Genomic DNA, 72,089 nt, shown 5'->3' on the forward strand with positions numbered 1-72,089 from the left:
ACCTGAAAATCACAAAAACTTGATTTCTGAAAATTTTGTGGAGTTCGCTCGTCTGTCCAAAAATAAGTCCCCAATCCTTAAAGAAAAGGTCGTTGTATACCAAAAGGTTAGAACCACTCCCAATCAGGTTTATAAGGTCACAGGAGTAACCGAACATTAGACAGTCGAACTCACTGCCATAGTGAATGAAGATAATGCAGATGGCTGTGATGAGTTTTTCTGGTCTGCACCGATAGACAACGCAGATGAGACAGTTGGTTTGTCGGAGCGAACATCATGGAAGGCCAAAGGTAGATATGTGGCAGAACCACTGAATAAACCTACCAACTTTGACGTGCCCAGTTCCAGCAGCACAAAAGAGGTTCCAGAGGAATATGTCTCCTCAACAAGCGAAACCTCTTCCATGAAAAGTGAACCTGTTGCTCAGAAGCCGAAACAGAAGGCAAATATTCACAGACAACCGAAACAAGTGAAAATTCAAAAGCAGCAGAGAAATTTGAGATACAAGAAAAATCTCTCAGAGCGAAAGTAATTTTGGCGCTCCTAAAATCCTCACTATACTTACTTTGATAGAAACTCCAAGCCAAAAGGAGAAGAAAATAAGAGTAAAAGGAGCTTCGGTCCATCAAATCAAAAGAACCAGAAGAAGACTTTCGGGCCACAGGAAGAACAAAACCGAAAGGATAGGTTCGGTCCCGAAAGTAACAACAACCGAAAGGCTGGTTTCAGTCCACCAAACAACAACAAGCAAAGACCAGAGTTCAGCCCATCAAACTTTTACAGCAGAAGATCCAGTTTCGGTCCATCAACAAACAGCAACCGAAGGTCCAGGTTCGGTCCCTCAAATGATCACAACCGAAAGGGTCATTTTGAACCTCAAGTCAGGAAAGATTCTAATGCTAACTTCTATTCTTCTAATTCTTCTCGTTCTCATTCTTCTTCTAAGCCTAATTCTCGTCCTACACCAAACTCACAATCGTCGTAGGATTTGAAAGGAAAAAGGAAGATTTCCTCAACAAATGAAGACCGAAAGCAAGCTAAAGTCCAAAAGCCCGAACCTGAATCCAAAATACATGCATCTAACTCCAATAAAATCAAAGTGTTTACCATTAAGAGGAAAGATGAAACAACCTTAATAAAATGAACATATCTTGTTGATGTTTCTCTTACTATTCCTGTTTCTGTAAAAGGCTCACGTGGACCCAAGAAACTTTGGGTTCCTAAATCTGCTTAATTTTTGCAGGTTATAAGTGACGAGCAGTTCGACGAAGAATGGTACATAGATAGTGGCTGCTCACGTCACATGACAGGAAGGAAGGAAGAGCTAAGGGAGTTTCGGTCATTACAAAACGGTGGCAATGTCAAGTTTGGTAACAACTCTTATGGAACAATAAAGGGTTATGGGATGATAACCAATGGAGACTTTACAATCAGGAAGGTGGCGTATGTAGAGGGGTTGCAGCATAACCTCATCAGTGTGTCTCAACTGGTGGGAGGTACTGGTCTCAAAGTCTCGTTCGATGACGAAGGTTCAGAGATAATAGAGAAAAAATCCAACAAAGTTATTCTCAAGTCAGAACGAAAAGGTGAAATGTTCCCTCTAAATCTCAGACCACCCTCTTCAGGTACTTTGGTTTAGACAAATTATACCTTTAAAACATAGACAATTGCATACACAAATTCATTTATTCATATTCACCGATTCCTAAAATGATTAGATTCGCGTTCACTATAACCAATCCTTTAGCAAACAAGTCAATTTAAATAGTGATCAGTTGATTAAACTAACATGCTTCCTAGTGTTCAGTTCATATCAAGCAAGACTTGTAAATATAGTTAATCAATTTCGACATTTAATTAACCTCTTGTTGATGGTCATCAAACAAGGCTCACACATTAACTTACTTATTCTCAAATTAATTCTAGTTTCACATTCGTTATTTCTAGTCTTATAATCTCGATGGTCATCAAAAATCATAAGAGACAAGCAAATCAAGCAGATGTTCATACAACTTAATTCACTTAACAATTAACAGAAAATAATCATCATTAACACATGAGGATCTTTTAACAAGCTTGGCAAGATAAATTAAACACAAATAAACTATTTAATATAACAATTAGTCTAATAATCAAAGCTTCATTCAATCATAAACACAAACTAAAAGGTTTTTACACCCAAATCAGAAACTAAATACAGAAAAGTACCACAATGGAATGCTAAACATGGTCACGTTAGCAATCCATATGATTACCGACATGTATCCGCTCTCCAACCCTTCCGATCTCTGCTCCCGTTAGCTTAACGGTCTTCCGGCCGCCTTCTAGACCCTCAAAACGGCTTAACAGAAGTTAATTGTTGACTAAATTAGGTTAGAAGTCGAATCCCCCCTCCTGGTTAGCTGAAAATCGACTTTTATAATCTTTGTGGCCGACCTAAGTACGCTGGGCGTACTTAGGATTACGCGGTGCGTACTCAAGATAATTACGCGATCAAGTCTATCCGGTGCAAGCGTGTACGTGGCGCGTACCATTAATTTACGCGGGGCGTAACCGCTTTGGTCATTACGCGGGGCGTAATGCGACTGTACGCGGGGCATAATCCACTTCTTCAGCATATTTAATTTCTTTTAGCTCCTAAGTCCGGTTTCCGCTTCGGTCTTTTCTTTTGTGCTTTATTGACAACGAATAGCTGCAAAACATAATTCAAAGCATTATGAGTACTTTTTAGTTCTCAAATAGAATAAATAAGGCCAAAATATTAAGATAAAGTGCATAAAAATATATATAAAAATACACATATCACCAATCAAAGGGAATCCGGCCATATGTCTTTTGTCCAAAGCCCATTCAGACGAAAGTTGGTTGTGGCACCGAAGGCTCTCACACCTCAACTTCAAAGACATCACAAGCTAGTCACACATGGTCATGTTCGGGGACTCCCACTGCTTAAGTTCGATCAAGAACACTTATGTGCTGCATGTGAAATGGGGAAACAAAGTCGCCAAAGTCACCCAACAATCATAAACACCAAAGTTGTTGAACCACTTGAGTTGCTTCACATCGACTTATGTGGTCCATCATCAATCGAGAGCATTGGCGGTAACAAGTACATCCTTGTTATTGTTGATGATTTCTCACGATTTACTTGGGTATTCTTTCTAAAGCACAAATCTGAGGCGACTCCCAAACTGAAAATCTTTATCAATCAAGTCGAAGTGCAACTGAGAAAAGCCGTTCGAAACATTAGGAGCAACAATGGACTGGAATTCAAGAACAAAGAATTCGAAGATTTCTTAGCAGAAAAAGGCACCAGTCACAATTTCTCAGCCCCCTATTGATGGGTTTTGCCTATAAGAACATCCTATGTGCTCATACAAACCCTAATGCTTGGATCTAGGTTTCTCTATTGTACATGCAATTCATCCAAGACTATAAACCCTAAATCTAGCATATGATAATCAATATAACATATAATTAGGGTTTAGATCATACCTTGATTGTTATGTTGCAATAACAATCTCAAATCCTCCTTGTAATGACTTTAGAAAGCTTAGAGTCACAAATGTGTTGGGTCAAAAATATGGTTTATACTTTACTTTTCTAGGCAATTATTTTTATGTAATATTTTATTAATTTATGGCCATGTTTACGGCTGAGTTTACGGCCGTAAACACCTTACGGCCGTAAACTCATTTACGGCCCATTTGTTTTGTCCGGCCCATATCCTAGTATAAATAGAGGTGTTAGGGTGAGGAGTAGATGTTTGTTGAACAGAAGTAGTTTACGGTCAGAGAGACAGGAGCTTTTATTTGTGTGTGAATCTTGTGTAAGGAGTTTCATTCATATCATTAATACAATCAAGATTCATCATATTCTTCTTCTTCTTCTCTTCTATTTTATTTTGCATCATCCGTTTGATTGGGATTCCGCACCATCAAACGGATATGACTGATACACGGGCATTTTAGGGACTTACAATTGGTATCAGAGCCAAGTTGTATCAGTCAAAAGGTTTTACAATTCGTTTGGAATCTGAATATTCTGTGTTTACGGTCCAAGCTTACAGCCGTAAACACCGAGTTCTTGGGCCGTAAACTCTATTTGGGGCATTATTTGATCTTATTTTCTAGATATTTTTACTTTTTTGGATAGATCTCGCAAAAATAAAGGGGGTTTGTTCTTTGTGTTTTTCATAAAAAGGGGTTTTTGATTGAGTTTTGGAGCTTCAAAGTCGAATTTTCACGTAACCGGAAACTGTTTACGGCCGGAGTTTACGGCCGGCGGCGGCATTGGTGTTTGCGGCTAGGGTTTCCGAGCTTGCGGCTCAGGGTTTGCGGTCGGCTTGTCTGCGGCTCGGATCGGCTCGGCTTGTCTGCGGAGATCTCGGCTCGGCAGCGGCTTGCGACTAGGCGGCTTACGGATCTCGGCTTGGTGAATCGCGGCTCGGTAGCTCGGCTCGGTGGAAGAGGGCTCAGCTCAGATCGGCTCGGCTCACCTGCTTGCATCAGCACTTCAAAGAAAAAATAGGGGACGCGACTTGGGGATGCAGGGATTCGAACCCAGGTCCCTTGAATAATCAAGCACGCGGCCTACCAGTTGAACTACCAAGCCATTTGTGATTTCCCTTCGAATTTTTGAACTTAAACGCTTCCTGTCGCACACTAATTTCAAAATTTAACAATTTTAACCCCAAAAATCAATTTCTTTCATTTTTAAATATCTCTTTCAACTTAAAATTTTAATTTTTAATTTTTGAATTTAATTTTTGACTTTTTACTTAAAATTTTGATTTTGACTTCCAAGTTTGACATTTGACTTTAAACCTTAACTTTTTCGTTTAACTTTTAAAATTTCAAATTTAGCTTTTCGGTTTGACCTTTAAGTTTGAGTTTTCAAGTTTAATTTTTTAAAATTTGATTTTTAAGGTTAATTTTTTTTATAATAATAAAAAAAGGGGCATTTTAAATTTGACGTTTGCTTCTAGTTTTTTTTTATTAATTGATTTTAAGATCTACGAGGGAATCTGAAAACATGAAAGAAAGTCGTCAGGATATGTTAAGACAAAATTTCAACTTTTTCGATTATGTCCCTGGAGAAACGCTCGAAACTCAGTTGCAGCGGTTTACTACACTCACTACTGAGATGAATATAGCCGGGATCTTCTTGTCTAAATCTGAGATCAACAAAAAGCTATTGAATTCTCTTCTGAAATCGTGGGATATGAACGTGGCCATCATCAAGAAGACAAAAGATCTCAATCGTCTTAGTATTGCTGAAGTAATTGAAGAGCTTGACGCTTTAAAGAGTTCTTTAAACCTTCCGGTCAATGAAGTGTCGTGTTCTCATGCATGTGAAGTTTCATGTTCTCAATCATGTGAAGATACGATTAAATTTCTTCGAGAACAAATTGATTTATTAAAAGGGGAAGTTGAGGACCTGAGATATAAAGGATATCAACTCAGGAAAGGACAGAAACCCCTGAAGGCTGAGTTAGAAGCAAAAACCAAGGACTTTAGGAAACTTCAGGAAGACTATAGTAACAAATGTGAAAACTATGATTATGTAGTCAAACAAAATGCTGAGCTAGTGGCTGAAGTTGAATCTTTGAAAGGAAAGTTTGAAATCGCCAAACTTGATGTTAGAAAATATGATTTCTCAAGTGAGGTGGTTGCAAATATGATAGACCAAAGCATGCAGTTTAAAAGGAATCAACACAAGGGTCTAGGGTATGATAGTGTACCTCCTCCTTACAATCATAACTACACATCCATCCCTATGACAAAGAACGAAATTGACAGGGAGGCACATCTTCAATATGGAAAACGAGCTGGATTTGTGTCAGGAGGAGTTATTAATTTTGAAGATACTAATGTTGCTACTTCATGTGCAGGTAAAGTAGCAGAATATGAGAACAAGGAGAACACTATTGAACAAACAAATGTCTCTTTGAGCTCTGAGTTTGTTGCTTCGAACTCAGCTACTTCTGATAGACCTGTCGTTGAGAAATACAGGCCTCCAATTCCAGCTCAACAGAGTGCCTGTCGCAACTGTGCGTGTGGGAAAAGCAAGAGACAAGGCAAGGATACGCCACCAAGGGCAGGAAGAGACAACTCCCCAGTGAAGAAAAGGACATGTTTTCACTGTGGAACACCTGGACACATTGCCAGAAATTGTCCTAATCGCGCGTATGTTCCCTACTACGCACAAGGCTGGCAGAACACGTCAAGAGGGAGACACTCCAAAAGATACCCCTCGAGATCACGATCAGACATTGACGACTGGAATGCCAAGAAGGCCAAGAATTCAACTCCCAAGGCCAAGCATCCAGCCCACAAGGCAAAGAATTTGAATCCCAAGGGCAAGAAGGGAATGCCGGCCAAGAAGCCCAGTTCAAGAGATGCTCCTGTGAAGCCAAGACCGGTTAGGTCAAAGTCATCTAGGCAGACGGCTTCAAGTTTCAAATCAAGTGCTGAGCCACCCATCGGATCGAAAAAGAAATGGGTTAAACCCAACTACAAATGGATTCCGAAGGCTCACTCTCCCAAAATTCCTAATGCTTCTAACGTTTCTACATCTTCTGTTTGTGATAAACATGATATGTCATGGGAGAGAGTACCGTGCAAGGATGACAAAGGTCGACCCGGTTTCAAAATGGACTGGGTTCCAAAGATCAACTAATCCCGCACTGTGTCGGAGCAGCTATAGAGGCATATCCTCAGACTTCGGTTTGTTGGTAGTGGCTGCTCCTGGCATATGATTGGGGACATCTCTCAATTATACAACACTCAGAATATTGTTCGAGAGTATGTGTCCATTGCGGGAAAGAAAAGAAGGAAGGAAAGAAGGGATCACACGGGGTTAATTCTTAAAGATATGAAGAATTTTTGGATCTGTTCTGAGATTATGCTTGCTGTTCTCAGACCTTCTGGATGCAGATTCAATCGGTGACTTACGGTTTGCGTTTTCTTCTTTATATTCCTAAGTTTTTTCTTAACCTGATTCACTTTAAAGACTAATTTTTGTTTTAGGTTAGTTTAAATTTGCGCATTATTTTCGTTTCTCTCCTATGCACAAATTTAGGGGGAGAAATAAAAACAAAACAAAAATTAGAAAATTTTAATTTAAAAAAATAATATAAAAAAAAATCCAAAAACATTAGAAAATCAAAAAATCAAAAAATATGTTGGTTATGAAATGTGCTTAAGGGAGATGTTCTGGGAAGTGATATTATCAAGTGATAACAGGCAACCTGAGTCTGCGTAACGTACCCGAAGTTGAAGGGTCTATGCTCTGACTTGATGCGTCGGTAGGCACGAAAAATTTTAAATGGACTTGACTAGGGAGATTTGAACTTAGGAAATTTATAGACTTGACAAATCTTGACCTAGTTAGATACGTTCAGCCTGACAATACGACGCTCGGATAGGTTGAGCAGGGAGATATATATGGGAATCTACTCGTCACATTAAATGAACCCGTACTTGGAACCGTGGCTTAACTTTTCCTCGATGTGCGGATTCTGTCCTTAATTCCGGTTGGATGGGGCGACTGGTAAATTCCGATAAATTAGGTCTGTAGAAAATAGTTTTCTTTCTTTCTGTCTGTTAGTCATATGTTGTCTCCTTTGCGTGACTTATAATCCGACCTGGTACACAACATATGCAACTCTATTTCTCTGCAGGATATATATATGTGTGTGAAATATATGTGTGAAATACTTCTCATCTGTTAGCCATATGCTGTCTCCTTTGCGCGACTTCTAATCCGACCTGGTACACAGCATATGCAACCTTCTTCTTCTCAACCCCTCTGAAGTAGTTAGCAATAGAATTCTGTATCTCTTCTCTCTTTGAATGATTGTCTGCTCACCCGGTGTAAGGAGTACTCTGGAAGTTCTTGATGGCTGGGGCATATCAGGAAGCGGGAAACACGTTCCAGTACACTTAAAAATTGAACACATACAGATTGTCTATAGATCTCGCTGCTCAATTTAGGTGGACAACAATATCCCTGGTCGTCGTCAGATGAATGGTCCTTAAGATATAGTATCTTAGGAATTAGGATCAGATATAATTTTTAGGAACTTAAGTTCACTTTTTCTTGTAACAAGTAGTATGTCCTAAATAAGTCACAAATTTTTCGTGTTTAAGTGGACAACAATACCGACGATCGACCAGACAAAGATGTGAATATGGAAGGTACCGACAAGTGGATAAAGGCTGTCTAAAAACTTTGATCCCAAATCTCTCTTAAAGTTAGATATCATTTTATTTTTGTTAAATTTGCCATAGTTTCTTCTAATTTAAATATTAGAGGAGAATTAAAAATTAAAAAAAAATTAAATTAAATAAAATAAAAAAAATCAAAAATTAAAAATCCAAAAATAGTGTTATTTCTGTTTTGTTTCTTGTTCAGAAAAATAAAAAAAATCCAAAAATATTTTTGTTTCTATTTTAATTTGTGTGCTAATTTTTCTTTTAGTTTTGTTTTTGTCTTGAAAAGTGATTTCAGGTATAGATAAGACTCATGGAGTTTGTGTTGAAGATTTATGAGCAAAAGCTTCATCCGTGAGCATCGAAGAATTCTCATTCGAAGGAGCAAGAAATGAAGATCATTCTTTCAAATTCAATCTTTCAACCCCAGAAGCAAGGTGAAGCTGCAATTGAAGAATATGTGACAGATTGCATTGAAGCCTCCTCAATCAGTCTGCTGCTATCTATGAACCTGCTGAAGTGATCTAGAAGATTTGTTCTCTCTGATGTTCTCTCTGAAGATTCTCAAGCTGAAAGCGCTATTTTTCAAGAATCAGTACGTCAAGCCTCCTCACCCAACATGCGTTCAATGCCAAATTCTGAAGAAAAGCCCAACTGCTCAAGATGAAGTCATTCATGGAAGATTCATATGTTCATCCTGATGCTGTGAAGAATTTGAAGATTAATGCTGAAGCCAAGTTCCCAATGAAGATTAACAAGCAAAGCCAGCTACTTTTTAGGGGGAGCTTGTTGGGTCATTAAGAAAAGAAAGCTATAAACCAAGGGGGAGATTGTTGGGTCAAAAATATGGTTTATACTTTACTTTTCTAGGCAATTATTTTTATGTAATATTTTATTAATTTATGGCCATGTTTACGGCTGAGTTTACGGCCGTAAACACCTTACGGCCGTAAACTCATTTACGGCCCATTTGTTTTGTCCGGCCCATATCCTAGTATAAATAGAGGTGTTAGGGTGAGGAGTAGATGTTTGTTGAACAGAAGTAGTTTACGGCCAGAGAGACAGGAGCTTTTATTTGTGTGTGAATCTTGTGTAAGGAGTTTCATTCATATCATTAATACAATCAAGATTCATCATATTCTTCTTCTTCTTCTCTTCTATTTTATTTTGCATCATCCGTTTGATTGGGATTCCGCACCATCAAACGGATATGACTGATACACGGGCATTTTAGGGACTTACAAAATGTCACTCCTCTAATGGTTCACAAACACCAAGAGCAAGAGGATGAAGAAGAGAAGAGAAGGAGGCTGCCCAAAACGTGTGGAAACCCTAGAAGGAAGCTTGTCCACGTTTTTGGGGCATAAGGGATCTATATATAGTGAGGCCATTAAGGTTATCTAACAAGGAAACCCTAATTTGGATGCTTAAGCCCTAAGCAACCCATGGACTCCTTTCCTTAAAGGCCTTGGACGATTTCTAATGGGTTTCCCCATAGAATTCGTCCAACCTTATAATATAAGGCAATCCATAGCCCAATTGCAATTATCTTATAATTACAATACCAGTCCCTTAAGTTTAATTAATCTATTTTAGTCACAAAACTAATTACCAATTAATTCTTGACTAATATTAATTAAACAATATGATTTCTCCTTTAATATATTATTCTCATAATATATTAATAAATCATATTTAATCCTTTCTCTCCATAATTCATCCTATCAAGTTGCTTTGGTGAAGGCAACCCAAAAGGACCATGCACCATCGAGTCAAGTACATACCAAAATAGTTATGGACTTAGACACTAATCCAACAGTCTCCCACTTGGATAAGTCTAATAACTATTCTGCGTATGACTTCAGATCCTGATCTGCAATCGTAGCTTTCCAAAGCCGCTGTCAACTCTGATCCTATTAGATACGCGTGTCCTTTAGATAAGGGATCATATATTCCTCCATTCTAGATATCGTAAGACATGATTTCTAATCATTCTCTCTGTACTATCTCTCGACTTCCGATTTATGACGACTGACTAATTGAACAAATCAAATTAGCCCTAGCCTGGCCGAGCATTTACGTTTGTCATCAATAAATCATCGAGGGGCCCAAAGATATCGCTTTTTTCCTGCTTTGGATAAAAGGAACGGATAAACTTTGATTCAATGCTCGCTTGCACTTACTCACCGAATCACACACCACAATATGTTTTATGACACCAAGTTACTGGTGCGTTTACATATTATCAATGTGCAACCGATTTGCAAGATACAACTCACACATCTCGGTTTCAAGAATATAAGATGTTATCGTCTCACCAATCACTCGTGATACAATTCATGGAGTGATCCAAGTGAGCGTGGGTTTAATCCAATGCTCAAATCATATTCATAAGCACTCATGAACGTTGCAGCAAACATTTGCTTATGTCTAATACCTTTTAGACAATCCACACACCAATTCACGACAATCTTTATTCATACCAACTTCCAACATATGAACGATTGTGGCCCGTTCGAATAATTTGACTATTCCAAACCAATTAAATTATTCAGGAAGTCAAAACATGCAAAGTGAAACACAAGAATAATACTAATCCCATATGGCCTTAAACCTTTGAGTATAAATAAAACACCTTTTATTTATCACCATATCGATTACTCATTATTTGTTGTTTCGGGTAATCAACTTCTTACTTGAATTAATACTACACTTGTCCCATGCTCCTAGGATGCACACAATGTTTACCTATGGATCTTTCTTTGTGAAATAGATCAAACGAACACATTTCCAATCATACTTATTTCACAACTCCTAATCCTTTTTTTTTCAAATGAAAGAATATCAAATTCTTGCTACTTATGGAATATGCTAGATTCTAACATTTTATGCAATGATCCTTTCATAATGTCATAGCACAAAAGTCACAATGACTATTACCAATGATATTACAAAGTCCTCTATCGGAGATTGTTACAAGACAATTCCTTAGATGTGATGTCTCTCACTCAAGGTACATTCCTTTGAACATCCTTTTGCATAAAAGTTTCTAATCTAGACATGGATTTTCAATATTCAATTCCTAATATGGACACGTTTCCATATTTTTCCATATGACAACTCATTCTTAATAGAATCTTTTCTATTCATAATAATGTCGATATGGTCCATCCAATATCATGCTTCCAACTACTCACAAGCGACCAATCCTCGGCGAACTTTGGATTGTCCTTTGATAGTTGTTTAATTATCTTAGTCAAAACCGATTCTTGTCCTTTTCCCTCTAAATGCACTAGACATTTGGAAAATTTTAGAATAGTCAAATATTATAGCATTTGCAATCGATCCTATACCCAAAGCGTATGGGACACGATGCATAATGTCTTACATAAAGATTTGATACTTTATCAATCTTCTGCCATAATATTTTATGTGCTACGTTCTCAAAATTCGAACTATGAAAAGGAATGTCGTAATCATAATCGAAATTAGTGAACACACTATGTTTCCTTGACTAAATTATTAACATTCCACAACCTAAGCCTTTAGATTTGAAATGAAGCATAATATTCTCTCCCTTAATTATAGCAAAACAACTTTTCAACTCTTGCAACTTTGAAAAGTATAACTATTGTTTTCTATAATTAATATTGCTAACTTGCAATACTTTCCATAATAATCATACAATCATAACATTTATGCTCCCACTATCATGATGATTATTATAAACATAACACTTATGCTCCCACTAGCTTTGACATGTATTCAGAAACAACTTAACTTTCAGAAAAACAATAGCTATTGAATTTCTTAAGTTCATGTTTCTAATACCTAATGCTTTGATAATCCTTTATCTAAGCTTATACACCTTTCCTTTAGATAGCTCGTATTTGTGTCTAAACAATTCAGACTAATTGCCAAACCTTACAATTCAAATCATGGAAAGGGATACCGTAACCATAATCGAATTCGAGAATACAATTTTCACAATCACTATCTTTTTAAAATCTCTCTTAGTGAAAGCATTTCCTCACAGTCATTTTCATGAATGAGGGAATCTTATGACACTTAGATTTTAATGGTGTATGTGTTCCTATCCATGTGAATTTCTCAAAACCAAAGTTTACGACAAATTCAAACTCATATGGACCGAACTTTCTTAATCTTGATTTCTTTCCTTATGGTAACACAGCTGCCCACCATGTCTTCCAAGTAGTTAAGCAGCTCACCCTTTCCTGTCAATGTACTTTCCATTGATCAAGGTGCCTGCCTTTTATGCGTTCAAATGAGAACTCATAGGACTCATATGCATAATTAACTTGATTGGAACGGCACAGAAACAAAATAGTGTCAACACGATAGTTTGTAAACCTCAACTCGTGTGCTAGTGATGATCGATAAGGTTTATTTTGATTTGTTCTTGAAACCTTTCAAGACCATTAAGACTCCCACTGACTCCTTGACATATAAGATTCTTTTGTCAATAAAAATTTCATGACAAACAAATATTCAAGAGTTAGTGTAGTTTTTATCAAAACACTTCATAAATAGGTCCTAGTTGGTCTTTGTCTTATCCAAGACATCACAACTTTCCTCATTTGATGAATGTTATAAACCTTCTTAATACTTGTCACTCATTGTCACAATCTTAACTCTAAGACTTGTTTGGAACGAAGTATGATTGACTTCTTGATTTTAACCATTTCTTCAATTCTTGATTCCTCTTCTTAGACATACAATTGTACTAAGACTCACTTAGAGGATCTACTGAGATATGGTTCTTAATCATTAAGACCTATCATAAAGCATAAAAGGTACTCTCCCTTCTTCTTAGAATGGAGAAACTTTTATCTTTCTGCCTACTTGATTCTTCTTATTCGTTCTGCTATTGATTTAAACTTTTTCAATCAATTCAGAATTACACCTAATCTTATAAGTATAATCATATTTACTAAACCTTTAGTAAATCATGACGAATATCTTTGTTATTCTTGTGGTGGACTTGATCAGCACACAACTTTGTGTACTCGATCTCTTAGTCCTTCACTTGACACTTTGTCAATGAATTAGTCTAATTTCCAAATATGAAATTTCTCATTCATCGTGCAACCAAGTTGCATGATTCCAAGTTTCTGTCCAATTGAAACTTGGGTGATGAGAAACTCTCCCTATTTGGTAAATTCTCGACATTTCCACAAACAACATAATTAAGAATCAAATCCATTATTGCTAATATTAGAAACCTTCAAACATCAATATCCATGCATGCCATTGCAAGGATAAATAAATAATATAAAATCAAAATTTATTTTATTGCGGAAAAATTTGTTCTTACAATGCAACGCATTGAAAAACTATGTTAATACATATTTCTTAGCAATCTAATTCTAACTCTAAGTAGTAGATCAAGAATCTAATCTTCAAGTAATGCGATCGAAATCCATTCCTTCACGGTTAGATTCTGCTCACTTCTTCCCTTAAGCTTCCTCTCTTTTCTTTGATCCTACAAAACACCAATTGTAATCTTATTACATTATGTATTAAGAATCTAGAATAGGAGCTTAAAAGAGTTAGTCAATGGATTTTACCTAAAGCAGAGCCATACGTTTTGACTCTCCCATCTCTTAGATCTCTTAGGTAAATAGGGCAGCTTCGTCTCCAATGCCCCTTTTCTTGGCAATAATAGCAAATTGACTCTTTTGGAACAGGACATGGAACTACTTCAGACATTGCCTTTCTCTTATGATCAAACTTTCCGATCATAGCATGTCTTTCATTGCCATTGTCTATATCCATAGAGGTCTTGAAGGCATATTCACCAATCAACTTTGCTTTTCTATTGCGCCAAACCATTGCTGATTCAGCAACAATAAGCATATAGGTGAGATCTATAAGGGTCACGTCGCAGTTCATCATATAGTACTCTCTTACGAACTCACTATACTAGTTAGGAAGTGACTGAAGAACCCAATCAACAGCCATCTCCTCACAGACAACGGATCCCAACATTCTTAACCTATCAATGTGTGACTTCATCCCTAGGACGTGTGCACACACCGACTTTCCTTCTTTATGTTTACTTGCCAAAAGGGCTTGAGTGAGCTTGAACTTTTCAAGCCTTCGAACTTGTGGGTTAGGGAGAATAATTGGAGGAGGTGGAGGAAGTGAAGCATGATTTCTTTTTCCTCGATCGAATCGTGGAATATCATCTTCATGTGGAAAGCTTGTTCCACGGGATTTGGGAAGACCATAGTTGTCGTACTTTGACATCTACAAAACGGAAGAAAACGAATTCAAGTTAGTTGATTGATTGAGTCCTTAGTAAATCACCCAAATGAGATACTAAGGCTAGGACACAACACAATACGCTACAACCTAGAAAAGGGATGCCGTACTCTAGTTGCAGAATATTTGAAGGTAAGTGAATGACGATTCACTAATTTCCACCACGAAAAACGAAAAAGAAATTTAAGTTTTAAATTTATGAAAACTTCTAGATCCTTTGAGATTCATTGAACATTTCAATGGCATGTTTAAATCTCGATATGCCCCTCTTGTTTGTGACTGGGATGCTGAGGATCACAAAGCGGGTGTGAATAACCATGCAAACTTACATGGTGCCCTCACATGTTACAGTCACCTATTCGATGTGCCGGTAAACCACACACGCTCCACCGAACTATGAAAAACATTGAGTCACCCTTTTCTACCTTTGCTTAGAACCATTTAGTGTGCCGGTTAACCACACACGCTCCACTAACGTCTTCGCAAGGGCACAAAGTGTAATTTCATGGAATCGCATCAATTCACTTTTGCCTAAGTAACTAAGATTGGGAATTTGTAAAACTTTTAGTTACTTTTGTACTTCATTATACTTATAATCGAAGGTTTTGTCCTAACCTACCCGTTCGGCTAACGACCCTCCACTAGTCAAGAGTGCGGTGGGTAAGAGTGGATACCCATTCAATCGCCATTTTATAGGCAATTTCCTTAAACACCCCTTATAGACCAACTTTGTGAATGAGGCCTACTAACGGTAAGACTGACTTTTACTCATACATATATATAATGTTAGATTTTTAATGATATATATATATATAGTATAGGGTGTATTTTACACTTTTAAAATACTAGGTGGTCAAATTTAACGATTATACTTTTAATTCAATTAAATGTAAACCAAAACTTTTATGGATTTATTAAACCTCTTTTAATTGTACACCTTAATTAATTAATAAAACCATAAGGGTGTGATTTGAACTTTTCAAAACAATACTAGGGTTTTAGAATTCAACATTCCTAGATTAAACTTTTAATCAACTTTTAAATTCCAAAACTTGAGGGTAAGTTTTGAAACATTTCAAAACATTTAGGGTTTCAACTCTTTAAATTTCAAAACTAAACCTTTTGAGTTTAAATTTAAACTATAAAACCTAAAGGGGAAAATTGAAACTTTTCATAACACAAGGATCAAATAACAAATAATATAAATTAAACAATTAATTCCATCATTATCTATATTTGACCTAATTTCAATTTCTTGCAAAATAAGTTACCCAATTAATACAAATAATCCAATCTTTATCATATAATGAAGTTATTATCTAATCAATTGGTAATTATCTTGTGTTTTGGCAAGGATATTCATTAAGAAACAATAAAATTCGTATTTTATAGGTTTAAAACGAATTTGGTAATAATCCTTAAGCAAAACAGCAACAAAATCCGAAGTTTCCTCTGTCTGACGCTCCGACTCGCCGAGTCACACTTTGGAACTCGCCGAGTAGGGCTGACCCGCCGAGTCAGGTCGAACAGAAGGCCAAAAAACAATTTTCAGCAACACAATGCATCAATACAATAGAAACCAATCTAGGCTCTGATACCACTGATGGGTTTTGCCTATAAGAACATCCTATGTGCTCATACAAACCCTAATGCTTGGATCTAGGTTTCTCTATTGTACATGCAATTCATCCAAGACTGTAAACCCTAGATCTAGCATATGATAATCAATATAACATATAATTAGGGTTTAGATCATACCTTGATTGTTATGTTGCAATAACAATCTCAAATCCTCCTTGTAATGACTTTACTTAGAGTCACAAATGTCACTCCTCTAATGGTTCACAAACACCAAGAGCAAGAGGATGAAGAAGAGAAGAGAAGGAGGCTGCCCAAAACGTGTGGAAACCCTAGAAGGAAGCTTGTCCACGTTTTTGGGGCATAAGGGCTCTATATATAGTGAGGTCATTAAGGTTATCTAACAAGGAAACCCTAATTTGGATGCTTAAGCCCTAAGCAACCCATGGACTCCTTTCCTTAAAGGCCTTGGACGATTTCTAATGGGTTTCCCCATAGAATTCGTCCAACCTTATAATATAAGGCAATCCATAGCCCAATTGCAATTATCTTATAATTACAATTCTAGTCCCTTAAGTTTAATTAATCTCTTTTAGTCACAAAACTAATTACCAATTAATTTTTGACTAATATTAATTAAACAATATGATTTCTCCTTTAATATATTATTCTCATAATATATTAATAAATCATATTTAATCCTTTATCTCCATAATTCATCCTATCAAGTTGCTTTGGTGAAGGCAACCCAAAAGGACCATGCACCATCGGGTCAAGTACATACCAAAATAGTTATGGACTTAGACACTAATCCAACACCTATACACCTCAACATAATGGAATTGTCGAAAGGCGAAACCGATCCCCGTGTGAGGCGGCCCGAACCATGCTGAGTTTTGCTTCCCTTCCTCTATATTTCTGGGCTAACGCCATTGTTGCAGCTTGTTTCACTCAAAATAGATCATATCTCAACAAGAGTTTCTCTCTCACCCCTTATGAGATAATTAACAACAGAAAGCCAAATGTCAAGTTCTTTCACGTGTTCGGTTCAATATGCTTCATCTTCAACTCCAAAGAACATCGCAACAAGTTTGATGTCAAAGCTGATGAAGGTATCTTTCTGGGATATTCTCTTACTTCAAAGGCATACATGGTTCTAAATAACCGTTCTAAAAGAATTGAAGAAACCTATTATGTGACGTTCGATGACAATTACGTCAAGAAGTTGAAGTCTACCGAAGAAGCAATTGGAGAGATTTTCTCTCAAACAGGTCAAGTCACAGCCTCAATCGCCAATTTCTTTGACCAGTTCATGGATCTATTTGATGAACCTGAGAAAGTTGCTCACTCTGAGGCCACAACAACAGACAACAAGATTGATCATCTTAAGAAGATTGTCGAAGATGCAGCCAAACAAATGGGAGAAGAAGAACCAGTTCGAAAAGAACCTCCCCAGAACAGTACTTCGGTCGAGGGGGAGAATCTATTTTCTTCAAATCAACAGGACTCACATATCCAGGGGAGAATCAATCTTTGACGGACCCGAAAGTCTTGTAGCACCCGAAAGCCCAGCTGCACCCGAAAGCCCGGTTGGACCCGAAAGTCCAGTGACAACCGAAAGTCCGGATCAGCCTGAAAGCCCAGTCGAAGAAAGATTTTTTGGTTCACATCCAAATGATTCATCATCTGTCGAGGGGGAGAATTCTGATATGCTCTATGACGATGATGTTCAATCCGAGTTGGAAGAAATGGTAAATGCTGAATTGGATCCATCCTACGATCCAAATTACCCTCCTCTCACCAAATGGACCAGAGATCATCTTGTATCTCAAATAGTGGGTGATGCATCAGAAAAGATTCTAACTCGATCACAACTGAAGGCGAAGCAAACTGCTCTATTCTCCAAAGTAGAATTCTGCATGTTTAATTCTTTCATCTCCAAAATAGAGCCGAAGACTGTCAATGTTGCCCTCGATCATTCTGATTGGGTTCAGGGAATGCAAGACGAACTCAATGAGTTTGAAAGAAATAAGTTCTGGAGACTCATTCCAACACCAAAAGATGCCTCGGTTGTCGGTCTCAAATGGGTGTTCAGAAATAAAATGGACATGGAGGAAAATGTTATCCGGAATAAGGCTCGGCTAGTGGTGAAAGGATATTGCCAGGAAGAAGGAATCGATTACGAAGAGACATTTGCTTCGGTAGCAAGGCTGGAATCCGTTCGAATATTTCTTGCTTATGCTGCACACAAAAATTTCGACGTCTACCAGATGGATGTGAAGTGTGCGTTTCTAAAAGGGGAACTTGAAGAAACCGTGTACTAGAGCAACCTCCTGGCTTTGTGAATGAAAAGCATCCATATCACTGCTACATCTAGGATAAGGTTGTTTATGGTCTGAAACAAGCACCTAGGGCATGGTATGAAACATTAACTAAGTTTTTAAAGATGTCTAAATTCAAATAAGGTTCGGTTGACCCAACCTTCTTTCGTAAAAAGGAAGGTAACCACCTTATGATCGTTCAAATCTATGTCGATGATATCATCTTTAGCTCAACGAATCCTAGCCTAACAGCTGAATTTAGAAAGTTTATGGAGACTAAATTTGAAATGAGCTCAATGGGTCCGATTAACTTTTTCCTTGGCTTAAATATTAGACAGGGACCCGAAGGCATCTTTATCAACCAGGAAGCATATACGAAGACTCTCCTTGCCAAGTTCGGCATGATGGGAGACTCAAAGGTCAAAATCCCTATGGCGTCCGGCACCAAGCTCACACCATCTTTGGAAAAACCGGCAGTCGACATAACGCTATATCGCCAAATGATTGGTTCCCTGATGTACCTCACAGCTAGCAGGCCCGATATAATGTTTTCAGTGTGCTATTGTGCCAGGTTCCAAGCAAATCCTCATGAACCACACATGCTGGCAGTGAAGAATATATTCCAGTATTTGAAGAGAACCACCTCTCTCGGTCTCTGGTATCCCTCAAACTCAGGTTTCTTCGTTCAAGCCTACTCAGATGCAGACCTAGGAGGATGTGGTCTAGACCGGAAAAGCACTACAGGAGGCTGTCAATTCCTCGACGGGAAGTTGGTGAACTGGCAATCTAAGAAACAAACATGTGTTTCTCTGTCTACAGCTGAAGCAGAGTACATTGCAGCCGCCTCCTGCACATCTCAAGTGATTTGGATCCAAAGCCAACTCCGGGATTATGGACTCAATATGAAAAAGATCCCACTATATTGCGACTCAGAAAGTGCAATTAGGATCTATCATAACCCAGTGCAACATTCCAATACGAAGCATATAGCACTGAGGTATCACTTTATTAAGGATCATGTGGAAGATGGAAACGTAGAGATTCACTTTGTTCGAACCAATGATCAACTGGCCGACATCTTCACCAAAGCCCTTCCTGAAGCAAGTTTCAATAAAATTCTACAAGACCTAGGTATGATGGAATCAGAGTCGGTACCAAAAACACCTTCTCAGAACTAAAAGTTGGAAGCGAAATGAACCGAACGCTCAGTCTATTTCGGGTTCGGTTCACACGGGAACCGAAATGAACCGAACGCTCGGTCTATTTCGGGTTCGGTCCCACTGCACTTGTTTTCGCTTATCTCAAAAAGGTGATATCTTTGGTTGTATACATTTGTACAATAGTTTTTCCAAAAATTCCAAAAATATTTTTTAAGGAACCGAAATGAACCGAGTGTTCGGTCTATTTCGGGTTCGGTTCCAAATTTTTTTCTGTTTGGTTTGTTTTGTTTTTCTCTTTACAAAAATATCAAAAATTCCAAAAAAAAAATATATTTTCTTTTTCTTTTTTGTCTCTACTTCTGTTTATGTTAACAGTTTATGGAATATCGATGGGGCAGGTATCATTCTCACACTTTTTACTAGCTAAGTGTCCCTAGAAGCATGCTGCTGCATGTTGTCCAAAGCCTCAACTGATTTTGAATTAAGCCTTATTGACTTGGTATACACCAACCTTGTCTTCCCAATTAGGCTGCTACATTTATTCTAATCATGAGCTACCTTACTCTTTTCTCATATGAGTTAAGAGTTTTCTGCTTAGTCACTATTTTTATAGCAGAGGTACTTTGGTTTTCTTTCACCACCTCAAACATTTTTCTCCATCATATTCGCTTCATACATGTAACCCTTGAGACTCTCAGAAATTACCACTGAGGTTTATGGTTACACAATCTCTGTGTTTGTGATCTTAGCTTTGTGTCACTACGTGCTAAGTGAAACCCACAATTCAATACCCACTATGCATTGACGGTGAACAATTAAATTTGCTCTAGCTTTCACTTATGAATTAACGAATCCACCCAAGTGGTTGTACCATGAAATCTCTATTTTCCTTTTGTGTGATTCTTATGAAATTGTTACATACCATAACATTTTTTCCCATAGAATCCAGTTTTAAATTTTCTTGAGATTTCACACCAAGCATTTCCAACAAAGTCACTAAAATATTTTCCAAACCTACTTGTTCAACAGACCACATCGGTCTCACAAGTACTTCATTCGGTTTCTATCTTATGTCAAGATCAGGAATTCTGAACTGAAGCGAAAGCCACCCTTATAAGCCTCATTAAAAGATGCCTTTCAACACTTCTTAACAAGTGCTTGATCGTAATTCAACGAGAAACCACACAAACACTTTAAAGTCTCTCTTGACTTTGAAGGAAGCGATTCGTGCCCGGGATCCACTGTTTCGTGTCTATATTGACGTCACAATTTCCCTCATATATGTTGCTTTATTTCTTTATTTTTGACACACTATGCACGAAAATCTTTTTGATTTTCCAAAAGTCTAGTTTGGTTCACTACAAGCTATTTTTATAGTTCTGGTCTTTAATGCTATATTATCAACGGGATGCTGTGGTTTATTTATGTGTTTGCCTTTATTTAGTGAAGACAGCTCATTTTAAAGATAAGATGATGACTCAGCCAGGAGACTAAACGTTTCAGGAATTCAAAAAGGCATTTGTTGGGAAGACGTGCAAAATGGAAACGTTTTTCTCTCCCATGCGTAATCATAGGAGCTGCTAACAGTTACACGTCAATCAACTCAGGAACCGATTCGTTTTTCAAGAAGATTTGGGGCGGATTTTTCTCTCACCTCTACACACGGTATAAAGGGTATACCCTAAGTTCTTTTACCTCTTTACTGCACCCAATTTTCTGAGAGCAAACAAAGATGCTTTTCTACCACTCTTCATCTCCTTCTTCAAAGCACTCATCAATGGCGGATTCCTCCTCTGTTCATGAAACCTCCCATATTCTCCCAATCCGAGCCCAGCAAAGCTTGGTCATTGATCTCATCCCATATTCGTACGATGCCTTCATGTACCCTATATTGGAGTGTCTCAAACACTCTCCACTGGTTCTCGCACTGACCAAGGTCGAAATCGTACCTATGGAGTGTTTATCCAAAATTTTCTCTACTGCCCACTACGACAAGTCTGTTCATCGCATTTTCTTCGACATTATTGATACCAAAACCTCTATCTCAAAACAACGATTCTGCTCGCTTCTAGGGTTTGAACCTGATGAGTCGAGGGTTAACCCTGAGTCAATTTCTGTGGGACAGTTGTTCTCCATGTTTTACAACAGAGTTACACTGAAATCCTGACCACCATCACGAAGCTCAAGAAATCGTGTCTTCCTCCTCGGTGGAATGGCTTCTTCACGATACTGTTCAAGGGTCTATCAGAGAGAAGTGCAGGTTCTGATGGGGCTAGTCGTCTGTTCATGACGATTCTCTACGGGCTATACACTGGAGTCAATCTCGATTATGGCTCAGTTTTATGGCAGCAGTTAATCCAAAGTCTTGCCTCTACATCTCGCCATTCTGAAATTTCATATGCAAGGTTCTGGACGCTCGTCACCAAATGGGCAATGGAAAAGTACCATGTCCCTATTGTGGCTACATCTCCACTCTCATCTATTGGCGTCTTCCACACTACGAAGATCATTGTGACAGATCCTTCCAAGTTTCAGTTTGTTGGCTCAATTCCTGAGTCGATGTATGCGTGTGTATCAAGGGAGAGTCGCATCATCAAGACCTACAAGGAGTTTCTTCCTTCGGGTCCCGGAGAGCTCACTCCAGAGATGATTCAGTCTATCCATGACGCCGACAAACCTGCTCCCAGGGGAAAGAAACCAGAAAAAGGGAAAGACAAGAAGGTGGTCAAAGGAGCAAAAGGCCCTTCTCCTAAGAAGAGAAAACCAACGAAGGCAGCCCAATCACCTCCACCAAAGAAGAGGAAAACCCAACCTAGGCGAAAAATCATTCTTGCCTCTTCATCCAGTGAATCTGAGGATGAGAGTTCAGACTCAGAGGAGTCGTTTCGTGGTGACACTCCTCCCCGTTCGCCTTCACCTGAGGTACCTGTTTCAACCAAACCTGTCTCTCCTCCCCCAATCACTATCTCTATTTCCATTCCCCCCATAACCTCCACTACTCATATTCCACCCACTTCTATTCCTGTACCACCTCCCATTTTCTCAGACGCTACAACAACAACAACCACTGGAGTTCGAACCAACATATCTGATACGGGGGCTCGTACTTCAACACCCAAACCTACACCTGCAACCGAACCTACTTCCACACCCGAACCTACTACCACAACCGAACCTCCACCTTCGCCTTCATCTCCCAATCACTCCACAGATACCGAGACTTTTCTTGGAGGGGAAGACATGACCTTTGACTCTGTCTACTACAGTCCCTACCAGGTTCAAGGCGATGATGACGATGATGCTCATGTCACCAAAAAGCACATCAAGGAACTTCATGAGAAAATTGATAGTCTCATCGCTTCCTCCTCCTCCTCTCGGTCCAATATCTCAGAGGCTGCTATTCAGGGGCTGGTTGATTCTTTCACCAAGGCACATGAAGCCTCTATCAACTCCGCCACTGCTGCTATAGAAGCATCTACAAAGGCATGTGCTGCTGCGACCGAAAAAGTCGAAAAACTATTTCACGATGCTAACAGTCTTTTACAGTCTTTACAGGGGGCCGCTGAATCCAATGCAGCGAAGGTTGATTCCACTGTTGAGAAGCTGGCTACTTCATTCACATCAGAACAACAATTCTTTGTCGGTCTTTGTCAGACTCTTGAAGCTGACAATAAATCTTTTCAGGCAGCTGTTGAGGAGCGATTAACCAAGCTCCAAGAAGACCTTGCTTCGGAGAACTCTGCAATGGATGCGCTTGCTCGCAAAACCACTGCTCTAAAGGTCAAGAGTCTTCAGCTTTCCCAATCAGAAAAGGAGGTTGCGTCTCTTCGATCTGAGCAAGCGGTCATTTCAACTTGTGTTTCGGATGTCCACGGCGCCCTCTCCAACATTATCGAAGCACACGACCCAATCCTCAACTACTCAGTAAGGCGAACTCTAGCTGAGAAGCTTGCTCTTGCCCTTGCCCTGCTCAGCAAAATTGAGGGGCTTCCTGAGTTCGTGGCCCATCCAAAACAAGGGGTAGAAGGAGTTTCAAAGGGCGAAAAACAATCTCAACCGCCTCCTACTTCTACATCAGCTTCAACTAAAGCAACCGAACCTCCAACAACTGGTCAGGCTTTAGGTTCGGGTGCTCAGGATAAAGGGAAAAAGGTTCTTGGTGACAGTGATGGTGATGATGACAAAGAGACCATTGCTGATCTCTTGAAGAAATAGGCCAGGGATAAGGATTCAGACATGAGTGCTTGGATTGCTAGAGAGGCAGAAGCAAACGAAAGGAAGATGAAGGAGGCTCATGATCTCCTGGAAAGTCGAAAAACTCTATTCCCTTCGTGGACTCTCGAGAAGCTTATCAAAGAAGCTATCGATACCCCAAGCATCCTCTGGCTTGAACCGGTGATTTCCTTGGATAGGGTTAATTCTGTCGACTCTCAGTTCGACATGCCCTTGACCCGAAAGGCCTTCATATTTCATGCATTTTCCCACGTTGTTGATGTCCCTCATCCTCACTCGAAGGTCGATAGGGAGCTTGTTGAATTCTATCTGAGGTCTGCTCAGCCTCAGTATCAGACGTGGAGTGCGCAGAAGATCATAAACGTTCGGGTCCTTAAACCCTTTCGGGAGGGTAACTTCACTAATGTCAGGTTCAAAGTGTTGAGGGGGTCAGCTAAAACCGAACATGCCCTTTCTCTTGCTGATCTTCCTAACCTGAATCCACATGATTGGATCATTCTGTATAACACCCTCCTCACCAATGAAGCTGAATATGGGCCGATCATAGATCACTTCAAGAGGATGTTGGTTTGCTACATCATGGAGGTTGCCAAGATGGATCAAGAGATTGCAAGTGTCTTTAAGAAGAAGCCCACCATCTCCCCAGTTGGTTCTGCAAGTGATTTGAATAAACTGCAGATGGGGAGGATCGATCCAAAGCGAAACTCAGTCATGTTCACAAGGAATGAAGGCCAAAAATGCATGTTCACCTTGGCTGACAAGCATCTATATACCACTTCGTGTTTGGAGCATGTTCTGGGGATCATCAATCGGTGCAAGCAGAATTCTGAAGATGACAAGAAGTATTTTGATGATATTATCCAGTGGTACATTCGTTTCAGACAAACCATTCTTGCCATCATTCCTCGTCTGTTCGATACCACGAAGAAAGTTCCTGCAGCTGGACCCAGCAAGCCTAAGTAGAGTCTCGCTCCAATTGACGCAAAGGGGGAGATTGTAGGGTCCATTAGGTGTTGCGTCTTGGGCTCGGTTCATAGTCCAATTTTGTATCCAGATTGGGCCTGTCCATCCGTGATTTATTTATTAGGGTTTAGTATTTATAGATGCTTGCATGCATCTTTGTACGTAAGATTTTGGAGTCGATTATTCATAACGAATATCTTTTATCGATTGTAACCCTAAACAACCTCTACAGCGGAAGTTCTTTATCGAGCTCTGCTGAGGCGTGAATCTATTAAATCATTCAGCATATTTTGATTCATTCCTGTGTTTGATATTTCTGTTTGCATTATTGTGATTAACCTGTTTAAGATCTAAACGATCAAAGAGTTTTTCAACTCATCAAAGAGTACTAGTGATAATAATATCATTTTTATGAATACATTAATTGATATTATCTCATATACCTGCGAAACAAATATTATATTTAATTCGTATTATATTCAAGCATTAGAAGAATATTGGATGTTATGTCATTTGAGTTCAAACTAATAGGTGGTGGTATAGATTCATATCTATATAAAGTTTCTTAAGAAATGATTAACACTCCTCATCCGAGTCGCAAAAAACTGCATAAAAAACTCCATAAAAAACCGCATACAAACCGAACCGTGCGGTTTCTAAACTTCAAAAAACCGAATTTGCGGTTTTCGGTTCGGTTTTAGCCAAAAACCGCACCGAACCGCATCATGCTCACCCCTACTTAAGATGCAGTGTCTCGCCATGTTATGCCCGTAAAAGTTGCAAAACCAGCAGGTTCCACATACTTATATCAAAGCTCAAAACAAATAAAATAATAAATAAATAAATAAATAAAATAAAAAATCCTCGTTTCTTCCTAAATGTGAAATATTTAAGAAGTATTGACCTATGAGAAACTCTTGGCAGTTGACATTACTAATACTTTAAAAAAAGAATATTCCATGAAAGTAAAAAATGAACATCAAATTTAGTAACTATTACATAATACATGCAATTTTATTTTATATCAAAAAATGAACCAAAACAACTATCTCAAAAAACATAATTTTACATTTTTTTACCCAACCCCTAAGAAACAGTGTTGGATAAGAAACAAAAACTTACCAGGGGCATTTTTTCAAACACCTATTTGACAACCATGGTTAATTAACATTTTGATACAGGATGAAACACCATAACTTGAAAACACAAAAAGATCTGCAAACCCCAAACAGAAAATCCATATTAATCACGACAACTTGATAAACAAAAAAACTCAAAAAATCAAAACGTTAAAACCCATATGAAACAACATATCAGGTCAAAAACTGTTGGAAAATGTTTAAATGGCTTATTAGCCAAGAATTCAACACAAAAAATGGTTTACGTGCCAAGATTTTTAGAAAAAGGAAAAAGAAACAAACTTAAATCATCAAAAAATCAAAATATTGCAAGTCCTTGTGTTCAAATGTTTGATATGTTTATTCTCTAATCTAAATATATATGCATAATTCCTTTTGATTTAAGGTCTTGAAAACAACCCATGACTTTAAATTAAGAGGGACAAGGAAGGAAGTGAGAAAGTGAGATGAAACGGTTGATGGGGACGTTATGGTGACGGCTGCAATAGCGGTAGCAAAGAAAAGCAACTTGTAAAGTGAGACATGTGAATATCTCATTCTTGTTCCTAAATCATTGAAACCCAAGGAAAAATCATGGTGCTATACACCTAAATCAATAGTCATTTATCTTTTTCTTCTTGAATCAATGTCCATATTGGTTATAGAAAGCAAATATATTTCTATTATAAGTAAAAAATAAAGTGCATTGCCTTTATAAGTAAAAAAATAAATATATTTATATTATCAGACTATGGGTTAAAAATTATAAAGATTGCTTGGTAGCTAAAGTAAAGTGTGTAGCTATTGTAAAGAAATGTAAGTACATTGCTATTATAGGTAAACAAATAAAGTACATTGTTATTATTAGTAAAGAAATATAAGCACGTTGCAATTATATGTAAAAAATAAGGTATATCACTTAAAAATCTTCATTATATAAACATTATTTTATTCTAAATAAAAAGTTAATCATCGACCGAATAACTACAAGATAGAAAAGATTTCACCAGAACCTGTTGAATGTGAACCCAAGTTCATCTGCTTTGGACAACAACCCTTCCTTCTTCATGTTTCTCAATATTGTAACCATCTTTTTTCCTGTTGAATATGTGAATTTCTACTTCTTTAAGCACCCCAATCCCAGGCAACTTTTTTTTTAACATGTGTGGTATTTGTTCACCACTAGATTGTACTTCACATCTAAATCAAAGGGAAGTGATTATCAAACTTTAAACACTAATGAAACTTTATCTAAGTTTCTTAAGATATTCAATGTAATAGAATTTATAGGCATGTAAAATTATATGAAAACATAATAGTTTTTTTTTTTTTTTTTTCATAAAATAGAGTCTAATCCATACAAACAAAGAAACACCCAAAACTACAAAACTCACCATTGTTTAACCTAATAGATATTTAATTCACACAAATGAAATGTTTAAACATGAGTCTTTTGTTTCAACACATTGTTGGCAGAACTTAAACCTGAGAAATAGGATAACCAATATCAAAACCCCATTAATCTCCATCAGTGTAGGCTGAACGCTAACCATCTACATATGACACGAAATGACTTAAAAGATTAAAGAGTAAATACAAGACATTTACAAAAAAAGTAAAACTATCAATTTGACTGAGGCATTCCATCAAACACCTTGAGTGCAATCTAACAAACATCGACTCTCACATAAACAATAATGATTCAGATAAGAATTTACAGTGTTCACAGCATCCCATCGATCAAATCCATAGACAAAAGTTGAGAGAATGTTTGTACCTTAGGTTTAAGAAGAAAGGTGATGATTTTACTATCTTTAGACTATTAGTTGGCCGATTTCACTATTTTGAGTCCGATTCCACTCTCTTTAGCCACCATCGTTCCATCAATGTGTTGTGTCTTTGTAGCAGAAGTAAGAAGCGTGTGAGTATGGCGTATATATGACTGAAATTTAGGGTTTTTAGAGGCTGAGAGGGTCGGGGTCTTGCTAAGATTTCGGTATTTCAAAATCAATTTAATTTTGGAAGGGACCGCATACCAATGAGATTATGAAATTGAATTTGTTAAACCAAAACTACTACATTCAGAGAAAGAGATGAAGAAATTGACATATGAAACCAAAACAAAAAATCTTCATCCAGGTGGTGGCTGATGGATCCAGGTTACGTAGAAGAAAAACTATAGGTTAAATGAGCACTGAATCACTACAAATTTTATGAGATTACATCCCTGATTTCTTGAATTTGGGGGCTGATTTATCGCTTGGTAACTCTTAATTGTTTCAAACGCTAGAGCAAGAATGAAGCAGATGGGGTATTAAGAGGCAGAAAAATGTATTTTTGGAACTTCACATACAAACATTGAGCGGGAAATTTCGCTGGGGAAGGGTTCAACAGCTGCCACGTAGACATTGGGGTACTGTTTTATTAGAAAAGATGTTAAATTTTAAGAGAGATATCATATTTACCCGATCGAAAAAGAATTAAACCGGCCAAAAAAACTAAATAAAAGACATAAAAGCATGGACCAATGTGCACCTCTAACGCTTTTAGTTTCAAAATGATGTAACGGGCCTAACATATTGGGTGACAATGCGACATATTGGGCTAATAGGCCCCATCAGTGAAGCCCATAAAGTAAGGATGTAGGATGTCGTCGTCAAGAATGAGAACCCTTTACCAGTCTTCACAATCTCTTTTAAACCCTAGGCCAATTATAAACCCTAAATATTTTCTCCCTAAAATTCCAACTTCAAACAGGCTAAACATCCCTGAAAAAAACGCTTTCAATGGATAAGCTCGAAAAGGCTCCAAAAGAGGTAAATCTTATTTCTTTTAAGTAATTCTTTTCTTCAATTAGTTATTTTGTTTATGAATTAGAAAAATCAATCACTGTCTTTTGAGTTTATATTATCAATCGACTAATTTCGAACTTAATACGAAATTGGAATGTCTATGCTATTCCTTCCATAAGTAGATTCAAATTTGTTTATAAATTTGGAACTCGATGTTCATGGAGCTTTCTTGATTTTAATCTGTTAGGTTCTGGTCGACATTGTGAAATTGGCACAAAAGCGAGAAATGAAAGGTAGTAATGGAGGCTGGAAGGAGTTCTTGGCTGTTTACGACAAGAAGATTGGGGTCAGCTTGAGTGATCCAGCAAGGAGGTCCACTGAAGCATTGATTGCTTTCTTGAATACATTCAGTGATATTGATGATTTGAAGGTTAGTGACATTCTTTTCAATGAAGCCAAGTTCCATGGAGATTCAGATGATAATAAACAATTTTTTTTCATCAGTTTTTTGATAAAGTGGCTGAGAAACATTACAGCTTGGAACATATCGAAAAGAAAACAGATAAATTATCCCCTGAACAGGTTTGTTATGACTTACTAACTTATGAATAAATGCATAAGGACAATTTTTGGTTTTTATTTTTAATAAACAGATGAAATTTTCACATAATGTGTGCCAAATGCAGGAGCTTGTCTACAAGACTATTGGTCATCCACAATATGCACAAAGTTATTCATTTCCATCATATGAGGAGGTTTATTGAATTGACATATATACCCTTTCTAACATACCAAATCTATAAAAAATAAAATCGGTTTATAAAATTTTAAACTTTTTAAGTGTTGTTACAGGGGTGGATAATCACAAAGGAGAGAAAAAAGGCTAAAGCAAATCGATCAAATGCAATGATTGCAATTGATTGTGAGATGGTGTTATGTGAAGATGGAAGTGATGCTTTGGTTAGGGTTTGTGTTGTGGATCGTGATTTAAAGGTAAAAAAAAAGTTAATTATGGTAACTGATTTTGAAAAGAAAAAGTCAACTATAATTTGTTGTTGACTTTTGTAGGTCAAACTTGATGAACTTGTTAAGCCTGAAAAAGCAGTTGCTGATTATAGAACTAATATAACTGGAGTTTCTGCCAAAGATTTGGAACAAGTTACTTGTTCATTACAAGATGTACAGGTGAGAGGGTAAAAATGTAAATTTTTGAAACTATTTGGTAATTTACTATTTTGTCCCTGAACGTGATGAGTTTTTTCAAAAGGATTCTATGAAGAAGTTGCTATCAAGAGGAACGATTTTGATTGGGCATAGTTTGAATAATGATCTACAAGGTAATAATAATAATAATAATAATAATAATAATAATAATATGATTCATGAGTGTTTCTTTTTGACTTAATTGAGAAAGTTGGACATTTTACGAATTTACCCTTGTTTAACTTTTTTATTCAGCATTGAAGATAGATCACACAAGAGTAATCGACACCTCTCTTGTCTTCAAATATTGGAGTGGCTCCAATTTCAGGAGACCATCTTTGAATGATTTGTGTAAGGCAAGTTTCGAATACCCAAAAAGACGTAAATGCCCTTGTCACTTCCATCATTGAAAATTGCCTTAGAAAGCTAGTTCAGTCTTGTCTATTTCCATAGTTTTGAAATATTAGATTCTTTTTTCACTATATGAAGAAACTTGCAAAAAGACGTAAATACCCTCATTTGTTACACATGGCAGGACATGAGTCACATAACGTTTCAATGAGACAAAACTGTAGTTTTTATTCCCACCCAAAAAAGTGTGTAACAAGGGTCACTCTTGTTATGTTCTGTGTGCAAAAAGACATAAATGCCCTTGTCATGTTTGCAGTCAGTTTTGGGATATGAACTTCGAAAAGAAGGTGAACCACATGATTGTTTGGAGGATGCACGTGCAGCAATGAAACTTGTAATTGCCAAAATAGAAACTGGAGTTGATAAAAATATACCCTTGAATCAAACTAACGTGAGTTTTTTAATTTGGTTTATATATTTATTTCCTAAAATGCCCTTTGATTGATCATTTAGTTGCAATTTCAGGTGGTTGAAGGTTCAGATGCAATGAAGTTACTTTGTCACCGCATACCAGTCGCCATTCCTGGAGAAAAATTACTTGAAATTATTCCTGGAGACTTCACAATTGAAGTGAAGGTTTGATAAAATGAATTTTATTCTAATTAATTTGTTTATTTTTTTTCATAAAAACAAAATTAATGAAAGTATTTTTTGTAGGAAAATAAGAAAGGCAAAGGAGACAAGTATTCAGCTTTAGCAGTTTTTAAGAATAAACAGGAGGCAGATAAGGTGTACGAGGGTCTTAAGGGTGATGAAATTAAAGTAAGCTACTAAAATTAAATAATTATTTTAAACTATTTAAATTAAATAATCAACTTATTTTTGTAATAATTTTTTTTTCAGGATTCATCTGGGCGTCCACAGAAGTTGATTTTATTTAAACTGGAATCAGGTCTAGGTGGCAGTTTGTATGTGAGGAAGATGGTCCAACCTGGCGGTAGTAATGTCCAGGTGGCAGCATCGAATAAACGGGGAGCCGAAGAAGAGGTGCCAGCTCAGCATCACAAGAAGCTAAAGACAGAAGATGAGACGATGGAATTAAAACCACAAACAGTTGTATGTGAACATTGTGATGGTTACTTGAAAGAGATTGAAAGCTTGAAGAAAAAATTAAGTGAAAGAGATCAAGAAATATCAACTTTACACAAGATTATTGTTTCTCAAGCAAGAAAACAATCCGGAATTTGACTGACTTTGACTTGGTTACATATGAATTTTGTTTTCGCGTTTTGAAATTTTGGGTCAAATGTGGTTCAAATTTACTATTTATTATAACAATTGTATTTTCAGATTATTTCTTATCTATCATGTTATACCATATTTGGAAAGTCCCATCAAAAGTTAAAAAACAAAAGTCAATAACAATCTTTCATGGTCAATTTGACAACATCATTAAAAAAAAAAATAATCAGTCGCTTAAATCGTCTTCATCATCTCCAAATGAAAAAACGGAAGCATCAGCAGCAATGGCCTTAATATCACCAGGATTCAAATTTGGAATGGGTTTGGGTTTATCAGCCTCATTTTTTACAAGTGTGGGGTTGCTATTTAAGGAAAGTAGTTGGGTTTTTTTGTTCAAAGTTGTTACTTCCGATTCTATTTTGCCAGGTGGCAGTGCAATAGAAACAGTAGATTTGTCATCGTCCTTTTGATCATCATCATCATCATCACTGTCGGAAAACACATTCTCATCGGAATCCTTATTCCGGGCGGAATTGGAATTGGAAGGATTGTTGTATGAAGGTGAGGAATCATTGGAGCTTATTAACATCGGTTTGTCACTGGATTTATACTTCTCCGGAATCGTACCATCGTAATCAATCATTACTATCTCCACTTTGAACCCCGGAACCGGCAATTTTCTCTGCAAAAAGGGTAAAATGGTCATTTACCCTTACGTCCAACAAACAATATTCACAATTCGCGTAATACCTTGTCAAAATCATCAAAATCAGAACCCTGCAAAAGGACTCTGTTCTCCATCATTGTTGTATTTAGCCAACTGAAAAAGCAAAAATGATTTAACAATTTCAAGAATTAATTTTAATATAACAATAATTTACTGACCAGTAAAAATCTCCTTGTCGATCATGAAATTGGATCTTGAAGTCACCGGTCAGCTCGGTCAGCCCACGCTCCCCGGGCAGCGCGAAAACCACAATCCCTTTTTTCGGTGCACGGATCCAAAAATCTTCTGGCTGTAAAAATTAGTTACTTTTATATTTATTTATCGGGATTAAAATGTATAAATCCAATAATAATAATTACCATAAGATTCTTTGTTTTTGGATGCTTTCTTGTTGTAAATAGAATCCCTGTAATGAAAAGTAGATATCAAATGGAGACACAACACAAAAGAAATAACAACATTCCTATTTATTTCTTGGATTAAACCATTAAAAAAAATGAGTAAATTACATGAATGGTCCCTATGGTTTGGGGTAATTTGCACATTTGGTCCCTAACTTGTTTTTTTAACTCGGAAGGTCCCTACTGTTTGTTTTTGTTGCGAGTTTGGTCCGTGTCTTACCTAAAAAGACTATTTTGCCCTTGATTTTTTAATTTATTTAAATAAAAACACCCTAACCCGACTTTCACCTCACCTTATCTACCCCACCTTATTTAAATAAATTAAAAAATCAAGGGCAAAATAGTCTTTTTAAGTAAGACACGGACCAAACGTGCAAATGACCCCAAACCATAGGGACCATTCATGTAATTTACTCTTACAAAATCATACATATTACACATACCATTATGATCAGATACAGTCAACGAAGGTCTGACCCAATAAGGGCATTCATGAAGCCGGAATCCCCTTAGCATGCACCTGAAAAATAATAACTTTCAGTAATTATTATTTCATGAAGAAATAAGTAAAAAAGAATAAAAAGAGTACTTTATTTTATTATTTACCTCCTGCCAGGTGGACTTTCCCCATTAAAATCTCTCAAGATCCGCTCAAAGTAGCTTACATATCGCTACAAAACGAAATATCATTAATCATTAATTGTTTATATTTATAATTCCTAAAAGAATTTAAGAAAAATAAATAGATAACTGACAATTTGGCTTGGAAGTATTAATCCTTTCCCATCTACACATCTTCTTTGGTTATAGTACTCAATACACTCTTCTGATGTTGGGAAAAACTGTAGAAGGTGTTTGATTAATAAAAGGAGAAAAAGAAACAAACTTTGATGAAAGATATGTGTAAAATAGTAAAGGATTAAAAAGTAAAACTTACTTTTAGAAATAAAAGAAGACTACAAATCATTAAACCAGTTCTTGCTTTTCCAGCTTTACAATGAACAACCACAACATTGAGAATGTCCTCCTTTAACCATGAGTAAGCACTTTGACAAAATAATGGTATTAAGTGAATTGGGGGGCAATTATGGTCATTAAATGGAAAAGATGCAACCTGCAGTCAGATAAAGATGGAAAAATCTGCAAGATCAGTTGTCTGCTTTGATATGAGCTCTTGTTTGTGCAAAAAGACGTAAATGCCCTTCTCATATTGATCATGGAAAACAGCATACCTTTCCTGCAAATAGTGAAGCATCGTAGAGTCTTTCTGAACAAAGATTATACACTTTGTATCTATCCTGCAAAGCAAAATTAGATATCAAGTTCCATAGGTTAAAGCAAATTGAGGTTATGGGATGAGATGATGATGATGAAAAGCCAAAAAGGGTTATACCTTATGATGAGTTTCAAAGAATTTGATTACTTCTTCCATATGATTCCTGTAGAATCCCTGTATTTTAGCTTTAAGACATTCATTAGAAAGAATGGAAAAAAGTTGATTGTTTAAGCTTTGTGGTTGAGTTTAGTGGTTGTTTACCTCAAAATAACCAAAAAGACCAGAACTCATATCGCCAGCTGGAAACCCCATTGCGATTATGTTATCAGTAATATAAGTCAAATCTAAGTCAAACCCTCCTTCTTGGTATCTTCGTTTGTTTTGGGAGACCATATGGCGTGCTCTAACTTGAACTACTTTCACTGCACCCAAAGATGCGTCAACTAAACCTTTTCCAACAGATTGAAGAACAGCTGAAGGTGAAGATGCAGATGGAGATGGGGTAGAATTGTCATTTGGAGCAGAGGATTTTGAAGAAAATTGCAAACCAAACCCACTTGCTATTCGTGCAATGGCCCACTTTCCAGTGTTTTGACTTTGAGACTGTGAAGTGTTTTGTCGTGGTGATGTGGGTTTGGGAAAACTTGGAACTCCATCTGAAGATGATATGACAGGTGGAGTTTCCATGGAAGATGGTGTAGTTGTAGAATTATTAGTCTGCTCAGAGATGGTGGTTGCAGAAGTTTTATCATCCATAACTTCTGTTGGAGGTTGAGATGATGATGAGTTGGATTCTGAAGCCATTCTGCACATGAACAAAGTCTCACATATGAATATGATCAATGGTTTCCAAGTAAAACATATATAACTTCATTGAAACATCAATAACAGGTGTCATGCCTCCATTAATTTCAATAAAATTTAAGCATCCATTTGATCAATTATCGTTACTCCTATAGCACTTCATTTACTAGCTTGGAGCAGATATTATAAAAATGGAGAAACACAACATCAATGTTTGAATTTGAGGATACATATTTGAAAAAAAAAACACATGAAATGGAAGCATTCATCGTCTGATCAATGTTATTTTCCAATTTAAAACAAGCAGCTAGCGCATGACTCAATATATGTTCAATTCCGGTAACAAAATCTCACGCAAAAGGAACACTGTTCATAATTTACGACGAGTGATTCTGCTAGAAATGCACATCATATTATCGAGTAGCCATCAGTAATGTCATATGTAAGATAGTGATTCGATCAATGTCTCTTGTTTGCATAACTCAAAACCACCGAAATCATACGAAAAAAACGAGATGATCTGACGGATTTCTAAGGAGATGCGAGCATTTGAAATGAATGTAGTAGATCATAAGGGATCTGATTACTCACATAGATCGAACAAAATCCTCGGTATCAGTCGTGAGCCTCAATGGTTCTTTTATCCGATTTGCAGATCAAATTGGAAGCAAGAGTCAAAGGTACGGCAGAGAATGAAGCGGAATTGGTAGAGCGGTTGTCTCCGGCAACACGGCATGTATCTCCGACGATGGATCGGGAAAACCGGTTTTCGGGTTCAATTTGGCTGTAAGTTCTTGTTCTTCCACGTTTACCGGTCGACCTATGAGTCTGTGAGTATGCGTATTTTATTATCGCTGGGCTTCGACCCGACCCGAAAACTTTTCTTTTTTAAATAATAAAAAATCAGCCTTTAACGGGAAATGACCAAAATATCCATAATTTTTGACTTGGGTAATTGCGAAATATAGATTTTTTGCATTTGCTAGCAATTTGTTCTTTTTCCACAAACTTAGAATCTTCATAATTTTTTCATACAAATACTCTTTCTCCTAAACTTTTTTTCATTGTATTTTTTATACCAGAGATTTTTTGTGGACATATTACATTTTAAATTTGGATGTCGGAAATGCATACTTTTTTGAGCTCTAAAATAAGCTAGTTGAAAAATATGAAAAAAGCATAACTTTGATCATTCTTTGTAATAAGGGATTTTGATGGACATATTACACTCCCAATTTGGATATTGAAAAATCATTTTTTTTAACTCCAAAGCAGACTATTCGGTAAAAATTATAGAAAAAAAACTTTATATATTTCGCATACAATTTTGTTTTTACATACAAACTTCATAACAGTCTTCATGTCATTTAGGTTCTCCCAATCATTAGGACGACCTACAAAAATATAGAAAAAAATTACAGTCAACCAAAATTTTTACAGATGTCGACCTACCAAAATCTCAAAAACAAAAATACATTTATGTAGATGATGACCTACGAAAATTGTAGCTAGTTTGGTCATTTTCATTTTTCGGGTAATTTTTTTTAAAATTGTTATTATAGTCATTTTCTATCTTATATAATACAGACATGGAAATAATTATAACACTAATAAAAATTTATGGTAAAAAAGGCACAAAATTTATGGAAATAATTTTTTTTTGTTACAATGTTGATCATTACCCAACACTTAGTTGTCACTATTGATATGACATGACACACTAACATCATACCATTGGTTATGAATTGCTATTTAATTGTCACTACTGATATGACATACACTAACATCATACGGATTATGAATTGTTGACACACCATAATGACTCAAAGTGAAAAAAATGTACAAGACACTATGTTTTCAATTTTAATCAATTTTGACACTAAATTTTTTTATTTTTCTTTTCAATATTGACAATAATTTAAAAATTAAAAAAAAAAAAACAAAGAGTTACACTAAGTTTTCTAACTTTTTTTTCTTTCGATTTTGACTCAGAAATTTTAGCACTTTGCTTAGACTTTAGAAACATAAAAACAAGATTATTTTCTATTGCAACCATTAGGGGTCTTTGTTACTCTGAATTTCATGTTGAATCTAAAGTCTAAACTTACATTTTGACAAAGCACAAAATTTTGTGATTATGAACATTGTACTGCAAGAAAATTTGCAAGTAACACTAGAAATCTCAAACAATAATACATATAAAAAAACAATCATTCAATTCAAAACATATTCCTATATTTATATTTAATTTCGCCACAAGAGAAACACAATTACTTTCCAACATACATATAAAAATTACTTTCCTGACATACATATAAAAAGCAATCAAACTATCTCGAATCACAGTACAATAATAGATAAATATCAAGAACCCGCCATGAGCTCATTGATATAAACATAAGCCACCAATTGAGAGGATGCACGTTTATCCACCCCAACATAACTCATTCGCTCCATTTTGGTATCCATTGATGAAATCGTTCCTAATTAGATACTGCTTATCTGGTCCCTGTTAACATTGTTTGAAATACTCGGGTTCTCATTTCTGTATTTGACCGGGTAAGAAGCCATCATAGCAATCCCGCATTTACCGCTGCGTGTCCCAACCACGTTACGCTCCATCTTAAAGTACCCGTCCTCGCCCCAATTTGTCCCCCATGAGTTCCTAACAAGCCAATAGTCTTTCCCATTTTCGGTACCATATCCCACCACAACCACACCATGGTCCAATGAAGTCCCACACTTACCCGTAAATACACCCTAAGAAAAAATTTATAAACAATGATATCTTTGTTAAGAGTTGAAAAATATATTTATATATTTAGAAAAATATATTTGGATAATAATACTGGACAAAATACAAAAACAACACATATACTTTTAACACTCTATCAAGGATAAAATTTCATAGAAATCATTGTGGCTTATGGCTTGTATTTTTTATTTGTTTAAGACTATATTCGGCAGACTAGCTGGAAAGCTATCTGATAGTTTGGTAACTGAAAAGTTAGCTGCTAGCTGAAAAAAAAATAAAGGAAATTAAATATCCTCCTACCTTTTGATCATACCAATCCTCATACCCATTTAAATGATAACATGTGTCATATTATTATCATTAAATATACTTAAATTAGCATTAAATGTTACACATGTAACAATTTCATTGGGTAGAGGATATGTAAGAACAAAAAGTAGGAGAATATTTAATTTCTAAAAAAATAATGTTCTGTAAAAAACTAGTTGACACACTAGTTAAAAGATATAAAATGACATCAAAGATTATTCAAAATAATATGTTTTTTATAAATAATTAACGGTATATTTTGAGTAGTTTTTTAAAAATTTAACTTATAAACTAACTTATTGACTAGTTATCGACTTGCCAAAAATAACAATTTAAAAAAACTCGACAAAAAAAACATTACAAGTTTTTTTTGTTATTAAATTATAAAAAAATAAATGTAATCCGATTGAAAAATAAATAGTGGACAATTAATTTGAAACGAAGGTAATAGTTTTTAATGACCCCAAAACTATAATATAAAAACATTTAAATACTAAAAAATTTAAGATACTTAATCCATAGAGTTGTATTAAGTATTTTCTTTTTAATTCATTTCCCCTTGTTATATGAGATCCAAACCGTGATAAATAATACTATTTTTTCTATATATTAAAAAGACTTTGTCGAGTTATCTTAAAAAAACAAAAACAAAATAAGTAAATAAATAAATCAAACTGTTGCGCATGCAGAATTGCAGATAGATTCAACTAACCTCTGTATATAACTGAAAAGCCATTCCAGAAGCTTCGATTCCGACACTCACGGGCTGGTGCGCTACTGCTTTCATCAAAGCTTTCTCGTTCATCGGCGGAACATCTTCATACCCATCAATGCTAACAATTTTCGCTTTATTCTACAAATCAATTTCACAAGATAACGATCATGAAAAATCATAAATCATAAATCGTGTATTCATCATGAAATGTTGTAAACGGAATTCAGTTACTTACTCGAATCGGATCGCATTTATCGCCTACACCTTTGTAAGGATAGTCAGATTCGGTGTCGATTCCGCCATTAGAAACGATGAACTCGAAGGCGTAATCCATCGTTCCGCCATTGCAACCGCTGTTGTATTTATTGTCACAGTCAACAAGCTCTTGCTCCGACAAGCTAATCAGATCGCCGGAGACTATTTTGTTGATTCCCTCCACGGCCGCAACGGTTGAGAACGCCCAACAGCTCCCTGTACAATAACATCATTTAGGTTAACATGATTACAAAAAATTGGGTGAAAATTGAAAAAAAAAAACTCAGATTAATTAATTAATTAACAAATCATACCGCAGCTTCCTTGATTTTTGATCGGAGCAACGGCGCCACTTCTTCTCCAGTCAACTTCCACCGGCAACATCTCGTTTTCCTGAATCGCATACCGTTGGCTAATCTCGCCTCTCTTCACCTTAGCAATCCGACGATTAGGATCGGATTTCGTGCCTAAATACATGGAACGATACTCCTCGTTGGTGACGTCAGCAAACTGGTTTAAGCCGACCTTGTAAGTCCGGTTGCCGGAAGAATTGTGTTCATCGATGAACCTGAGGTTATCCTTGAAGATCTGAAACCTCTTCTCCTTCTCTCCCAACGCATTATATGCTTTTCCATGGCGGAGCAGCCACAACTCGTACGTACTCCTGATCTCCTCCTCTGTCCGGGTAGGTGGCGATTTCTCTACACGTAATTCACCGGAAATGTTACTTGTTGAATACGTCTGAGAGAAAATGAGACAGAAGAGAAAGGCATACGTAGTTGCAGCTGTTGTCGCCATTGTTATGAAGGAGAAAAGAATAGGGCTGTGAAGACGTAAAGGGATCCCGTTGGCTTTAAATAGACTAACTTTTCACCTACGTATAGTAAAATGCAAAAAAGTTATTTATTATTATAATTATAAAAAATATATATAGCTAATATCAACTTTTTTAATTTAAATCAAAAAATTAAATCTTTTTATGTCACGTAAATCGTTACACGAATGACTAAACTGTATGATAAAAGGAAAGTTTATTATATTAAAATGTAAAAATAAAAATACTTTTTACGAATAATAATAGTAAAACATTAATTTTTTTTTTTTTTTTTTTTTTTTTTTTTTTTTTTTTTTTTACAATTAACACATATATAGTGTAAATATATAACCGATCCATGGGTTTTATAATTTTTTTACGTTTGAACGAGGGCATGTTTGCTGATTATAAAGGTTCTATATGAAAAGTAAAAATAGACTCCTAAAATTTTAGAACCACGATAAATAGCAACAAATACTTATGAATTAGTAACATATAGCAACAAAATTGCTACGATTACAACGGATTATTGATAGATAAGAGATATATGAGCTACAGATTAGTGACGGATTTATGACTTATAATTTCGGGCCCCTTCATGATGTGCACCTTGTACCATGTCACACCCCCGACACCTCCTCATGACCAGCCTTCAGGGTGGATTTGTAGTGGTGCCCGGTGTGACACCACAACGTCTATTTTTCTTGTATACAGTGGAAAATTTTTGGATTTTTTAATTTTTTTTTCCTGGCAACATTCACTTGAACTCAGCAACACCAAATATGAATTCTTATGTCCACCCCTGCTAGCTTTGGCTAGAATATGTTACAATTAGGTTTGCGATTAGTCATTTAACAAACTAATAACATTAGCTAGTTTGATTTTTATTTCAATGATTTTATAGTTTTTATCACATTATCATTTGAAACCGATGAAATTGAAGAAAATGAATTTGGCTGTGCTTTTTTGTGAAATAGAAGACTATATTGAATCTGGCCATGCTTTGGCTCACCATGAAGTTGATACAAAATTAGAAAATAATAATAAATAAAACCACATTGAGAGATTTATTAGATTGAATTGATATATCAAAAACATCATCAAATACAAGCATTTGAAATTGATGTGGTCAAAGAGAAGTAGAGAATGAACTTGACTATGATTTTGGTTCAGAAATGAAGCTTGATTCATTTCTGTTACATTTTTTTTTTAATTTCAAATTTTATGTTAAAAGGTTATTTAAAATTCTAGAAAGTAGATTCTTATAGGAGAGGTGGCAGAAGGGGAAGGTGACAACGTGTCAGTCAAATAAAGTTTGAGCGGGAAAATGACGTGGTCCTATTATGAGGGAGCTTGGAAAAGGAACAAATTAAAAAAAATAAATAAATAAAGAAAATCATTTCCGAGGGACGTTGTTAACTGCGCCTTATCTTGAAAGGCCATGTTACGGTTAGTGGGAAAGTCTGCTAGAGATCTTGCCGCCATTGTCGTCCAATCCGGTAAGGATAACTTTTTATGTCACAAAAATAATTGTTAGGTTGTTAAATTATATACTTGAAATATCAGAACCAACCAACCAACTAAAAGAATACCTAACTCTCTTTTAACAAAAGCATACTTTTTAGTTTAGGGCTTTCATATTTTGTAGTAGAAAAAGATACTACTATAAGTTTATGAGTACAGATTAATGGTAATCAACATGTGAGGGCTTAACCGAGTAAGATTTAATTGTTGTTTTTTTTTTTTAAAATATAAAATATCCGTAATTTTTTTTCTCAGATTAATTGGTAATTTTTTTTCAAATCTAAAAAAATTATTCTAACCATTATAAATAGACACTTAAACCTCAATATTTCACAACATAATACTTATTTTTTTTCTCTAAAAAAAACGTCTAAATTCTTATTTCTTCAAAGACATAATGTCTTCACCTTGCAAAAAAAAAAAAAAAAAACCCTTCAAGCCTTTCATCTAGGGGTGTTATTTGGTTTGGTTTTTCGGTTAAAACGGTTCGGTTTTTTCGGTTTTTTTACATTTTAAATTTAACCATAACCAAACCAAATAAGGTTCGGTTTAATCGGTTTCGGTTTATCCGGTTATGGTTTATTTGGTTCAGTTTAACGGTTAAACCGAATAAAATTCAACACGTAAGAATAAATATTAAACTAAAAGAAAAAAACTTACTAAACTATTACCAAACAAAGAAACTACATTAATATATAACATATCATATTCAAGTTGTAGTGATAGGCTAATATAAGTTTAACTGTATATGAAAATGAAAGAAATGACTAAATGTTATTTGGTTAATTTGTTTTTGCTTTTTAATATAAAATGTAAAACAATTATAACTTTATATTGGTTACTAACAAAAAAGACATGGAAATCTTAGTAACTAATCAATAAATTTATATATATATATATAAAATGTTGATATATATATATATATATATATATATATATATATATATATATATATATATATATATATATATATATATATATATATATTCGGTTTTTTCGGTTTAACCAAAACAATAAAAATTTAACCAAAAACCAAACCGAATAAGGTATCCTTATTCGGTTAACCAAACCAAATTAACCGAAAACCAAATAACCCGAACCAAATGAACCAAAATTCATTTGGTTCGGTTTGGTTATTTGGTTTTGGTTTTTTATGACACCCCTACTTTCATCCCTGACTTGTTATCGACCTTTACTCCATCAACTCATCCATTTAACCACTAGTTACTATTATCCAACTATGACTCCACAATTATATCTACTCTATCCATACTATTCTCGATTTCAATCTCAACTTATACCTTATTTCCAATCCCAACCCATATTGGATCCAAATCTTGATTCCAATCCCAACCTCAAAACATATTTCCAATCCAAACCTCGCCGCCTAGTCGATAAGTCTACCAATTTTTTCGATGAAGGACCTTTTCAACCCGTACAAGAAACCGAAGTTGACCCAAAAAGAAAAAGTAAAGAACAACCAAGGACAAAATGCCAAAGATGGACAGATAAAGAAGAAAAGGCATTGGTGCAAAGCATTACTCGATATATCAGAGGATCCGACGATATGGAACGACCAAAGTGGCATAATATTTAAAATAGGAGTTTGGAAAAGTTTTGTGCCCGAATGAATAAAGAGTATCACTCTACTAGTCAGGTATACTCGAAAAGGAGGACCGCAAACAAAAATTCAATGGAGTTTAATGGCATCTACATGAACGCGACCTACAACCCGTGAAGTGGTGCAAATGAGGTGAATGTCATAGCAAAAGCTTGTCAAATTTATAAGGTAAAATTCGGTAGAGCTTTTGCAAATGAGTAGGTTTGGGAAGTTGTGAAGAACAAGCCAAAATGACTTGCTCTAAGAAGTGTTGATGATTTTGCAGGTATGTCCAAACGAAGTATAACTTCAGAGTCAAACCATAGTCAATTTTCTGATGCGCATATCGGGATTGACCTCAACAACGACGATCCATATGAAGTGCCAACTCGTCCTATGGGACGAGATAAAACAAAAAAGAAATTAAAAGGTGTTCAAAGTGTAACACGATAGTTTCCAAGTATTTACACTTTTAACCTTGTTGTGTTAATTTTTGGGCATTTTGATCCAAACGCCAGCTGTTTGGCATAAAACGCTAGACGTTCAAACGCCAAGCGTTCTATGATGGACGTCAGACATTTGCACGCAGAGACCAAACCCTAATTTTTAGGGTTTGCACCCTATTTAAAGAACATTATGGCCTCAAAATCCTTCACCACTCCATTATCCATCCTCATTTCGAAAACCCTAAGTGTGTATGAGAGTTTGAATCCTTGGTTCATATTTATGGTATCATTTAGTGTTCTTGATAAGAAAAAGGAAGATCTTTGGAGTATTGTGGTTGCTCTCTAGCTTGTGGATCTGGACTCTTGTCATCTTGGAGCATAATTTTGAGGTATAAAGTTTAGATCTTGATGTCTCATTTGTTAGATCTTGACTTAGGGCTAGTTTATGTTCTTTTTGGTCCTAAATACTTGATCTTTGTGAATGCTCCAGAAGTTTGGACTGTGCTTTCTGTTGGATTAGGTGTCTAAACCCATAACTATAATTGGTATGTACTTGACCCGATAATAGCATGGTCCTTTTGGGTTGCCTTCACCAAGCAACTTGACTTGATGTATAATGGAGAAAGAGGATAAATATGATTTATTAATATATTATGTGAATAATATATTAAAAGAGAAATCATATTGTTTAATTAATATTGGTCAATAATTAATTTAGAATTAATTTTGTGGTAATTAAGGGGACTGATATTGTAATTATGTGATACTTGCAAAATGGGTTGAGGATCCCTGTGGATAGGGGTCGACGAAATCTTATGGATAGCCCACAAGGATTTCGTCCATGATAAGGATTCTGGAAGATTCCTATGGGCTGCTTAGGGCTTAAGCAACCATATTAGGTATTTGACTGAAACCCTAATTCTTCAGCTATATAAGGAACCCCATGACATCCCAAAATTGGCCACTTGAAACCCTAGAAGGATCACCAGCTGATTTTGAGCATCCTCCTCTTTCTCTAACATTCTCCAATTGCTTTTGGTGTTTGTGATCGATTAGAGGTATTACACTTGTGATACTAACCTTGAAGCCAAGGAAAACGAGGCTTCTTACCTCACGAACCGAATCTGGACACCGAAATTTGGAGGGTACAGAGACGTTGTCATGAACGAGGTTTACAAGACCAAATACTTTGTTCATCCCGGTTTAGACAAGATGTATTTGGACCTCAAGAAACTTTATTGGTGGCCAAACATAAAGGCATAAATCGCTACCTATGTGGGCAAGTGCCTGATTTGCGCCAAGGTCAAGGTAGAATACCAAAAGCCCTCGGGTTTGCTTCAACAACCAGACATACCCGTGTGGAAGTGGGAGCGGATAACCATGGACTTCATAACCAAGTTGCCCAAGACGGTGGGCGGACTTGACACTATTTGGGTGATCGTTGACAGGTTGACCAAATCCGTGCACTTCCTGCCAATAAAAAGAGACCGACAAGATGGAGAAGCTAACCAGAACATAAATTAAAGAAATTATACGACTACATGGTATGCTAATATCCATCATCTCTGACATAGATAGTAGATTCACCTCACGGTTCTGGCAGTCACTACAAAAGTCCTTGGGGACCAAACTCGACATGAGTACAACTTATCACCCTCAAACTGACGGGCAAAGCGAGATAACCATTCAGACGTCGGAAGACATGTTAAGAGCATGTATGATAAACTTTGGTAAAGCCTAGGATACCCATTTCCCACTCATCGAATTATCATACAATAACAACTATCACACTAGCATCAAAGTCGCGCCATTCAAAGCTCTTTATGGACGCAAGTGCATATCACCTCTGTGATGGGCTGAAATGGGTGACACACAGTTAGCAAGAGGACAAGTGCCTAATAGCACACTCACTGGCCCTAAGATCATACGGGAAACCACGGAGAAGATTGTTCAAATCCGTGAACGATTAAAGGCATCCCGGGATCGGCAAAAGAGCTATGCAGATTAGCGACGCAAACCCTTGGAATTCCAGGTTGGTGACCACGTTCTGTTGAAGGTCTCACCCTGGAAGGGAATGATACGTTTTGGAAAACATGACAAACTAAATCGAAGGTATATCGGGCCATTCGAGATCCTTGCTAGAATCGGCTCGGTGGCTTATAAAGTTCGACTACCACAAGAACTAAGTAACGTACACCCCACCTTCCACGTATGCAACCTGAAGAAGTGTCTGTCCGACGAGACTTTGGTAATCCCACTCGATGAAATTAAGGTAAACGAGAGTCTACACTTCATAGAAGAACCTGTGGAAATCATGGACATGGAGTCAAAAGGACAAAACAAAGCTGCATACCCATAGTGAAGGTCCGTTGGAACGCCAAACGAGGACCTGAATACACCTGGGAACGAGAAGATCAAATGAAACAGAAGTACCCACATCTTTTCCCTAGCTCATGAGTACCCACTCAAGAACAAATTTTGGGACGAAATTCCCTCTAACAGGGGGATAATGTGAAAACTGGCAATTATGGCTCAATCAAAGTCAACAAGTCAGAAAAAAAAATCAAACAAGTCAACGAAGGTCAACAGATTAGGAACCAAATCATTATGATTTTGGTTGGTACTTTGACCGAAATCACTTGGTGATCTTGGTGGTGCCATAACCGAAATCACTTGGTGATCTCGGTGGTGCCATGACCGAAATCACTTGGTGATCTCGGTGGTGCCATGACTGAAATCAGTTGGTGATCTCGGTGGCGCTAGGCCGAAATCACCATGTGATTTCGGTGGTGCTGCAACATGATTGGTGGATCTTTTCCCATCATGATATATTACACAATTCAATGCAAACGTCACTTCACCCAACCCTCTTTTTCCCCTATTTAGATTTGGCCAAGAGCTCCTCCAACACCCTTCTCATTTCAACGTTTTTCCCCACCTTTTCTCTCAAGATCAAGTTCAACCTTCCAAGGAGTTATTTTCAAGATTAGTTCCTAAAATTTTTGGTAAGTATTCCTTGCTAATCTAGTGTTATACACTCTTTCATGTTAGTTTCATCTCATTTACACACATTATCATGTGTTAAAACTCTTAGGATAATACCATCTTTAAAGATTTCTTCAATCACCTTCTAGTGTTCTAGACTTGAAGATCTTCACCATCATCTCCTTATCCAAACCACAAACACACTCAAGGTGAGTTCATACCCACACATTTTCGAGTTTATTATGTTTTTTTTTTTTGGGGGGGGGGGGATACAAGAAATATTTGGAATACTTACGTAAATAATTGAATGTTTCATTTCTATGTTGAATATAAAGCATTACTTGCATGAAATATGGCATTTCTAACAAAAATAGACGTAACAAGTTTACAACACCATTTTGTGAGTTTTAATTAAAATATATGGTTTTTAAAACGCATGAAGCTATTTTGAGTTAAAATCCCAAAAACGATATAAATAAGTTTTCTCACAAGTTATATTTTCCTAGTTACTGGTAAATATCATTAAGAAGGGGCGCAAAAGCTAGAAATGAACTTTTCATACCAAATTCTCATACTTGTGTTAAGTGTAAAAATAAATGATATAATCTTTTCATAACATCTCTAGCCAAGATAACTATTACGCATTTATATAAATGATTATATAAATGGATTTAACAAAACATTCATAATAAACTATATTTGGTATAGTTTGGGAATCACAATATTACTCTGTCATTTTTACGAATCATATAACTATTTAAAGTTATCAACATTCTTACACTATATGGCCCTATAGAAGAGTAATACTTTCAGTAATGGTTTCATTACACAAGACGTAAACCTGTTAATACAATTTTGTGAGACATTTGGCTTCACCGTACCTACCAGAGTACACACTAAAGTTCCTGCATTATAACCATAATATCGGTAAGAGAGCGTGACACTTGCGTATAGATCTATACGAGACTGACAACCCCGCACCTAAACTTCGAGACACTTCGCCAGAGATTGTGCGAAGCCCCAGTTTTAGCCCTTCCGGAGGGGATGGAGGACTTTGTGGTGTATTGTGACGCGTAGATATCGGGGTTGGGAGCGGTACTGATGCAGAGAGGGCATGTGATAGCATACGCATCAAGGCAGCTGAAGCCTCATGAGACGAGGTATCCCACCCATGATCTAGAGTTGGGGGCAGTGGTGTTCGCCCTCAAGATCTGGCGTCACTATTTGTATGGGGTTCGGTGTACTATATACACGGACCAAAAGAGCTTGAAGTACTTGATGGATCAGCCCAACCTGAATATGTGACAGAGGAGATGGTTGGATGTGGTAAAAGATTATGACTGCGAGATCCTGTACCACCCGGGTAAGGCTAATGTTGTAGCCGATGCACTGAGCCGAAGGGCGGAGAGTGCCCCGATGCGAGATGTTTGTTTGAGGTTGACAGTGATGACTCCGGTGTTGGACACCATTCGTGGGGCCCAGGCTGAGGCCGTGAGATCAGAAAACCAGAAGAAAGAGCGAGTTGTCGAGTTGGTATCGGAGTTCGTTACCGATAATCGGGGGCTTATGACATTCCAGGGTAGTATCTGGGTATCGTTTGTGGGCGGGACGCGTACCATTTTGATGGAAGAGGCTCATCGATCGAAGTTCTCGATCCATCCTGGGGCCACTAAGATGTATTTGGACCTGAAGAGAGAGTATTGGTGGCTAGACCTGGCAATGGGGCGGGTTTGGAGCGAATCGACCTTGATCCAAACCCTTTAACAAATTTTAAAATCCGATCCAAACCCGCTCCATAACCCGTAGGGTTTTGAATAATCAATCCCATACCCTTATCCACCGAATCAGTAGATATCCAAACCCGCCCCGTAACCCGTAGGTTTTTTGAATAATCAAAAACATTTTACTTAAATCATAAAATCACATTTATTAAGTAAAACTAAGTGTTGATTTAGAAAACGCATGATGTACTCGAAGACTTTCTATTGGAATTAAAATCATTATTTTAGTTACTTCTGATTGGTTTTTGACCATCGATTGCATTGATAGGGAATAGGAATTACAAACTTTCTTCCGGTTGATAAATGACCTTATTGATTTATAAATGAAATTGGTGATTACATGATGATATATAAATGAAATGAAATCATGGCTCTTGGGAGAAGACTGGAAGTCTAGAAGTTGAGTCCTCGAGTCCTATGTAAAAACAATTTAGTCTTTGGCCTTTTCTCTTTGGACTTTCGATTGGAATTTAATGTAAAATTTATGAAATATAAAATATAAATGTATATTTCTAAAATTTATATGGGGCGGGTTATAAACGGAGCGGATCGGTGATGATCCATACCCGACATTTTTAATAAAAGGGTTAGCGGGTAAGGGTCGTTAATGGGTAAACGGATCAAAAACTATGCTCCAAACCCGTATAATTGTTAAGGGTTTGGATCGGATCAGGGTCAAAACCCGCTCCATTGCCAGGCCTATTGGTGGCCCTGTATGAAGAGGGATGTCGCGTGGTTTGTTGAGAGGTGCTTAACCTGTCGTAAGGTTAAGGCCGAGCACCAGAGACCGCATGGTAAATTGCAGCCATTGGAGGTTCCCGAGTGGAAGTGGGAACAAATTACCATGGATTTTATCACCAAACTACCGAGGACTGCTAGGGGAGTCGATGCAATTTGGGTGATTGTGGACAGGTTGACGAAGAGCGCCCACTTCCTTGCTATCAGTGGGAGCTCTTCTGCTAAGAGGTTGGCAGAGTTGTACGTGAGAGAGGTGGTATCGCGACATGGAGTACCGATCTCGATCGTCTCAGATCAAGATGTGCGTTTCACTTCCAGATTCTGGAAGAAATTTCATGAGGAATTGGGTATGAGGCTGCATTTTAGTACCGCATACCACCCACAGACTGACGGGCAGAGCGAGCGGATGATTCAGACGCTCGAGGACATGCTTCGTGCATGTGTATTGGACTTCGGAGGGAGTTGGGACACGTATCTACCTTTGGCAGAGTTTTCCTATAACAACAGCCATCATTCGAGCATCGGTATGCCGCCTTTTGAGCTGTTGTATAGGAGGAGGTCTCGGACTCCCATTTGCTGGGGAGAGGTAGGGCAACGTGTGATGGGTAGTATAGATATAGTACTTCAGACGACGGAGCAGATTCAACAGGTCAGACAGAGGTTGTTGACTGCTCAGAGTCGCTAGAAGAGTTATGCAGATAGGCGTCGGTCCGAGCTTGAGTTTCAGGTCGGAGATTTTGTGCTCCTGATGGTATCTCCTTGGAAAGGAGTGATCCGGTTCAGGAAGAGAGGCAAGCTAGGGCCTCGATATATTGGTCCGTTTAGAGTGATCGCGAGGGTGGGCAAGGTAGCATATCGTTTGGAGCTACCTGAGGAGTTGGGGCAGATTCATGACACTTTCCACGTGTCGCAGTTGCGAAAATGTATAGCCGATGAGTCGGCAGTGGTGCCATTGGAGGATATTCAGGTGGATGCGAGCCTGAATTATGCTGAGAGACCTGTGGCGATCAGGGATCGGAAGATCAAGGTTTTGAGGAACAAGGAAGTGCCTCTGGTTTTGGTTCAGTGGCAACATCGGAAGGCGTCCGAGATGAATTGGGAGTCAGATTCGGAGATACGAGGGCAACATCCAGAGTTGTTCGAGGAATGAGACTTCGGGGGCGAAGTCTGGTTCTAGTGGGGGAGAATTGTAACACCCCGAGATTCAGGTGCATTTCTTTCACCCTTATTCTTTGTCAATTGGTCGTGATTAGTCCGTGAGTGGAGGGAACCTAGCAAGTGAGTACGCTGGGCGTACCAGAGGGGTATGCTGCACGTAATCATGCGCTAAGTTTGGACGCGGAGTCGCCAAGGTACGCTGGGCGTACCCGGCCCAGGTGCAAAAAACCCTAATCCGTCTTGTGCACTATTTAAAGGGTGCTAAGGCTCATTTCTTAGCCTCCATATCAGTGAGTGAAACCCTAAGAGAGAGCCTCCCATCATCCTTAGTGTGTGTGAGTGTTGTTGGAGCTAATTGTGCTTTGGTGACTTAGTGAAGAAGAAGGAAAGGAGCTCTTGGAAGCTAAAGCTTGAAGTGCTAATTTGGATCTGAGATCTATAGAGAAAGGAGCTACACTTAGAGGTATAAAGTTCAAAACTTTCCTCTTCTTTTGGTTGTTGTTGCATGTGCCATTTCTAGGGTTAAAAACCCCAAAGGTGGAGACTTTATGAGTGTAAGGTGCTCCATGGTCCGAGATCTGTCCCTTTCCAGTGGTATTAGTGATTTAGAACCATAAAGTTTCCATCTTGGTTGTTAGTTTGAGGTCATGCTTTAGTAATAAGCCTTCTAGAGTTAGAGGATGGAATATTATGGGAGTTGATGACTTGTTCAGCCATGCAAAGGCTTAAAGTCATCAACTTTATGGATTAAGAGGCTTAGATGTGGTCAGATCTAGAAATTGGACGTGGGTCTTAACTGTTTAAGACCTCAAGAGCTAAGGGGCTGAAGCTGGGGAGTACACCGGGCGTAATCCCAGTACGCGCCGCGTACTGGGTGGCGTTCCCCGATTCTAAGAGGCTGCCGGGTACGCTCAGCGTACACATCTGGTACGCGCAGCGTAACCCGGAAAGTTGACTTTTGGTTGACTTTTAGGGTATGGTCTATTGTGGGGCCTTTTGAGTTATGAGAGGGGTAAAATGGTCTTTTACCCTTCTGAGAGTGTCATAAGAGGACATAGTCTAGCCTTTGAGAGTTATATTAAATAGGGTATTTATTTCATATGATTAGGCGGAGGCTAGGCCAGCGTTTACCGAGACAGAGATTTACCGAGATACCAGAGGTGAGTCTTCTCACTATACTTTACCTAGAGTGGTAACAGGGTTATGTGACAATATATTTTAGAGCTATGTGCCAGTGTATGTGCATATTATTTTTGTATGATAATTGTTGTGATATGTGATATGCATGATTCAGAGTTTACAGAGCTAGGACCAGTGGGTCCATAGAGTTAGGACATTTTGGTCCACAGAGTTAGGGCTAGAGGGCCCACAGAGAGTGGGGACTAGAGGATCCCACTGAGACACATTGACCAGAGGATCAAACAGAGTTATAGCCTCGAGTAGATAAAATATGTTAGAGTGGTATTTTAGGTAACTCACTAAGCTTTATGCTTACAGTGTTAGGTGTTATGTGTTTCAGGTACCAGTGATGACCGCAGGAAGGCGCCGACATGATTCGTACACACACATGGGATTTTATGTATTTTGATCTTGGGGGATGTTTTGTGAACCAAGGATATTATACGATGACACTTTATTAATAAATGTGTTTGGAAAATGTGTTTTGAAAATGCGAAAAATTGTTTTAATTTTTACGGTGTTACAAAGCCCGATTTCTCAATAAAACTCCCGATTTTATTAGAAACGATCGTTTTAGGAAACGAATTGTTTCCCGATTATCACCAAATCAAGTGAGTGTATAGTCACTTTCATTTTACACATAGATATGAAGTATTTACCTTATAATACGTGCTATGTGTAAATATATTAATTGTTTATTTGAGGTGATTGTTATGTTGATGTTTTATACATGTTTTAAACTGTATAAGTATTTTTATCTACAAATATGTTGGGTAGAACATGGGTAGATAGTGATGTGTGATAAAATAAAATTGATGAGAGGCATCGATGTGTTTTGAGATCCAGTCATCTAGCGGAGTTTGGATGACGACCACGAACTTTCTAGACAGTCCAGTGGGAAACATTAGCAGGTTCGCAACCTGTAGGTGTTAATGAACTAGAGTGTTCATTCGCTGCACTCCATCCCCCTCATGGTTGCCTTTAGGACATGTATGGCTGAGGAAACCCCTTAGCAGTAGTGTACATCCCAATGATATTCTTTAGGCTAGGTCCCTTGTGAAAAGTGTTTAGGGACGTAAAGTGAGGATAACGGGAATGGGTAATCAGGGTTATTGTTGATTGGTGAACTTAATAAGTTTATTATTATTGTGGGTTGAAAACCCTATATGCTCACCAGGCTCCCAAGCCTAACCCACTCAGCTTTTTATGTTACAGGTAGTGGACCCCGAGCATAGTCGGAGGACAACGAGAGATTTTTGGATTATAGGCCAGTAGTTGTAAATAACTGTTGAAAGGCTTATAATGTCTTGTTTGTGCTTTTGATCTGTATCTGAACATGACATCCCGAGGTTTTGATATATATGGAAAATATATACCTTCTTAATGAAGGGTTTTGATAAACTTTTATCATATGTTGTTTGGGGACCAATTCCGCAACATCTTTTGAAAAGATTTCTCTGATTTTATTTTAAAAAGCATAAATTAAATCGGTCTTTTCTGGCCGAGAAATTAGGGGATGTCACAGTTGGTATCAGAGCATTAGTTTAAGCGAACTAAGAAATTATAGAATTTCTAGACTTGAACTTAGAATGCTAAGTGATGATTGTGAGATGAGTGTCTACCATATTTTAGTCACGAGCACTAGTTTATTTTAGGGAAGATGCCTAAAATGCCCTTATGTGCTAAATGCTATGTGTTTGCCATGTGTGCCATTATTTGTTCGGATCTATGGTCTGTTGCCGACCGGATCTGGAAACCTTATGTGTGTAGGATTCTAAGTGTATGATTACGAGATTAGAACTTACATGTAAACGTTTCAGAGTGATAAGGGAATTGACATGTCTAACAAGGATAAAGACCTAAATTCGCCTTATTCGTTATATAGATTGTAATGGCAAGAACTCGTAGTGGAGCTGCAAATGCAAACGGAAACAGGGATCAACAGCCTCAACCTCAAGTAGTTGAGCAAGTACCTATTGTAGGAGCTGCATCTGAGCCAATGACGATGGCTAGGGTACAAGCAATGATCCAGATGATGTTAGATCGCCAAATGGAGGAGACAAGGCGATTACTACAACAACATAGGGAAGAGACTACGATGCCTGTTGAACAACCCGTATTGAATGAAGGACAATCAGTAAGAGGGAACTACAGTGGGACTCTTGGTCAAGCCAACCCACCGATAGTTAGACAAAACAACCAGGATGGAGGAGTTGATAGACGCGGATGCAAATACAAAGATTTCATGGCATCTAAACCGACATGTCTATCTGGAAGTCCAACACCGGTGGAAGTCATGAATTGGATCTCTGAAATGGAGACGATGTTTGAAAGTTGCGAGTGCAGCAACAAACAAAAGACCGCACTTGCAATTCCTCTGTTAAAGTCTGGTGTGTTGAGCTGGTGGAAGTTACTAGCTGATTCGATGCCCAAGGGTGAAGCTAGTAAGATGTCTTGGGAAGATTTTGTGGTACAACTGAAATGCAGTACTGCTCTGAGCAGGATCTTCTGGAAATCAACAATGAGTTCCAGAATTTAAATAAAGGAAAGATGAGCGTTACCGAATATGCTGCTAGTTTTATGGAAAAGATGAAGCTTGTTCATCATCTAGTTCCAACTGAACTCTCTAAGGTCAACAAGTTTGCCCTCGGATTACCAGCGGACTTTGGTCCGATGGTTAAGCAAGCAACCACTTTGAAAGCCGCCATCTGGGCTGCTAAGAATGTTAAGGTTCAGATCAAAGAGAAGGTTCTGGAGAGGGCAGAAGTTGGTGAAAAGAGAAAATTTGAAGGAACTTCAGGTTCCAACAAGAAAAGAAAATTTTCTAAGTCCAAGAAGTTTGGAGGAGGAGGAGGTGAAGTGAAATGGTGTGAGAAGTGCAAGAAAAAGCACTCTGGGAGATGTAGTGAGGAGGTGACTTGCTTCAAATGCGGAAAGACTGGGCATTATGCCAACGTGTGTCCGTTCGACAAGAGGGTATGTTTTGAGTGCCATGAAGTAGGGCATGTTCTTAAAGACTGTCCAAAGAGGAAGGATGCCGCCAAGCCCAATCTACCACCAAAGTCGAAGGCAAGAGCCTTTCAGATGACACTTGAGGCTGCAAAAGAAGAAGTCGATGTCGCTTCAGGTACCTTTCTCGTAAACGAATTGCCTGCCCAAATTTTGTTTGATTCTGGAGCCAATTACTCCTTTATATCGCATGAATTTGGTAGAAAGCTAGCTTTGCCTGTAGATAGGCTAGTTAATGCCTTATTAGTCGAGATTGCTAGTGGAAAGTTTGTACCTGTTAGCCATCGTATGAAAAACATCCTCATTAACTTGGATGGGAATAAGTTCCACGAGGAATTATTGCATATCGAGTTAAATGGATTCGACATAGTTTTAGGAATGGATTGGCTTAGCGCCAACGATGCAGAAATATTGTGTAGAAAGAAGATAGTAAAAGTAAACCCGCCAGGGAAAGAGTCGTTTATGGTGTATGGAGACAAACGCAGAGTAAATTCTGGAATCATTTCCCTAATGAAAGCCAGAAAGTGTTTGGCCAAGGGATGTGCATCATATCTAGCGTTCGTGATCGATGCTAACATGGAAAAGAAGGAGGTGCAGAATATTCCGGTGGTGTGTGATTATCCAGAAGTCTTTCCCGAAGATCTTCCCGGATTGCCCCCTGATTGACAAGTAGAATTTCGTATCGACTTGTTACCAGGAACGACGCCGATAGCAAAAGCACCATATCGATTAGCACCAACAGAGATGAAAGAACTTATGACACAACTTCAGGAGTTATTGGACAAAGGTTTCATTCGACCTAGTTCATCGCCCTGGGGAGCCCCTGTGTTGTTCGTAAAGAAGAAAGAAGGGAGCATGAGAATGTGCATCGATTATTGAGAGCTGAACAAAGTGACGATAAAGAACAAGTACCCGTTGCCAAGGATCGATGACCTGTTCGACCAGTTACAGGGTTCGAGCTATTTCTCGAAGATCGATCTTAGGTCGGGATACCATCAACTAAAGGTGAGATTGCAGGATATCTAAAAGACTGCGTTTAGAACAAGATATGGACACTATGAATTTTTGGTTATGTCGCTCGGACTAACCAATGCCCCAGCAGCTTTCATGGATTTGATGAATAGGGTTTGTAAACCATTCCTAGATAAATCCGTGATAGTATTCATAGACGACATCTTGATTTATTCGAAAAGCAAGCAGGAGCATGAACAACATCTGCGTGAAGTGCTAGAAGTCCTGAAAAAGGAGAAGCTGTATGCAAAGTTCTCCAAATGTGAATTTTGGATTCAAGAAGTCCAATTTTTAGGTCATGTGGTTAACCAAGAAGGAATAATGGTTGACCCAGCAAAGATTGAAGCTGTAATGAAGTGGGAACAACCAAAAAGTCCTACGTAGATTCGAAGCTTTTTAGGATTAGCTGGATATTACCGAAGGTTTATCCAAGACTTTTCTTCGATTGCTACTCCATTAACAGCTTTGACCCACAAAGGAGATACTTATGCTTGGAATCAGAAGCATAAGGAAGCCTTTGAGAAGTTGAAGAAGAGATTGAGTGAAGCACCGATTCTTTCGTTGCCTGAAGGAGTTGATGACTTCGCAGTTTATAGTGATGCATCTGGAGTTGGGTTAGGTTGTGTTATGACCCAAAGGGATAAAGTGATAGCGTATGCATCAAGGCAATTGAAGGAACATGAAAAGAACTACCCCACTCACAATTTGGAGTTGGCAGCGGTAGTATTCACCCTAAAGATATGGAGGCATTATCTTTATGGCACAAAGTGTAAACTTTTCACTGATCATAAGAGTCTTTAATATCTCTTTAATCAGAAGGAATTAAACATGAGGCAACGACGCTGGCTAGAGTTACTCAAGGACTACGACTGTGAGATACTTTACCACCCTGGTAAAGCAAATGTTGTTGCTGATGCTCTCAGTCAGAAGGTAAACCTTGAAAAGAAAAGGCTAAGAGCGTTGAGAATTGAAGTTGTCTCGACAATTGTGGAAAGTATAAAGAAAGCTCAAGAGGAAGCTTTGGAGAAAAATGACCGAAAGGAAGAACGTTTGGGCAAAACGTTAGTGTTCGGTACAAACAACCAAGGGTTGAAGGTATTCCAAGATAGGATTTGGGTACCTAAGACGGGCGGAGTAAGATATCTTCTGATGGAAGAAGCTCACAAGACCATGTACCCGATTCATCCCGGCAGTACAAAAATGTGTAGGGATTTAAAACCCTATTATTGGTGGACGACAATGAAGCTCGATTTTGCTAAGTATGTGGCCGAGTGTGTAACTTGTGCTAGGGTTAAGGCACAACATCAGAAACCGTATGGGAGTTTAGAACCTTTACCCGTACCCATGGGTAAATGGGAAGACATCACCATGGATTTTGTGACTAAACTGCCCAGAACAAGGAACGATCACACCATGATTTGGGTGGTCGTTGATCGCTTCACTAAGAGTGCGCATTTCATAGCAGCCAAAGATAAATGGTCTATGGATAAACTTGAGAATTCTTACGTGAAGGAAATTGTGAGGCTTCACGGTGTTCCGCTAACGATTGTATCCGATCGTGACCTCCATTTTACCTCAAGGTTTTGGAGGAGTCTACAAGAGGAATTGGGTAGTAAGTTGTGTTTAAGTACAACTTACCATCCATAAACCGATGGTCAGAGCGAACGAACGATTCAAACATTGGAGGATATGCTGAGAGCATGTACCTTATAATTCCAAGGTAACTGGGATGAACACTTACCTCTAGTAGAATTTTCCTATAATATTAGTTTCCACTCAAGCATTAAGATGGCACCTTATCACGCTTTGTATGGGGAAAAGTGTCGAACGCCATCATGTTGGCTGGAAGCTGGGGAAAAGCAGTTTATGGGACCTGAAATAGTCCATCAGACTGCCGAAAAGTTGAAAGTGATAAGGGAAAGAATGTTAGCTGCTCAAGATCGACAAAAGAGTTATGCTGACAAGAAAAGACAACCGATATCCTTCGATGTTGGAGATTCGGTTTTACTTAAAGTCTCGTTGTGGAAGGGACTTATAAGATTTGGTAAGAGAGGGAAGTTGAGTCCAAGGTTTATTGGACCATTTAAAGTTCTTTAGAGAATCGGAATCCAACTTACAAGCTAGAGTTACCAGAAGAACTGGAGGGTATTCATGACACCTTTCATGTGTGTTACTTGAGAAAGTTCACGGGAGATGTGCCCGACATAATTCCGATTTATGAGTTAAGGTTGGATGAAAACAAGAGGTTGATCGAAGAACCTGAGGCAATCGTTGACCGTAAGACTATGAAGTTACGACGCAAGATGGTCGATTTAGTGCTTGTGCGTTGGAAACATACGAATGGACCAAATCTCACTTGGGAAACGGAGAGTGACATGATGAGTCGCTTGATATGTGATTCCGGGGACAGAATCATCCTAAGGGGGAGAGAACTGTAACACTCGTGTTTCTAGCCTAGGCATCTATATTGAGTTGATAGTTGTTAGGTCCAGTTTAGTGTTGCGTCTTTTGGGCTCGTTAGCTAATCCAAGTTTTGTCTCCGGTATGGGCCTGTCCATCCGTGAGTTTTGTTTAGGGTTTATTATATATAGATGCTTGCATGCATTCTTAACATAAAAGAGATAGAGATTTAATAGCGTACAAGTTCTTATCTTTTGTAACCCTAGAATCCTCTACAGCGGAAGTTCTTCATCGAGCTCTGCTGAGGATTGAGTTAATCAAATCATTCGACACATTCAGATCCATACTTGTGTTTTTTACATTACCGTTTCTGTTTTGTTAATTTGCGTGTTACAAAGATCTAATCGATCAAAGAGTTATCGAACTCATCAATTGGTATCAGAGCAGGAGGCTGTGTAATTCATACACATCTCTTCTGTGAAAGAGTTTTCGATTAGGGTTATTCCGCATTAACTGATATTTATTGAGCCGTCACTCCATAATTGACGTATCTCAGCATTTATTCGTTTTGCCCTAATATTACATATTACAAGTCTGGTCTTTCAAACAGCTTAAACGATCAAGCATGGACGAGTCTCAATCTAATCCTATCAACATCTCAAACAACATTGGATCAACGACAAAGATTCCTATTCTTTACACCCAGGATTACAAAGTTTGGGCGCATCATTTTGAAGACTATTTCATAGGTTCTGAAGATAATGGGTATCTTATTTGGGAAGCAATTGTGTCTGGACCATTTGCTCACTCAGGAACATCTAAAATCATTAAAACTCAGAAAGAGTATAATGATCTGTTAAAAGATGTAAAAGACGTTGCTCAAGACGAAAAGGAAAAGTTTCAGTGCAACATCAAAGCATTGAGACTGATCCGATTCGCTCTTCAATATGATACATTTAGGTTGGTAAGTTCGTGCAGTACCGCTAAAGAAATTTGGGATAGGTTGCGAGAGCTATATTCCACAAATGAAGATTTGGAGCATTCTATTCAGACCTTATTTTTGTCTGAGTTTGGTGAATTTAAGCAGAATTCTAATGGAACTGTCACTCAGACGTTTGATCGCTTCAATCATCTTCTTAGCAAGATGATCAAACATGATATAGAAAGGAAGTTGATTGAACAGAAGGTCACCTTTTTAAATGGCCTAAGATATGAATGGAGAGCTGTCGTGTCTACAGTTAAAGCTCATGAGCAGTTCAAGTCATATTCATTGGCAAAGCTAGTGGGAATTCTGAAATCCCAAGAAAAGATTGTCATGCAAGAAAAGAATGTGGTCTCAAGTTTGGGATCCTTGGCCCTCCTATCAAAAGGCAAGAATGCACTGGAAGACGAAGATCTGAACCTAGAGGACTATGATCTTACGTCGGAAGATTATGCTATGATGGTGTCCAATCCCAAGAGGTTCATCAAGAAGAGGTTTCCTACCAATAAAAACAGAAATTGGCAGGGGAGTTATAGTTCTGAAAAGGTAAGGGAGGAGCCGAAGACAGAGGAACCAAATAAAGAGGCGAAAGTTGAAGGAGATTCTAGCGTTAGCTGCTATTACTGTAGAGGAAAGAACCATTATGCTAAAGATTGTGTTATGAAGAAAATGGCAGAGAAAGATGAGGAAAAAGATGAAGAGGCTGTCTTAATGAAAAAGCTTGAAGAGATCAAGAGGAAGAAAGCTGCTACTAACCCTTCTATGAATGCTCTTATTATACAGGGTTCGGCAGAGGATGACGAGTTCGGTGGCGTGCAGGTGTGGTCAACCGACTCAGAGGATGATGAAGTGAGAAAGCCTTCACATGGAAAGGCATATGTTGCAAGAGGTGACGAAAGCTGTGGAAAGTGTTTTGTGGTGACTGATGTATCTCACATAAGTGGATACAATACTGATGGTGGAAACGAGGACACCAAGGAACGAGAGGACTTATGCTTCACAGCAAAACCTCTCAGTGTGCAGATCAATGAGCTTGATGAATTGATCAAGAAGGTACAATCTCTCTTTATTTCATTCAAAGTCCCACAGAAATCATATGAAAAAAAATTAAATAGCTTAAATTCAAGAATCTCAAATCTGGATAGTTGTTTAACTCAAACACGGGTCACCAATTCTAACCTAACTGACCAAATAAGCAGGGTATCATCCAAGAGTGAGGAGCGAAGGATGTGGATAGAGCAAAAAGAGTCGGAGCTGATAAAGTCTAAGGATGAAAACATTTATTTACAAAGAGACTATTTAAAACTTTTAAAACAGATAAATGTTTTTTGTTTGATTGCTAAACGACTTTATGCTAACATCACTCAACTGCATCTGAATTGTGAAATAGGACAGAAAATTCATCGTATGATTTTGCCCTTCCTTGAGTTTAAGGAGGATGAAATCGATGCTGAAGCATATAACTGCGAAAGTGTTGTATCATCTGATGATGTGAATCCCACTTACATGTATGGTCTGGACAAAATAAAATCTTTCATAAAGTCCAAAGACCATAAGGACATGCTGAAAAATCTTTTGGATGAAAACGATAAGCTGAAACGAAGGACCGCAACCATACAAAAATTCGACTCATTGAGTGCTAATTTAAGTTCAGAAAATAAAATTGATGTTGAAAACGCATCTGAACTTAATGAGGACGATGATATGAGTGAAATTTCTGTAGAGGATGTAGTCGACTGTTCTTAGTTTGTCAAGAGCGAACCCGAAAACCACAAAAATCTTATTTCTGAAACTTCTGTGAAGTTCGCTCGTTTGTCCCAAAATAAGTCCCCGATTCTTGAAGAAAAGGCTGTTGTGTACCAAAAGGTGAGAACAACACCAAATCAGGTGTATAAGGTCACAGGAGTAACCGAGCATCAAACAGTCGAACTCACTGCCATAGTGAACCAAGATAACGCAGATGGCTGTGATGAGTTCTTTTGTTCTGCTCCTATAGATAATGCCGACGAAACAGTTGGTTTGTCAGAGCAAACGTCTTGGAAAACAAAAGGAAGATATGTACCAGAGCCGCTGAACAAGCCTGACAACTTTGACGTGCCAAGCACAAGTGGTACAAAAGAAATACCTGTAGAAGAAGTCATTTCCACAAGCGAAACATCATCTGTGCAAAGTGAACCTGCTAACAAGAAGCTGAAACAAAAGGCCAATATCCACAGACAGCTGAAACAAGTGAAAGATCAAAAGTAGCAAAGAAACCTAAGATACAAAAAGAATCTCTCAGAGCAAAAGCAGTTTTGGCGATCTCAAAACGCCCATTTCTCTTATCACGGTAAGAATTCAAAGCAAGAGAAAAAGGATTTCAGGCCGCATGAGGAACGGAACCGAAAGGACAGGTTCGGTTTAGAGAGCATGAGCAACCGAAAGGACAGGTTCGGTTCAGAGAACAATGACAACCGAAAGGACAAGGTTGGTCCCGAAAGCAACAGCTACCGAAGATCCACGTTCGGTCCCACTGATGATCATAAACAAAAGGGTCACTTAGAACCTCAAGTCAGGAAAGACTCCAAGTCCAAATTCTCTCGTTCACATTCTTCTCATTCTCGATCCTCTTCTAAACCTAATTCTGTTCCTGCTCAAAGTTCAAAATCATCAAAGGATTTGAAAGGAAAAGCGAAGATTTCCTCTGTCAAGAATGACCAAAGGTAGTCCAAGGACCAAACACCAAAACCTGAAACCAAATCGAATGAAACTAACCCTAACAAAATCAAAGTTTTCACTATTAAGAGAAAAGATGAAACAACATTAATAAAAAGAACATATCTTGTTGATGTTTCTCTTACTATACCTGTTCCTGTGAAAGGCTCACGTGGACCCAAGAAACTTTGGGTTCCTAAATCTGCTTAATTTTTGCAGGTTATAAGTGACGAGCAGTTCGACGAAGAATGGTACATTGACAGTGGCTGCTCACGTCACATGACAGGAAGGAAGGAGGAGCTAAGGGAATTTCGATCTCTTCAGAATGGTGGGAATGTCAAGTTCGGCAACAACTCATATGGAACGACAAAGGGTTATGGGATGATCACCAATGGAGACTTCACAATAAGAAAGGTGGCGTACGTTGAAGGGCTACAACATAATCTCATCAGTGTATCTCAACTGGTAGGAGGTACCGGTCTCAAAGTTTCATTTGACGATGAAGGTTCAGAAATCATAGAGAAGAAATCAAAAAGGGTGATTCTCAAATCAGAACGCAAAGGCGAAATGTTTCCTCTCAATCTCAAACCAATCAAAGGAAATCCATCTATATGTCTTTTATCCAAAGCTCATTCTGATGAAAGCTGGTTGTGGCACCGAAGGCTCTCACATCTCAACTTCAAAGACATCAACAAGCTTGTCACAGGAGGTCATGTTAGGGGTCTCCCATTGCTCAAGTTTGATTGTGAACATTTGTGTGCTGCATGTGAAATGGGGAAGCAAAGTCGTCAAAGTCATCCATCCATTATAAACACAAAAGTTGTTGAACCACTTGAGTTGCTTCACATCGACTTATGTGGTCCATCATCAATAGAAAGCATTGGTGGTAGCAAGTATATTCTTGTTATTGTTGATGATTTATCACGTTTTACATGGGTGTTCTTTCTGAAGCACAAATCAGAGGCTACTCTTAAGCTAAAGACGTTTATTAAGCAGGTTGAAGTGCAACTGAGAAAAGTCGTTCGCAACATTAGGAGCGACAATGGACTGGAGTTCAAGAACAAAGAATTTGAAGACTTTTTGGCAGAAAAAGGAACCAGTCACAACTTCTCAGCTCCATACACACCTCAACAGAACGGAATTGTCGAAAGACGAAACCGATCCTTGTGTGAGGCGGCCCGAACGATGCTAAGTTTCGCTTCTCTTCCTTTATATTTCTGGGCTGACGCTATTGTTGCAACATGTTTCACGCAGAATAGGTCTTATCTCAACAAGCGCTTTTCTCTTACTCCTTATGAGATCATAAATAACAGAAAGCCGAACGTAAAATTCTTCCATGTATTTGGCTCACGATGCTTCATCTTCAACTGCAAAGAACATCGTAACAAGTTTGACGTTAAAGCTGATGAATGAATGTTTCTGGGATACTCACTTACTTCAAAAGCATACTGTGATTTAAATAAGCGTTCGAGGAAGATCGAAGAAACATATTATGTGACTTTCGATGACAACTACGTCAAAAAGCTAAAGGCTACCGAAGAAGCAATTGGAGAGATTTTTACTCAAACTGGTCAAGTCACGGCTTCGATAGCTAATCTGTTCGATCAGTTTGTGGAACTATTTGATGAACCTAAGAAAGCTACTCTCTCGGAGGCCAAGGCAGCAAATAACAAGGTCGACCATCTAAAGCAAATTGTCGAAGAAGCAGCCAAACGAATGGGTGAAGGAGAACAAGTTCCAAACGAACCTCCTGAGCAAGGTGCTTCAGCTGAGGGGGAGAATCCACCTTCTTCAAAACAACCGAGCTCACAAATTGAGGGGGAGAATTCCATTCCAGTTCCACCGGAAAGCTCAACTGCACTCGAAAGCCTTTCAGCACCCGAAAGCTCATCAATACCCGAAAGTCCTGTAGCACCAGAAAGTCCAGCTACAATGGAAAGCTCATCAGTCGAGGGGGAGAACTCCGATATGTTCTACAACGACGATAGTCAATCTGAATTGGAAGAAATGGTCAACGCTGAATTGGATCCATCCTATGATCAAAATTACCCTCCTCTTGTTAAGTGGACCAGAGATCATCCTGTATCCCAGGTAGTGGGTAATGTCTCTGAAAAGGTCCTGACCCGATCTCAACTGAAGGCAAAGCAAACATCCCTATTCTCCAAAGTAGAGTTCTGCATGTACAATTCTTTCGTCTCAAAAGTTGAACCGAAGACAGTTAATACTGCTCTTGATCACTCTGACTGGGTTCAAGCTATGCAAGATGAACTCAACGAGTTTGAAAGAAATAAGGTTTGGCGCCTCATTCCAACTCCTAAAGACGCCTCAGTTGTTGGTCTCAAATGGGTATTCAGAAATAAAATGGACAAGGAAGGCAATGTGATTCGAAACAAAGCTCGTCTCGTGGTGAAAGGATACTGCCAGGAGGAAGGAATTGATTATGAGGAAACTTTTGCTCTGGTAGCGAGGGTGGAATATGTTCGAATATTTCTGGCCTATGCTGCACACAAGAACTTTGAGGTCTACCAAATGGACGTAAAATGCGCTTTTCTGAATGGAGAACTTGAAGAAACAGTTTACGTGGAGCAACCTCCTGGATTTGTTAATGAAAAGTACCCCAATCACTGTTATATTCTGGACAAGGCGGTGTATGGTCTGAAACAAGAACCTAGGGCATGGTATGAAACGTTAACCAAGTTTTTAAAGATGTCAAAATTCAAAGAAGGTTCGGTTGACCCAACCTTCTTTCGTAAGAAGGAAGGTAACCATCTTATGATTCTTCAAATCTATGTCGATGATATCATCTTTGGCTCAACGAATCCTAGCTTAACAGCTGAATTCAGAAAGCTGATGGAGACTAAATTTGAAATGAGCTCAATGGGTCCGATTAACTTTTTCCTTGGTTTAAACATTAGACAGGGACCCGAAGGCATCTTTATCAACCAAAAAGCTTACACCAAGACTCTTCTTGCTAAATTTGGCATGATGGGAGACTCAAAGGTTAAAGTTCCAATGGCATTCGGCACCAGCAGGCCTGATATAATGTTTTCTGTATGTTACTGTGCTAGATTTCAGGCGAATCCTCGTGAACCCCATATGCTTGCAGTGAAAAACATACTCCGGTATCTAAAACGAACCACCTCTCTCGGTTTATGGTATCCATCAAACTCAGGTTTCTTCATTCAAGCCTATTCAGATGCAGACCTTAGAGGTTGTGGTTTAGACAGGAAAAGCACCACTGGAGGCTGCCACCTAGACGGGAAGTTGGTTAGCTGGCAATCAAAGAAACAGACATCTGTATCTCTGTCTACAGCCGAATCAGAGTACATCGTAGCTGCCTCCTGTACATCTCAAGTGATTTGGATCCAAAGCCAGCTCCGGGACTATGGACTCAATATGAAAAAGATCCCACTATATTGCGATTCAGAAAGTGCAATTAGGATCTGTCATAACCCAGTGCAACATTCCAAGACCAAGCATATAGCCCTGAGGTATCACTTTATCAAGGATCATGTGGAAGATGGGAACGTCGAAATTCACTTTGTTCGAACCACTGATCAACTGGCTGACATCTTCACCAAAGCTCTTCCTGAAGCATTTTTCAATAAAATTCTACAAGGGCTAGGAATGATGGATTCGGAGTCAGTACCAAAGACTACTTCTCAAAATTAAAATTTGGAAGCGAAATAGACCGAACGTTCGGGTTCGGGTCTCATGTGTGCCGAAATGAACCGAACATTCGGGTTCCGGTCTTGTTCTGGTATACCAAAATGAACCGAACGCTCAGGTTCGGTCGTATCATCTGATCTTTGCTTGTCACTCAAAGATAGTTTCTTTGGTTGTAATCCTTCTGTATTATTTTCTCAAATTCATTTCTTTTATTTTCAAAGTTCTGTTCTTTTTCAAACTTATTTTTTTAAAACCGAAATAGACCGAACGCTCGGGTTCGGTTCCAAATTTTTTTTTCCGAAATAGACCGAACGCTCGGGTTCGGTTCCAAAATTTTTTGTGTGTCTCATTTTTATTTTTTTAAGTTTTTTTTAAATAAAAAATTCCAATAATATTTTTTACTCTTTTTCTTATTTTCTTTTCGTGAATTCAAAAACTCCAAAAATATATATATATTTTTTTCTATTATTTTGTTTTGTTTTGTGTCTTATCTTTTTGCGTGTCTATTTGTGGGGAAATCATTTCACTAGTTAAGTGTCCCTAGAAGCATGCTGCTGTATGTGTCCAAAGCGTCATCTGATTCTGAATAATAGTCTTACTGACTTTGTACAAACAAACCTTGTCTTCCCAATTAGGCTTTCATATTTATTCTAATCATGAGCTACCTAACTCTCTTCTCACATGAGATAAGAGTGTTCTGCTTGGTCCCTATTTTAAACAGCAGAGGTACTTTAGTTTCTTTACACCATCTACACCACTTTTCTCCATCTCATTCGCTTCATAAACGTAACCCTTGAGACTCTCAGAAATTACCACTGAGGTTTATGGTTACACAATTTCTGTGTTTATGATCTTAGCTTCGTGCCACTACAAACTAAATGAAACCCACAATTCAATACCTACTATGCATTGATGGTGAACAACCAATTTTGCTCTAAGCTTTCACTAACGAATTGACGGATTTATCAATGAGGATGGAAAGTCAAATCTCTAATTTTCTTTTGTGTGTTTCCTATGAAATTGTTAAGTCCTATAACATTTCTTCCCTTGGAATCCAGTTTTAATTTTTTTTTGAGATTTTACATAAACTATTTTATCTAGCCACTTAAATTATTTCAAACCTACTTGTTCAACAGACTACATTGGTCTCACAAGTACTTCGTTCGATTTCTGTCTTATATCAAGATCAGGAATTCTGAATTGAAGCGAAAGCCACCCAAATAAGCCTAATTAAAAGAAGCCTTTCAACACTTCTCAATAAGTGTCTGATCGTTATTCAACGGGAAACCACACAAACACTTTAAATTCTCTCTTGACTTTGAAGGAAAAGATTCGTGCTCGGGATCCTTTGTTTCGTGTCTTTACTGACATCACAAAATCCCTCATCAGTGTTGCTTTATTTCTGTTTCTTTTACACACTAAGCACGAAAATCTTTTTGATTTTCCAAAATTCTGGTTTCATTAGTTACAAGGCATAATTTTTAAATGGGATTTGCAGTTATAAGGGAGTTGTGGTTAATATTGATCCACGTGGTCAATTTTGCTTTAAGATGACGTTTAATCTAAAAGGATAAGATGCTGACTCAGGTGGGAGTCCAATCGATTTGATTTTCAAACGACGCTTGAAGGCCAGGCGTGCGAAGTGGAACCGTTTCGTTTAAAAACGGCGCCTGATGGGAAGGCGTGTGAATCGGGACTGACACTCTCTCTCTCATGCGTAATCATCGGTGCTACCAACTGTCACGCATCAATCATTTCCGAAAAACCCTTCGTATTTCCCTCGAAGATTTGGGATAGATTCTTCTCTCTCCTCTACCCACAGTATAAAAGGTAACGTAAACCATTGTTTACCTCTTTACTGCACCCATATTTCAGAGAGCAAGAAAACCTTCAAGCATTCTACTGTTCATCATCTCTCCCATCTTCTTCACAACAATGGCGGATTCATCATCAGTTCATGCCACTTCCCACATCCTCCCGATTCGTCCCCAACAGAGTTTGATCATCGATCTTACCCCTCAGGTCTATGATGCTTTCATGTTCCCGATAATTGAATGCCTCAAGTACTCGCCGATTGCTCCTGCTCTTACCAAAGTTGAAGCAGTTCCTATGGAGTTCTTATCTCAGATTTTTGCCACTGCTCATTACGACAAGACAGTCGACAGGATCTTCTTCGACGTGCTTGATCACAAGGCGTCCATCTCCAAGCAACGTTTCTGCTCAATTTTAGGGTTTGAACCTGATTCAACTAGGGTTAACCCTGAATCAATTCCGGTGGGTCACATGTTCTCTATGTTCTACAACATGGGGTATACTGAGGTGCTGACAACGGTCACGAAGTTCAAGAAATTGTGCCTGCCTCCTCAGTGGAACGGTTTGTTTATAGTGCTGTTCAAGGGGTTGTCTGAACGCAGTGCTGGGTCGGACGGAGCAAGTCGTCTGTTCATCTCGATTCTGTACGGGATCTACAACGGTATCAACTTGGACTACGGGTCGGTCCTATGGCAACAACTCATTCATAGTCTGTCTTCTACATCTCGGCATTCCGAGATTTCCTATGCTCGATTTTGGACTCTCATTACAAAATGGGTGATGGACAAGTACCACGTCCCCATTGTTGTTGGTTCTCCAATGTCTTCGATTGGTACTTTCCATACCACGAAGATCATTGTCTCCGATGCCTCAAAATTTCAATTCACTGGCTCAATCCCTGAGACGATGTATGGAGATGTTCCTGCCGACAGCCGGATCATTCGAACCTACAAGGAGTTTCGTCGCTCTGGTCCTCGAGAGCTTACTCCAGAGATGCTCAAGTCCATCCATGAAGCTGACAAGCCTGCGCCAAGGGGAAAGAAAACTGACAAAGGAAAAGACAAGCAAGTTGGTAAGGGAGCGAAAGGCCCATCTCCCAAGAAACGAAAAACCACCAAGGCTGTCCAATCCCCTCCGCTGAAGAAGAGAAAACCCAACCAAGGCGAAATCTGATTATCGCTTCCTCCTCAAGCAAATCTGAGGAAGAGAGTTCTGCCTCTGATGAGTCTCCTCGTGGTAACACTCCACCACAATCGCCTACTCCTGAAGTTCACTTTTCCACTTCTCCAATCTCTTCTCCACCAATTACCATTCCCATTTCCATTCCCCCCTATAACCTCCACTACTCAAATATCATCCACCTCCATCCCAGTACCCCCACCCATCTTTACAGAAGCAACCACCACAACCGCTGAAGTAAGAACCAACGTATCTGATACGGGGGATCATACTTCAGCACCCGAACCCACTCCAACTACCGAACCTACTTCCCAACCCGAACCTACTACTACTACCGAGCCTCCACCCTCACCACCACCCTCATCTCCTGCTCAGGCAGCAGAGGACGAAGAACCATTCCTCGGCGGGGAGGATATGACATTTGATTCGGTCTATTACAGTCCGTTTCTAGTACAGAGTGACGACGATGATGATGCTCCTGTCACAAAGAGGCATCTCAAGGAGCTTCAAGAAAAGATAGATTCGCTCATCGCCTCCTCTTCTTCATACCAGTCTACCATCTCTGAAGCTGCCATTCAGAAGATTGTTGATGCTTTTCCCAAAGCTCCTCAAGTCTCTCTAGATTCCGCCACTGCAACCATTGATGCCTCAACCAAAGCCTGTGAGGCAGCGACCGAAAAAGTCGATAAACTATTCACTAATGCTTCTTCTTTGTTACAGTCATTACATGAAAATGCTGAAGCCACCAAAACAAAGCTGGAACCCATTGTCAACCAGTTGGCTACCTCAGTTGCATCAGAACTGAAGTCTTTTGCTTCTCTTCGTCAGACTCTCTCAGACGACAACTCAGCGTTTAAGGCGACGATTGAGGAACGATTGACTAAGCTCCATGAGGATCTTGCAGCTGAAAACTCACTCATGGACGCTCTTGCCAGAAAGACCACCGCTCTGAAGGTCAAGAGTCTTCAACTCTCCAATTCTCAAAAGGAGATTGACTCTCTTCGATCTGAAAGAGAGGTGATTTCATCGTGTGTTTCGGATGTCCACGTCTCCATTTCAAACATCCTGGAAGCACAAGACCCAATACTCAACTATTCTGTGAGGCGTACTCTTGCAGAAAAACTTGCTCCTGCCCTCTCTCTCCTGAGCAAGATTGAAGGGCTCCTTGATTTCGTGTCCATTCCGAAACAAGGGGGAGAAAAAGAAAATGTGTCTCAACCGCCTCCTTCTTCAACAACAACACACACAACCGAACCTCCTCCTACAGGCCAAGCCTCAGGTTCGGGTGTTAAAGACAAGGGCAAGCAAATTGCTGAGGAGAGCGATGAAGATAAGGAGACCATTGCCGACCTTCTGAAGAAGCAAAGTCGAGACATAGATGCTGACATCAACGCTCGTGTAGCTAGAGAGGCTGAAAAAGCCGAAAGAAGACAAAAAGAAGCTCACGACCTTCTTGAGAGTAGGAAAACTCTTTTTCCTCCTTGGACTCTTGAGAAGTTGCTGAAAGAAGCTATCGATACTCCAAGCATCTTGTGGCTAGAACCGGTGATCTCTCTAGATCGTTCTAATACTGTTGATTCTCAGTTCGACATGCCACTGACCTAAAAGGCGTTCGTATTCCATGCCTTTGACAACATTTTTGAGTTCCCTCATCCTCATCCAAAGGTTGACAGGGACTTAGTTGATTTCTATCTGAGGGCCGCTCAACCACAGTACCAAACATGGAGCGCTCAGAAGATTATCAATGTTCGGGTTCTAAAGCCGTACATGGAAGGAAACTTCACCAACGTTCGATTTAAGGTGCTGAGAGGATCTGCCAAGACCGAACATGCCATCTCGCTTGCTGATCTTCCCAACTTGAATCCACACGACTGGATCATTTTGCACAACATCCTTCTTACAAACGAAGCAAAATATGGTCCGATCATCGACCACTTCAAGAGGATGCTTGTCTGCTATATCATGGAAGTTGCCAAGATGGATCAGGAGATAGCGAGCGTATTCAAGAAAAAGCCTACCATATCTCCTGTTGGCTCAGCAAGTGACCTAAACATGATGCAGATGGGAAAGATAGACCCGAAGAGAAACTCTGTTATGTTTACCAGAAACAAAGGTTAAAAATGCCTGTTCGCTTTGGCAGACAAACATCTCTATACCATTGCATGTCTGGAACATGTCTTAGGGATCATTCATCGGTGCAAGCAGAACTCAGCGGATGACAAGAAGTACTTTGATGATATGATTCAATGGTACATTCGCTTCAGACATACAATCCTCGCACTTATCTCTCGTCTGTTTGATACAACCAAGAAGGTTCCAGCAGCTGGTCCGAGCAAGAAGAAATGATAGTCTCACTCCAAATTGACGCAAAGGGGGAGATTGTTAGGTCCAGTTTAGTGTTGCGTCTTTTGGGCTCGTTAGCTAATCCAAGTTTTGTCTCCGGTATGGGCCTGTCAATCCGTGAGTTTTGTTTAGGGTTTATTATATATAGATGCTTGCATGCATTCTTAACGTAAGAGAGATAGAGATTTAATAGCGTACAAGTTCTTATCTTTTGTAACCCTAGAATCCTCTACAGTGGAAGTTCTTCATCGACCTCTGCTGAGGATTGAGTTAATCAATTCATTCGACACATTCAGATCCATACTTGTATTTTTTACATTACTGTTTCTGTTTTGTTAATTTGTCTGTTACAAAGATCTAATCGATCAAAGAGTTATCGAACTCATCAATAGTCTAGGTTAACCTTTGTAACTCATTTTGAAGAAATGAAAAGGAATTATGTTAAAATTATATGAATTATGTGTTTTATGCTTAATTATTAGGGCTTAATTAATTAAGAATAAAAATAAGCGTCAAAATTATAGTGTGAGATAAGCCCTATATCTTTACATAAAGTTGTAGTGGTCGAAACAAGGATTTCGGGGATATAAAGAATACCAAAATCCGAGTTATAACGAAGAAGTTATGACCTGTCGAAGTTTCGCGACAAAACCGACACAGTGCTGAATGTCGTAAAAAGTGAGTTTTTGATAAACTACTTTTTAGCCTTACTAATCTAAACGAAATTCGTAGTATTTGTTAAACCGAGAACTTCGATAAAAAGAACGCCCAAATCTGACTTCGTATGAGGAAGTTATGATTTTTCGAAGTTTCAGCTTAGCAGTAGACAGCTAAAAAACTCGAATTTTAGATCAAGCGATTTTTAGCCGACACAACCTAAACGAGAATTGAAGGTCTCGTCATTAGGAGCACAACGGTAAAAAGTCTGACGAAAACGGACGTCGGATGAAGAAGTTATGAATTTTTAATGGATTTCCTATCCCGGTCTGTTAAAAATAATAATATAAAATTTAAATTCAAAATTAGCCGACAAAGTCTAAACGGAAGTTGTAGAGCGTAATTTTAGCTACGCGTGCATATAAAGAACGTCAAAGACGGAGCTCGTATGCGAAAGTTATGGATTTTAGAAATTTTGGCGCGAAAATCGAGAAAATTCGCATAGTCACATTTTGCCACGTCACCTTCGCTGAAAGAGTGCCACATGTCTTGCTGAGTCACCAAGCTGATGAGTCACCAAGCTGTTGAGTCACCGAAGCTGATGAGTCATGCGAAGCCACGTTTCGGATTCTGATTTGACAGAAGGGAGGTCCAATCCGAGGCTCGCATATGGACTGAACCTCGCACCCCTAGCTCCGAGCCTCGCACATGGGTTACGACTCCGTTGTCCAATCAGCGAGTGCCACCGAGACCCTCGCATGTGCTGACTACCTGCACACCGGAGTCGACTTTGGACACACGCTTCAGACCAATCACAAGAAGCCAACAACCCCTTCGCATGCGCAGCCACATGCGAGCCACCTCCCCTGCGAGCTTCGGATCTGCGACGCGTGTCTTCCCTCCTGACCATCCGATCAGAAGCCTCGCCCCTATAAATAGAAGGGTGCGAGACCTCCTGGGTATACTTTGGAAAATTGTCAATTTTAACCCCTAAACCCATATTTCTTTCATCTTAACATCCCGCGAAGCCCCAATATCGATTGTAAACCCCGGAATACGCCACGAAGTGCCCAAGAAGCCCGAAAAATTTATCTTTTCGGTTTCGAAGCCCGACTTTTACAAAGCCTAGTTTCTTAATAAAACTCCCGGTTTTATTAGAAACGATCATTTTAGGAAACGAATTGCTGCCCGATTATCACCAAATCAAGTGAGTGTATAGTCACTTTCATTTTACACATAGATATGAAGTATTTACCTTATAATACGTGCTATGTGTAAATATATTAATTGTTTATTTGAGGTGATTGTTGTGTTGATGTTTTATACATGTTTTAAACTGTATAAGTATTTTTATCTACACATATGTTGGGTAGAACATGGGTAGATAGTGATGTGTGATAAAAC

The 72,089-nt window shown here is 38.3% G+C and overlaps 3 protein-coding genes across 3 annotated transcripts; 1 reads left to right on the top strand and 2 right to left on the bottom strand.

The window, feature by feature from the left end:
- The first annotated feature begins 28,549 nt into the window (after positions 1-28,549).
- Positions 28,550-31,600, top strand: LOC145093200 (small RNA degrading nuclease 1-like). The gene is made up of 12 exons (XM_079031267.1): positions 28,550-28,690; positions 28,914-29,096; positions 29,171-29,248; positions 29,353-29,421; positions 29,519-29,659; positions 29,735-29,851; positions 29,934-30,003; positions 30,125-30,229; positions 30,541-30,671; positions 30,746-30,856; positions 30,938-31,042; positions 31,124-31,600. The coding sequence occupies exons 1-12, from the start codon at positions 28,661-28,663 to the stop codon at positions 31,466-31,468; spliced, it is 1,485 nt and encodes a 494-aa protein (XP_078887393.1). The 5' UTR covers positions 28,550-28,660; the 3' UTR covers positions 31,469-31,600.
- Positions 31,601-35,479, bottom strand: LOC145093199 (phosphatidylinositol 3,4,5-trisphosphate 3-phosphatase and protein-tyrosine-phosphatase PTEN2A-like). Its single transcript, XM_079031266.1, has 12 exons — positions 35,262-35,479; positions 34,128-34,671; positions 33,984-34,040; positions 33,823-33,888; positions 33,528-33,704; positions 33,346-33,432; positions 33,197-33,261; positions 33,034-33,110; positions 32,549-32,595; positions 32,348-32,478; positions 32,213-32,282; positions 31,601-32,144 (listed from the first exon to the last, which is right to left on the bottom strand). The coding sequence occupies exons 2-12, from the start codon at positions 34,668-34,670 to the stop codon at positions 31,689-31,691; spliced, it is 1,776 nt and encodes a 591-aa protein (XP_078887392.1). The 5' UTR covers position 34,671; positions 35,262-35,479; the 3' UTR covers positions 31,601-31,688.
- A 1,404-nt stretch (positions 35,480-36,883) lies between these two features.
- On the bottom strand, positions 36,884-39,538 carry LOC145093201 (cysteine proteinase COT44-like). The gene is made up of 4 exons (XM_079031268.1): positions 39,019-39,538; positions 38,685-38,920; positions 38,447-38,587; positions 36,884-37,430 (listed from the first exon to the last, which is right to left on the bottom strand). Exons 1-4 carry the CDS (start codon positions 39,500-39,502, stop codon positions 37,158-37,160), a joined length of 1,134 nt encoding a protein of 377 aa, XP_078887394.1. The 5' UTR covers positions 39,503-39,538; the 3' UTR covers positions 36,884-37,157.
- Between the last annotated feature and the right edge of the window lie 32,551 nt (positions 39,539-72,089).

Source organism: Lactuca serriola, chromosome 3 (assembly GCF_051521515.1).
Source record: "Lactuca serriola cultivar US96UC23 chromosome 3, Lser_US96UC23_V15, whole genome shotgun sequence".
Classification (NCBI taxonomy): domain Eukaryota; kingdom Viridiplantae; phylum Streptophyta; class Magnoliopsida; order Asterales; family Asteraceae; genus Lactuca; species Lactuca serriola.

Bases quoted from the DNA above. Each gene is read 5' to 3' on its own strand.
- LOC145093200 (XM_079031267.1), top strand. From the start codon at position 28,661: ATGGATAAGCTCGAAAAGGCTCCAAAAGAG. The intron at 29,097-29,170 runs GTTAGTGACATT...TTTTTTCATCAG, and splicing joins GTGATATTGATGATTTGAAG to TTTTTTGATAAAGTGGCTGA. The intron at 30,230-30,540 runs GTTTCGAATACC...GTTTGCAGTCAG, and splicing joins GAATGATTTGTGTAAGGCAA to TTTTGGGATATGAACTTCGA.
- LOC145093199 (XM_079031266.1), bottom strand. From the start codon at position 34,670: ATGGCTTCAGAATCCAACTCATCATCATCTCAACCTCCAACAGAAGTT. The intron at 33,705-33,822 runs GTATGCTGTTTT...ATCTGACTGCAG, and splicing joins CTTCACTATTTGCAGGAAAG to GTTGCATCTTTTCCATTTAA. The intron at 33,111-33,196 runs GTAAATAATAAA...ATTATTTTTCAG, and splicing joins GAAAGTCCACCTGGCAGGAG to GTGCATGCTAAGGGGATTCC.
- LOC145093201 (XM_079031268.1), bottom strand. From the start codon at position 39,502: ATGGCGACAACAGCTGCAACTACGTATGCCTTTCTCTTCTGTCTCATT. The intron at 38,921-39,018 runs GTATGATTTGTT...GTTATTGTACAG, and splicing joins CAAAAATCAAGGAAGCTGCG to GGAGCTGTTGGGCGTTCTCA. The intron at 38,588-38,684 runs GTAAGTAACTGA...ATTGATTTGTAG, and splicing joins ATAAATGCGATCCGATTCGA to AATAAAGCGAAAATTGTTAG.